Consider the following 71,547-nt stretch of genomic DNA (forward strand, 5'->3'; position numbering starts at 1 on the left):
AGCTGCGCTTCCCGTGGACTGGACATGAGAGTGTCTGTGTCTCAGGTCATTGTTCTTCACTAAAAAACAAAGAATGTCCTCCTTTGTGCTTCCTCAGTTATTTTTGTCAAGAGGTTATTGCCACAATCTACAGTTCACAGTTTACATTACATGTCAGACAATACAAAAGCATTGCCCTTGACGGATGACTGCACTTAAGAGTTTGTCTTCTTTCCAGCTGCTGCTGACTCAAGTTACATTGCTTCAGTGTTTGCAAAGATTTTTCCACAACAGAAGTAGTTTTTGCCTCATATAAAAGATTTAGATCCGCAATTTTGATCTCGTCGGGTTCTTGATCTGACAAGAACAGGAAGCGTCTTCGAATAAACTGAGTCGATCAGGATAACTGCTTGAATTATGCATCAGTTTATTCATTGGTTCATTTCACTGGAACAGAGCATAATAAACACTGCTGTAGAGGTAGCAGTTACCCAACAAGCTAGTTTGTTTTCATCTGTGTCATCTGATTAAAGTAAATTTATTCTACTTTTTTTTATCTTCCTTGAACACACTTGTTTGATCCCGACTTACTTAATGGTTCAGTGATTGGAAAAAGGTTGAGAGGACTGATTTAAATGGAAAACATCCTCAATTCAGTCTGTGTTTGTTGTACATGGATCACAGTGTAGAACAACATATTTCAACAGGGAGCATCGTACTCAGATTTTAGCCATCTGATTTTTTTCAGTGTTTAAATTTGCTGTTCTACATTTCCCAATACAGTATCTAGGAAGATTATATATCTAAGAAGTTATTATTAACTTATTATTATTAAGTTATAATAGTTAATATATGCTTTTTAGTCATTTTTGTAAATCCCTCAGAGAAAAACTAGTTTGTCACTGTTTCCAACATTGTAGTGAATGAACTGTTTAGTCAGCTCTGTCACTGGCAGTTTTCATTTCCCTATTTTACTTTGTTGATCTCTGCATATTGACAGTGACCTTAATTTCCTTCTCTAAGGACACTGTGAAAAAAAAACAAAAAATTGTCACAACCACCATCTCTACCATACGTGAATCATATAATTTTCCAACGGCAGCAAAATCATATTGAAAATAAATTTGAAGAACTGTGTGGTTAGCATCAGCATGACAGGCACTCGTCATTGTGGCTCAACAAACCTTACAGTGCTGATTTGAGAAAAAGATCTACTGCTGAGGTCGGGTAATTCAGTGCATTAACACCTCAGACACTAAGGCGAAATACAACTTAAATAAACAAAACCCCATTGGCGGAGCATTTTGACTCAGATTCCAATCATCACAGTTGTTCCACACCTCCAAAGAAAGGCCAAGATCCAATCACCTGGTTTTGAATGTTTATTAACATCTTCCGCGTCCATTCAGTTTCTATATTTACATCGTCTGTGCTTCTCTCAAAAAGGGAACATCTGGAAAGACAGTATGAAACCGGTTCTTGTTCTTGTTCCATGTCGGACTTTATGCATTTTAGTAGCGCCGCGGTTTATATCATATTTTAAAACATGAACCCACTATCCAAACAGCAAATAACTAGTTTCCACTAAAAATGAGCAGAATAATCAAGATCATTCAATTCTCAGTCCTGTGTAAAAATATGCACAGAATAACAAACTCAATCGTATGATTCATGGTCGATTTATAATAAACAAATCTAAATGTTCGGCCATCTCTCCTCGCCTTACTGCTCTGTGTTTGTGTTTCGTGGCTGTTTGCCCCGACCTCTCTTCCCACAGTCTGGCTGTCAATCATATTCCATGTTCAGTATTTTATAAAGTCACACATGCACCGGTCTTAAGGGACCATGTGTGAGTGAGTCACACTTGTTGGCTTGATTGCTGTCTGCTATCGATTGTGCTGCTGTCCTGTTCCCCCTCATGGCACGCAAGTTCAGCACATCGCTTTCTTTTTTTTTTTTTCTTTTTTTAACGGCGTCACTAAATGTTCAGAGGTTTCACTGTACAAAGACTGCTTTGACTTTCTCAATCTCAATAAAAAATACTGTAGCTACACTTCTCTGATGATCACAGGCGGGTTAGAAGAAATCGTCTTTAGGTTTAGAAGCCAGAGCACTGAGGAGGCTGGATGAAGAAAGAGAACACTGAGGATGACTGGTATTAAGTATATATATATAAAAATGTTCCTCCTGAGCAGGGTTGGCAGGCCGTATGACACAATATAATCCTGGGCTGAAAATGTTTGCAGCTGCAGACACTGACCATGACTGCAAACACAGATACAGTTATGTGTGGGGAGATGTTGGCTCACCACTGTCTCTTCGTAGGTGTCCCACACTGTCACTTTGCACTGGGTGAATGTGGCGTCCTGCTGTTCTCTCTGCACTGGGGTACATTTCCAAAAATATATCTTGTGCAGTGACAGATAACTCTAGTGACATTCACCTCATAAGATTTTTTTTCCAGTTGGGGGTGGGGTGGGGGTTTCTGTTTGGTTTTATCCTGTCGTAAAACAGTATATATGTAACATACTTGCAAACACAAACATTACACATTAAAAATATATTGCATATACATTATATGAATCTGTTTAACCTTAGGGAAGAACATTGGGCAGTGTGCTTTGAATTCTATTCTATTCAATTCTATTTTATTCTATTCTATTCTATTCTATTCTATTCTATCTTCTTCCTTGTGGACAGAACTGAGTCTACCCGAACATCTGGAGCTCTTGCTTTCTGTTTCATCACATTCAAGTTGTGCTTTCCCCATTGCTTTATGTAAAATAAAACAAGTCAATTCTAAATTCTAATAATAAGATATTAGAAATAAAGTAGGCCGACTCGAGATCAACTGCTAGCTAATGGTAAAATTAACTAAAAGTATTTTGGTTTCAAACTATTGAAGCTGATAAAAACTTGGGTAAAGCTCACACGGTCAAAGCTTTGACAGCATCTCCACAGCTTTGTCTCTTTTTTAAGCATCATGCCACCTCAGCATATTCACAGCATCATTAGCACGAACGCTGCTCACAGAGGCTTCAACACAGAGCTGTAAGCTGTAAGCACCAGCAGTCACTCCCCCATCATGTTCTTGAACAGAACAGGCTGATGTCAGCTTGAATAAATAAGCCTTTTTTTGGGGCTGGTGGTGGTGGGGGGTGGGGGGGTATTACACAGTAAAGTAACTTTGTGAAATATATTTATAAAACATACAGGTCACATTTGTACTGATCTGTATGAATACACCAAATGTACAACACACCTTTGTATAAAAAAATATGTAAGACTCATGTTTTACTGTCACATGTCTGTCAATCTTTACATCAAGAGCTCAATCAGCATCCACAACAATGAGAGTAAATCAACATATACATACAGGAAGTCAGTGGGTGGGCAGCGATATTTCATGTTCCAGTTGTGGGTGAATGTATATCAAGAGCTTTGAAAGGTGCTCATTATTTCAGGACAACAACAAAGCAAACAGCAGACCAAAGACATTCCGATCTGTAAATCCTGGCTGACAGGTATTCAGTGACAGATATGTCCGAGAAGACAGAGGCTTTCAATATAATGTGCTGAGGATTGTGTCATGTTGAATGAATAATTCATGGCAGATTTACAAGCGCCTACAGTGAATCTCTCGGGGAGGATGTGCCCATAACTATCAGCTGATGAATTCTTTAAGCACACCTACTGCTGCTCTTCCCTGATGTATTATACATAAGTCACGACTCACTCTGGGTTCAAGCCACTCCACTTCGCTTTAAGTGTCGCCAGCAGCTTTGGATTGTTCCAGCAGTGACGTCTAATTGATTTTTATAGCTCCAGATTCAGATGGCAGAGACTGAAAAACTGAGAATTACTGCATCACTTGTTGCTGTCACTTGTTGCAGATGAATGAGAAAACTGAACTTTTTATGTTCCTTATGGGTGATATTATCATTAGTGGACATGTTCTTGAATAGACAGTAAATAAATAATGCAAATGCAAAAAATGCAAATGTTTCAAGAACAACAAAGGAACCACTAAAAACTCAATTAAATATGCACTACACCATAAAATATAATATATTTGCAATAAGCCATTTATGCTTTTACAATATTTTTACAATAGTTCCCAATTATTCCAGCAAATGTTTCCTTTCTTATCTCTTCAACCCCCACAGATTCACCATTGTTTAGATTCATGCTTCACAGGTCTACATTTGATGCAGAAGTGCAACCATAAAAACTGCATATGTTAGTGTTGTCACTGGATGTTAGCATGATATATTATTTTCACTGAAGTGTTGGAACAAACCGAAGAGGAATAATACAGTACATGTGATGCTGTCATACACTCTGGGGGGAAAGAATAATCCTTTTTTTGTACCTTTGAAGCTTCTTGTAGGAAACTGAAAGAGATGCATTCAGAGTTGAAGGTGTTGCTACTTTAAATACAGCAGCTTTTAAGTCTGTACGTTTTTTTTTCATATACACTCTATGACAAAGTCACAAATATAGCAAATGTATATATATATATATATATATATATACATAATAAAATACATTTTGTTATATAATGCAATAAGATACATATTATATACTGAGATATTGTTGTGAGGTGAGTATCATGCCTCAGTTTGCCATGGTTGTAATGCCAAGCCACACAAACAGGTGGACAGTGTGAGCATCAGGAGCATCATGTGCAACGTGTCTTGAAAAGAGGAAACAGGCAGGAACATGAGGCCAGTAAGTGCCACATGTGTAGGTCCACATTTAAGGTCATATTGTAATGTCCAGCTGGGCTGGGGACAGCTGTAGGGAGACACTCTGCTGAGAGACGCACAGTTCACTGAGCAGGACACACACACACACACACACACACACACACTATATCTCACTGTACCCACAGCCAGACACGGAAAAACACACTCAGACGTGCACGGACACCCTCGTAGCTTAAAATGACAACACAAAATCAGTTTTAGTTTCAAACCCACACATATGTACACAGAAACACACACACACACACACACACACACACACACACACACACACACACACATACGTACACAGAAACACACACACATGCATTTGAGACAAAGTTAAACAAGCAGTCAGAACAGTTCACCCTGGGCTGTTTATGAGTGCAAGGCGGAGGTCAAAGGTCAGGGGTTCCAGCCACATGCGATCTTCATTATCGCACTGTGGGAGAGAGCACTGAATGTGAAGGAAACCTGGACCTCACAGAGCTGAAATATGGCTGTGTTAAAGCTGTCAGGGACGAGAGGCAGCAATATGTTGTATTAATAACACTTCTTTAAGTAACATGAAAACATCTCCACTGCAGGGAGGATGTTTCACCGTCACCGTAAAAGTGTTGCAACATCCCCATCTTGTGACTGGTTTAGTAACAGTCCGTGTGAATTGATTTGTAATGAAATGAGCTGCACGTAATGCATTCTGATTCAGTTCATTTTGCATATTATGCATATATGTGCGGATTTGAGAATCATGAATGCAAACATCTGTTGTCAGTGGTTAAATTTAACAAAGTCCATGTACTCAAGCTCTGTACCTCCAATAAATTTATTTAACAGTTATAGTTACAGTTATATGCATACTGTACAACATGAGTTTATAAAACATGATGCATTGTTATGGATTTAACTTCCCAACAATGTGTGGTTTATACAAATTTCAACCACAACTGTAAAATGTTACTTACAAATTATTGCATTAATACATTGAATAATTCTACTTTGCTGCTGATTGGATGGTGAATAACAGGACGACCGGTGAGTCAGTCACTGGCAAACAAACAAGCAGCATGATTAACTGAAACTATCAGAAACACAACCGTCAATATTGCACCAATTTTTGGATAAATGGGCAACACTTCATAAAAGCCTGACACGGACATGTAACTGGAGGTTATAAAATAAAAACGCACGTATTTAACACACGTAAACTACATAAATTCTGCACAAAAGTTTTTTAAAAATTCTTCAATACTGCAGTCTGACCACAAGATGGCGGCAGCGCGCAGTCACCTTACACTAAAAAGATTTCAGTTCCTCAACAGCTGGTTTGATTGTTAGTTTGTCCTTGTCTTAAAGATGAGAGTTGAGCCGAGACACACTTTTGAGACACGTTTAAAGACAAATATCCAGGGTGAGTTTTTGTGTTTTTAATTTAAAATCACACTCTCGTTTCTAAAGTGGCTGCAAACGTCAGATTTACTGATTAACAGAATTTCCTGGAAAATGACTCTTGAGCCAAAGTATTGAGGTCCGCCGCCTCCTTCTCTCTCTCTCTCTCTCTCTCTCTCTCTCTCTCTCTCTCTCTCTCTCTCTCTCTCTCTCTCTCTCTCTGATCAACCTCATGCTGCTGCTCTACAAACTTGTGGACGTCGAGAGAAACGAGGCGGTGCTAGTCTTCAGCAGAGGGTCATATCCCAGCTCACAGCATTTATTCCTCACCGGTGGAGCTCCGTCTTTCACTCAGTCCCTGCCGGTGAAAACACTGGCTGGAGTAATTTTGCGTCCAGCAGCATGGAAGTAAGCAAAGGAGAGGAGCGGTCTAATGAACAGGCAGCGACTTTATTTGGGACACCAGAGCTGGAGGGTCAAAGGAGAAACACTGGACGGGCGAAGAAGAGGAGCAACCGGTGTAAAATCATTGCTGTGGTATGAAAGCAGTAACACTTACCTTTTCCCTGTATCTGACCACCTAACTCCTCTGTGACTCACCAGTACAAGGACACATGGTGTTATTTACCTCCACACTTTTACAATACAGCTGATTTATGTGTCAACGTGCCTTTATCCCATTTTAAGTGAAACTGAAGGGGTCTTGCTGTTCTGTTGACCACACAATCCAAACTAAAATATCCTTGTATAATTCTTCACAGTAGTTGACCTGTGGTACTCAGTGGACTTCATTAATCACCTAATTATCATTTCTATCTTATGCATCTTTATAAGGCTCTATAATGTTCCTGATGGACCTTATGAACTTGAAATGTGTTCACACTGTGTTAGTTGAACAACAGAAAGATAAACTGCAACTATTCTGATGTGAGTTTATAGATTCAGTTATTTTTCAAACAAAAACAGTGAAAAAAGTCCAAACATTCTCTGGTTCCAGCTTCTTCGATGAGATCACTTTCTTTCGGACTGGAAAGTACATTTCTTTCATTTCTGGACTTTTGGCCAAACAAAACAAGACATTTAAAAATGTTTCACAGCCTAAACAATTCATTAGGTAGCTAATCTTGAGGATAATCAGCAGATTAATCAAAAAGGGCCATAATCGTGACTTGCAGCCCATGTGATAGTATCTGACTTTATCATAATCTCCAAAATTAAAAACCACCGTCTGCTTTTCTACACTGTTTACTCTCAGTGCCATGAGTCCACAGCTGACACACAGCCGAGACCAACGGTGTGAGAGTGGAAACTACATGTTTTCACTCCACTGCAAAGTCACAGAGGCCAGAAGTGTCACCTACAGGTGGAGATGATCTACAGTTGTTGATATAAAGCACAGACTTGACCTGTAAGACTACAATGAAATATGGTGATTGCATTAACCCATCTTCAAATAGCTTGTTTTGTGTGACCAAAACCTCAAAATATTCAATTTGCTCTAATGAACAAGCACGAGAAGCAATGAATTGTGACATTTGAGAACCTAGAACCATGAAATGTTTGTCACTTTTTGCTTGAATAATAGTTTCAGAAAAATTTTCTGTCATTCAACTGTTTTGTTTTGACATCTTTAGCCACAGCACATTCCTGTGGTCAGAGAATCAGTTCGCATGATACATAAGAAGAGCAGTGTGAGGTTATTTGTGGAGTTGAGGGCATATCATATAGCAGGCTTATCCTCTTTTCTGAGACTTCTCTTGTTTATCTTGTAGTTAGAGGGGTTTTTGAGGTAAATACAGCTGCTTATGGACTGAAATTTGCTGAACGTCAGTATTTTGTGCCACTTTAAGGCCAAAAAACAAGCCCAGTTATCTTTTGATTTACTACTTCTAGCTATTTTTTGACCGGGATGAGATTGTATTTGGACATTTGAATTATTAGCCCCTTTGTATCCTGAAAAATTGTATTGTTGTCACGGAGAGCAAGTCTCAGAAAAGAACAGCAGCTTTTTATTGTTCACAGTTCTTAGTGTTTGAGAACAACCACACATGGACGGATGGCAGCTAAATCTGGGATACATTTGGGGATTTACAAAAAGCTGACAAAAACCATAATTGAAAGAATTGCAAGGAAAAATTTGATTATATGTTTGAAATAATGCTTTTATGTAGCTTTGGCCAGGGATTTGTCAGAAAAAAAAAGTTTGTTACCGTAAAACTAATTGCATTTAAGTCAAATGGCAAATTATGAGTTAAGAGTTTGTGGAATCTGCCTCATCACTGAAATGTAAATTGTTCAGATGGCAAAATCATCTCGCAGTATACACACCTTTTTAAACTATTTACTTGCAAACGCCAGTTAAAACCGCAGGACTTCGCATTTTCAGCTGCTGTCTGCTTGGCACTGATTAGATGCACATGTGGCAAAGTCTAGACGACGATCTGCTCTGTCCTGTCATGTAGCAGCCACCATACATTTCCTAGTAGTTGTAATATTGGTATTTGTAATACCGCTGTGTTCTCTAAAGACGAAAAGCAGGGTTTATTTTTAACTCACATTTTTCATATTATTAGTCACTGTAAGAAAACATTTTTATGCTCGTGTCCTCAGCTTGTGCTGCCCGGTCTGACTCCCAGCGGTCTAATCAGATCTTTACTATGTAGACAATAGTAATAGAGTGTGTTTTCGGAGTCAGACGAGTAGGTTTCCACCAGACAGACTGTTTACTTTCACAGCCCACAAAGACCACGTCTAAAGGCTTTTCCCAAGAAGCCAGGTCTCTCTCCCTCCCTCTCTCTCTCTCTCTCTCTCTCTCTCTCTTCACCTATAGCTGGAGAAAATAAGTGCACATACGCAGAGGCCGTGCACACACAGCAGCATATTTTCATACCCGTCTAGGAATTCCAAGTGTTGCGTATGTGAATCACACTAAATGGATGACTTATGGCGGATGATGCCCACATTTCCCAGTGCTTTTGAAACTTAACTGCACAGTGCTACAGCTTTCTAGTAGGGAATAATTAGAGGGCATGATTGACTACAGCATGGAAATTATCTAAACTACTGCTGAGTCAGAGCATCTTATTTGTCTCAAAACACCCACGTCTTCATTTTCCCCCTGTGTATATCAACATGTTTAACCTCCTAGGACCTGGCGTCCACATCTGTGGACCTCACATTTTGGGTTCTCTAGACCACAATACTAACTTTTTCTCAACAAGGGCCTGGTGACCACATATGAGGATATTATACTGCCACCCAGTAATCGAAATTTAAAACTAATGTCCTCATATGTGGACATCATTTTTCTCAGGTCCCAATCAGAATAAAGATCAAAGAGAAATTAAAAATGAACGCCATGCAAGAGTTCGGGTCTTAGGATGTTAAAAAGCTTCCTCTAAATAAGTTTTTGTTAGATTTATGTTTATTATTCAGATTTATTATAAATCTGTCAAATAGAATTCATTCAAATCATTAAAAAAAAAAAGTATTTTCCCACTTTTTTGAAAACTGCTGTATTTCATTACTGGCAGGAAGATAAGATAACGACAGAAAAGATAAATAAGATGAAACTTTAGTGGTTCCTGTGACTTGCTAACAGTTGGATAAGATTAATATCTTATGACCTGTGTGAGGAAACGGGGTTCTCCCAAAAGCAGGAGGCTAAAAACAAAGAAGAAAACAATGCAGAGCAAGTTAATGCTTTTATTTTTTTATTTTTTTAGGCTCGCTCTTAAATGATTGCTTTCAGTGGTGAATGTCAGTGTCATGTGGTGAGTCTGGTGACAAGTGGTCACCAGATGAGGCGTCACAATATGGTTTAAAGGATAAATAGAATCTATCTTATATAAACTGTGACAAAGGTGAGGTGTCACAAGCCAAAACCTTTGTAAACCACTGAATTTTTGAGGACTACCGAATGTTTAAAACAGGGAGCACACTTTAAATCAAGGTTTCAAACCAGCTCTCAAACGCCATTATAATTAAACAGCCATGATAACCACTGCAGGCCTGGTGCGGGTGTAGTGGGGGCTTCAAAATAAGCAGCCATGATTAGACTACTCATCTCTGAATACACTGATTTAGATTTAAGGCTGGATGATAAAAAACGATAACGAGAATTATCCCGATATAATTTCCCTCGGTAAGTGGTCAATAAATGTTCGATGTGATTCATTTCCATGCTTGGATAGCATGCACAGAAATGAAATCACAAACAGCCAATCACGTCGTAGGAATGGAGATATGCATTGCTCAAGTTAGATTTTAGATTACTTAGATTAGATTTCATCATTATAATTTTTGTGAATGTCCTACCTCAGATTTGCAACATGTTCTGGCCAGAGTTTGTCATGTTCTTAACAAAAAAAGTTTATAACCACAGTCAGTTTTTTCAACAAAATCTGCCTTTAAACTTGAAAGAAGCAATGATTTGACATTTATCCTGATAATTATGGATATCGACTTATATAAACATTTTTATTGTGATGACATTTTTGGCCACATCGTCCAGCCCTATTCAGATTTCCTTGAAAACGCCCGTCTAATTACAAACCCTTCACCCTCATCATTCGATATGATATCATAGATAGGAGCAGCAGATAAATGAGAAACTAGGCCTCCCTCCTCGCTTTACTTTTCAATTTCAGAGGGCCAAGATCAACATTTGGACAGTTGGTGATGGTATATGAGGGAAGGTGGAAATGATTAGAGTCAGGTTTAAAGTATGAATAACAGGCCCCCGTTGCTCAGCACTGCAAGACCTTGATCCTATCTTCAATAAAGATTAAAGTCTCACCAAAAAAAATAAGAATGAATGAGTAGATCAAAGGCTGGATGAATAAACAAAATGACAAGACTGAGAGTGTTCAGCCAGGGTAGTAGCTCTGTGAGGCTTTAACTTAGGCACAGCAGTGCTTTGAGCTGAATGCTGATGGGGCTGTCATTAGTTTTTCAGGTATTTTGGTCATAAACCAAAGTATTAAAGAAAAATTATGAGTTACTGCAATTCATCCTGAGGGGAACATGAATGTCTTTCATGGCAAAGTGCCAACCTCGTGGTGGCAGTCAGGGATCACCGAAATCATTACAGTTCATTCTCTCAGGATCATGAATGTCTGTTCAGCATTTTGATTCAATCCATCCAGTAACTGTTGAAATACGTTAGTAGATTAGTGAAAACATTGACCTGCTGCTGTTGGCACCAGTGATATCTTTACCAAATTTCACGGCAGTCCATCCAATAGTTGTCAAGACACTTCGCTAAAAAACCAATCTTATCAACCTCATGGTGTTGCCAGGGGAAAAGACAGGGGATCATCAAAGTTATTCGGATTTAACCTCTGGGGAGCACGGATGTTCAGTCTGGACCTACCAACCAACATTACCACCCATAGAGCCAAAGCTGCTAGCATGGAAGAAAAAGAGTCTTTCTCTGTGTAGTTGCAGCACGCATTCTGTTTGTATGATTAAAGAAACTTATAGTTCTGCCGAATGTCCTGATTTACGTCTTCTCTCAAGGAGCCAGAAGTCTGTAGCAGTAAGTTTATATTATGGTCACAAAGGCGTGTAGCTGACACTGAAATATGTCTGGAGAGCCAGTAAATTAAGCTTCAAATTAAAAGACATTTTCCCCACTATATCAACATGTTGAGATTTCATTCTTTTCTGTTCACTTTCGGTCGTCATTTGGAGCATTAGTCTCAACATCTTAAGTCATGTTTGTTGTGTTTGATTTATGTTCAGTAACTTTTTAAGAAAAAACAAACATATCCTGACATTTGGTCTCTGGACTTTAGGTTCTGCCGCTGTGCCTGCTGGGGGTCATCCTGGCTGTGGTGTTATCTGTGAGAAACCGCAGTGATGGGACAGGTGGGCATCTGTTATTGAACCTACATAGATACAGTTCATTATTTCTTTCTGTCTTAATTTAACTACACAGTGTGTTTCTGCATGTTTTGACACCTTGACAACAGTATTAAAGCGTCCCGCTGTTCTGGGGATGTAGACGCTGACCATGTAATCCAGACAGGCCCGGCTGGAGGCCTTTCTCCACCCTCTTGTTTCATGTCACCTCTCTACTATTAACTAACTAATTAAAGGTACAAACAGAGTCATGTTTACATCGCTGTTTGTCTGTCAGCTGCTCTGTGGGACAGTGTGAAACTATCAGCAGGACTGTGCATCATCTGTCACCGGCTTGCATATGCGTCCTTGTTGACATGCTCAAGATACTTGGTGACCCACTCTTAAAAACACTGCTCCATTATTGCGCTACTAGTGTCCACAGGGTACCTTTTAAAGCATAAAATACCCCCCAATACATGTCAACTTGAGTATTATGTCCATATTCTAAAATCTGTAAAGTAGTATTTTAAATTTTCCCTCAGCTCTATATTCAATATATTATATTCAGTTCCAGGAAGAAAAAGTTTTTAGGTTTAAGTTGAAAAATCTGTGTAGTGCCTGTATATGATATGTGAAGGAAAGAGAAATTGTGATGCAACAGTCCGTACACAGATGTCAAAATAGCCAGCTGCACATCGTTTCGCTCAACGTACTGTATAAATGTAAGAGACACCACTTACTGTTTCTCTGATTTTAGTTTTCGTGAGGCATTGATTTCACTCCTGAACATACTGTTGACAGAGAATCAAGATACCTTGGCTGCAGCAGCGAGGGACGGACAGAAATAACCATCTCAGATTACATTTTAAAGCACTTATTCAGTAAAGGCTGGTGAAAATACACACTGCACATTTCCAGTGGGCCGAGGAACAAACACGCCTGCAAACTGCTACTGTGTGGCTACAAAACCTGCTGTTTGGACTCCCAGGAAGTCTACGAGTAGCTAATGTAGAGCCTGCTAACGTCCCATTGCAGCCTCTTCAGAAACTCTAAAGTGGGAGCGTTCAGAGTAGCGGTGAAGGAGACTCAAGTTACCGAGCAGCTTCTAGAGAAAGAAGTGAGAGTGAAAGTGAGACAGAGAGGTGTATGTTAATTTCTGAGACTGCATACGATTTGTTCAGAGGATATGTTTCTCTCAGGGTGGTGCGATACGTCCTTTTCTTTGCCCACGCTTGCAGAACATGTCATAAACACACATTCGAGCGAGACAGGAATGTTCACCCGGGGTTGGCATATTTCATGCAGCTATAGATTCCCTCTGGTTAGACGTGGGCAGTGGCGTCAGTGTGCGCTTTGTTGCAAACCGCCATGCCAAAACACCCCTCTTCCATTTCGGTGGCAGCCGTGGTGAGTGTGGGCAGCTGTCCTCAGCCTGGGTGGGGTGCTCTCTCTCTCTCGCTCTCTCTCTCTCTCTGCTGTGGCATTTCCCCTTTAACTTATATTCCCTCCCCAGCTAACATGAAAGCCATATGGGAAGAATAAATTTTGAGTTTTTCACTCACCCAGTCTTGGCATTATTCACATCTATGCAGCTCTGGCAGAACTTCTACATCTTTCATAATGCTGCTTTGTTGGTGAGGTCTTTGGAAACAGATAAAAAGAAATAAAAATAACCCAAGGGCTCGACTTCTTCCTAGAGGCTGACAGCGTGTAGAGTAAAATGCTGAGAGCGGGTTTTCCCGTGGATTACAGACCACAGCAACTTGTCTCCTGAGACGGAGCATCCCCGTGTTCGGTCCAAACCGCAGCTGCCTGGCCTCGAGAGGCAGTGAGGAGGGGCTTTCTCACCAACATGCTAAGACTCCCTCTGTCATGTGTCCAGCCGGCAGCAGACTTGACAGATGTGTTGGGACGGCAGTAGCTTGAAAGGCGAAAGAGGTGGCCCAAAACTTCGTGTTCGGAGTTACCTTGTCCGTGGGAAAGTCCTTGCGCAAGACGAAGTTTGCTCAAAATCCTCCAAGAGCAGCAATAGACAATATGGAGTGTGGTCAGTGGTAGTGATGAACCTACAGAGAGTTATCACCCGACTGTGCAATCTTCAGCTCTACAAGGTGTTATAGTGTCTTTTAACTAATTTTGTTCTTTCAGCCCTGCAGCTTTACTGTTTCATTTTACTCTCTCCGCTCTCATCACCGTCATTTCCAGCAGCAGCAGGCGGCGGCGGGTTTCAGTGGAAAAGCTCATATGAACCTACTGTACACTATTTACCCAGCACCAACCCAGATAGCAAAATTATTCTGGCCACATATCTGTGTTTCTTTTGGCCCAACATACACCTATATGTCAGGCAGTCTGACCCACGCACACACCACGATTGTCGAACGCTGCTTCCACATATGGGCTGATTCTGGCTGTTATTCGTCAGTGTTGGCTGACGGCCAGCAAGATTATGCGTCAGTGCGCCAAAATTGGTGAAGCTTGTGAACAAAGTGGAGCATTTAGCTGCTAAATATTATTATAAATAGATATTTTTCCTCAGGAGGTGGTGGACTGAGATCTGCCAGTTAGAAAAGCAATCCTCTGTGTCTGCAGTATGTGTGAATAGTGCAACTGTTTTGCTGTTCACTGTAACAAATGTTAGTTTATTGCATTGACCCCATTTGACCAAAACCTCAATTAAGGTTTTAAAAATCTGCACATGTTGTGTGGGATACTGTTGTCCTCTTTATTTCACTTTCATTGTCTCAGATTTAGCAAATGAAATGAGTCTGGGGGAGTGATGTTCCTTGTTTAGAGTCCATGTATGGCCTTAACATGTAAATATGAGGTGGTCACAAGTTAAATGATAGAACCTCTTTAAGAAAAACCCTTTGTTTTTTTCTCTTCTTTGTTTCCATGAGAACAAACTCCAGATGTTTTCTATTGTGTGTGGACACATGCTGTCCAGCACAAAATCTGGTGTAAGAATTTGATGGTTGAGTGTTTTTTTATTTGTTCATGGAATCTTTCTGTGCTGTTATCCATTTGTGCCTTTATGCAAAATACACATGACATGAGGTTCACAGAGTTGTGCTCACTGGCCAGGAAACACCGGAAACTTTCAGCCTCCTTCTGTCTTTTGTCATCCTGTGAATATGTGGATGACGCCTTGCTGCACATTTCTGCACTTTCACATCCTGTTTTATGGCAGTCAGGTCACTTAACAATCCCATTTATTTTGACAGTAAATGCCCTGACAACCTTTTTACCTTGGGGTCCCAACATGTGATTTTCTGCCACAGGTAGACCAGTGTTAGGTGGTCCTTGATTTTTCTCTGTTTGATAAAAGGCGATGTCATATATATTTTGTTTTTTTGCACGCACTCTCAATGAAAGCAGAGCAATATTTAAATCAAAACGTGTGTCACAGCTGTGGAGTTGCCTGGTTATGTTGCCAGAATTGAAACCTTATCCAACCACACACACACAGTCCTGATGAAGCAGCGTCTGTCTGCTGTTTGGTGCTGAGTAGGTCGTGTACACTGTGTGTGACTTTTGGGCTTTTTCCCGTGAAACAGCTGCCGTCTTGCGGGCAAATACAAAACCACGAGAGCAGGTGTGTTCTGGGATGACAGCTAAACAATGAGCTGAAACTGACTGCAAAGCTCCAACAAAGCCGAGGGGAGCTGCAGATTCCCGTGATAGATTTTAACTGGTTCATCACTACACGCCACCGCTTTCACCTGAAGTGTTTCTAAGCGCATTTCTAACACTTTATGCTCCAAAATAATGCTGGTTCCTTTGATTTTTGGTGTTTGCTGACGTCATTATTGTGTCTAAAAGTCATATCATCTCTGAGAATCGTATTATTAATGTACCTTTTTTCACTGACAACACTCCTGTTTTCCTGCAGAGGGGAAGAACTGGCTGGAGGAACTGGCTGAGGAAACACAACAGCCACAGTGTCCGCATGGGTAATGCAATACTCTTGTTTCACTGTTGTAATGTGAACTTCAATGTGGTTTTAAAAGAAAATAATAGCTCAAATCTCAATCGGCTTAGTTTGGATTACATCAGCTCCCGTCCTCCTCTTTGTGTGATAACATTCAGCATGTTTCAGCCCTCAGAATGAAGCTATTCAACTGTGTCGTCCCACAGTTATCCTGAGTTGGGACATTGTTGCCAGTAGGTAGTTCTTAGTAGAAATAAAACTGTGACTACAGAGAAAAATACAGACTTTTTTTTTTTGTCACAGTCTGGCAGTTGAGTTTCTTCATCTTAGGTTTTTTTTAGAAATGTAAAAACAACCCAAACAGATGAGTCTTGTGTTTTTACAACGTTGTTGGTTTGTGGAACATAAGTAACTGTCTCTATGGAAAATGGGCTAATAACTCTGAGTAATCAGGCACGTGTGGGTGAGTGTTGTGTGTGTGTGTGTGTGTGTGTGTGTGTGTGTGTGTGTGTGGTCACATGTGCGTGTGTGTGTTTCTGCTTTGGTAGGGGAGTAACCCCAGACACACTTATTAGTCTATGGAAAAGAAAACCTGTGGCTCCAAATGAAGCTATTTTTGTTTTGAAAATTTATTTAGAGAAATGAATGTTGTCTGTATTTTGGTATATAAAAAGTCATTCATTCTTTTGGGTATTGTTTCTGTTGGAAAACCACACTTTAATTTAAAATTGTGGTTTGGTCTCTACGTGCAAAGAAGCCGCTTTTCTGGAAAAATGGTGATTGCAAAAGTTTTTTTAAATGTTAAATTCTTAAATATACAGATTATCTTGCAAAGACCAAAGTGTCACATTAATTGTAAATGAAAACACAAAAAGGAAAGCTAGTAAAAGTAAAAACAAATGGAAAATGGGATTGCCCTTTCAATTTCCTGATGAAAGCCTTTACTGTTAATTCAGTTGAATTCAGTTATTCGACTTCATTAAAGCTGCACATGGCAGCATAGCAACCAGCTGCTGAACATGGTGGAGCATTTAGCTGCTCAGAAGTTGGTTAAACCCCAATACAGAGTTTGAAGAGAGTGAATGTCGGCCTGAAGCAAGAATGCTAATGTTAGTTTGTGTCTGCTGAAAGTGTGAATAGGCAACTGTTTGCTAACGCATCAGCCATAACAACTAAGGTTTTAACATATGAGTGTTTGTGTTTTACAGCTTGTTCTGCTGCCCTCAAATGACCAAAAACAATCTACTTTACCTGTTGGTTCTTTAGAGCCGGGTGTTGTTTGACAGTTTTACGTAGCGGCACTGATACCATGGCAAAACTTTCTTATCTCTACTTTCTTAGTTTGGGGAAAGCTTTCATTCAGGACAATATGCCTGACTGCTCAGTGTACTTCTGTATTAAAAAAGCAATATATATATATAGTCTAAAGTTAAAGACGAGTTACGCTATGTGGTTTAGTTTAGGAAATATCTGAACTAACAGTATATGTGATCTGATCAAAGTGTTAGAATATGACCGAGCGCTCAGTGTCAGCTTTGGATACAATTTGATCAGTACTCAGAAAATACTGAGGTCTGATCCCTACGATATGTTGCTATGATACCGTATAAATAACTGTATAAACTAATGGTAGTGTTGCAAGCCTGTAGCTCTTGCATGAAGAGGGTGGTGGAACAAATATGATTAGTTTAATACTTCCACTGAAAGGACTGGGCTTGTGTTTCACTTCAGGTAACAAGGAAATCTGCTGATGCTGCCAGAACTGTCTGAGTCTTTGATTCGTCATCAGCAGAGTCACATTTCTCTTCCTCTTCTCCTCCTCTGTGCGTCTGTGTGGTCTCTGTTTTTGATTTCATTTCTCCTCTTTCAGGCTCAGACAAAGAGCTGCTTTGTATTCTCTTACGCACAGACCTGCTGTACAAAATGACCTCCATGCTGCTGGTGCCAGAGATAGCGGTGTCTCCTGCTGAGTAATCCTCCGCTCACAGACACACCTCGCTGTCCTGCTCAAAGCATCACACTTCCTCTCTGTCTTCCTGCCCAGTTTCTCCAGGTCCCCTCTCATCCTGGTGTCCTTGGACGGCTTCAGAGCGGAGTATCTGAGAGATCACGGCAGCCACATTCCTATCATCAACAAGCTACGTAAGTCGCCGGCGCCGTTGACTCCGCAGCTCTTAACGGTTTTACAAAGCATCCTGGTGTGACTGAAGGTTACTGTGTTGCAGGAGATGCTGGAACAACAACACCATACATGAGGCCTGTTTATCCCACAAAGACCTTCCCAAACCACTACAGCATTGTGACTGTAAGTTTCTTCTGGTCTGTTGACAGAGCCAGAAGTTGATTTATAGGATACGAATGGCCAGACTGTCTGACTTGTTTTGCTAGTGGTGGAAGAGCAACTCATTGTAATAGTACCAATACCACAATGTAAAAATACACAAGTCAAAGCACTCATTCTGTAGAAAAGTGGCCCCCACGTCTGATATACATTATATATTACATTTATATATAGAATGACATGTACTGTTGGAGTTGGTTGAGTTGGAGCTAATTTGAACTTCTTTAGATACAGTTGAGTAGATTTGTCCATTGATTCCCATGTTGGGGCTCGGGCCCCCTCAGAGGGTCACGAGATAAATGTGAGACGATAAAACAAAGTTCTGTTTGACAAGTTTGTATTCATTTTCTGACTCAAATCTAATCTCTTTTTTATGAAATATTGGATGATTTTTTTTTCTCTGTAGAAGCCATCTGAAAAGTTAAGAAGGAAAATCTTTCATGGAGCTGCTGCTAAACACTCTGAAATTAGTCCTGCTTTGTTTTTAATCTTGAGCTTTGGCTCCCTCCAAAGAACCACAAAATAAATCTGAGTGAGATGACACTCTCAAAAACAAAACAGTAACAAAATACGGAGTAAGTGACGTCATGACATACAGTGGCAGTTGTTGTCTTCACCTCTGTTGCCATCATTGCAGTCAGCCACTCCCAGCGAGGATTCCTTCAGTGTTGTTCAGGAGGTTTTTACCAGGAGCTGTATCATCAGAGGTCTCTTCCTCTCCAGAACAAACAAATCAGGTCCTGTAGGGCCTGGGAGCCAAGTTCCTGTTAAAGTTTGCTCAGCTTGTTTCTCTGACTTGTGATCCAGACGACCCATGACTAAAATCCTTCATCCAGTTAAAATATATCGTCAGAAATTACTAAGATCTAAAAAGTGATGACATTGACATTTTAATGTGCAAAAGTGACATTTTAGAGCTTTAACAAGGTGAGAGAGAAGAAAAACAAAGTTCTGTGAAGCAAATGTATATTTTTCTAATGATATGTTTGTTTTTTTTCAAACTACCCTAAAAAGTTAACTATTAACCGAAGCTGTGAAATACATACGGTGAAGTTACAAATACAATATTCAAGTAAAAATACGTCAAAAAAGCATTTTACTGTGTAAATGTAATCACTTCTCTCCACCACTGCCGTTATCAGACGACGGTTCACTGGTGAACTTTTACATGTGGAGGCTTTTCCAAGTGATTGTGAAGCCAGTGTCTTTTCATTGAGGCCTAATCACTTACATGTGCTTGTGAATTGAACCACATCAGAACGGGGGGAGGGGGGAGGGTGGGGGCTTACAAAGTGGATTTCCCTTCTGTCGGTTGAAAACAGACCCTGCAATTAAAATAGACTGCTATGGTTACCAGTAATATTTAGGCTAGGAAGATCGAAGAGAGGAGGTAATCACAGTAAATCCCCGCAGCCTCGTATCAAAGCATCTCACCTCGACTGTGTGTTTGTTTTACCTCTTGATTCCTACAGGGTCTTTATCCCGAGTCTCACGGCATTGTGGACAACAAGATGTACGATGTGACCAGAAACGCTTTCTTCAGCTTGAAAACTGATGAGAAATTCAACGAAAAATGGTACCAAGGAGAGCCAGTAAGTGAATCTGTGCCACGACAACATTGTCATTGCTGTTGAGCAAGAATTAATCTTGTAAAGGCCCAAAATCAAGACCTAATAAAAACGCTTTGGATCGTGTCGGGAGAATGTAGTCGTCGTTGAGAAGGGCCACAGCGGGACAGTTCAGAGCAATCATTTCATAACATTTTCTCCACACATCTGAGAGTTGGAGCCACTTTCAGCTTGTAAAAGTTAACACACCCTGATCATGTGTAAGAAATATCTCCCCGTAATGAGCTTCTTGATATAATTATGGATTCTGCTTGTGTTGCAATTGACAGCTTGTGAGGGCTGCGAGGTCGTGCTTGTTTAGACGCTTTGTGGTTTCCGTCTAAATGGGAGGCCTCTCAAATGTCATTCTACAACTTGGTGACAGACTGCTCCTCTTGAAAATACACCATGCAGCGGTCTATGAGGGAAGGAGAAATAGATGATGCCGGCTGAGTGATTTATTCTGCAGAAATGACATTCCTTCGTAATGACATATCATCCAATACAACTAAGTGCATCTACCAAAATATGCTTGTATGCCTGCTGCATAAATAAAACACATCTGATCGGTTTGATAGGTATCGACTTCACATAAAAATAAGCAGTTAGATTTCCATCAGACTTGACTGGGCTGTGATGGATCACACTTTTCTCCTAATGGACTAGACTTTGTGGCAAATGAGTGAGCTATTACTCTGCTACAGTTTAGTCTGCCTGAATTAATCATGAGCTGAAAGATGACACCTCCTTCCCTTTTCTACCATTTCATTTTCCTAATCTTGCTTTCCCTTCCCTTCCTTCCCTCTCCTCTCCTCTCCTCTCCTCAGGTCTGGATCACTGCCATGCGTCACAAACTGAAAACAGGAACCTTTTTCTGGCCGGGCTCAGACGTAAAAATCAATGGCACCTACCCTAATTTCTACATGATGTATGACAAGTAAGAACGATGCCATTACGTTACATACTTTTAAATTCATGACGAGAATTTTTATGGCATAATACGGTGGTGTAACTCACATGGTGCTTGTTTTTGTTTCACAGGAGCATTTCATTTGAGAACAGAGTGTCGAAGGTGTTTGAATGGCTCGGTTTACCTCAGGGAGAAAGGTATTACAGTTTGTTTTTTTTAATTATAATGTATTATCATTCAAAAGAACATGTTGTGAGTCACAATCAAAAAGTACTGAACATCACACTCAACTGTTCCCTCTGTGATTTTAGACCTGACTTCTACACTTTGTACCTGGATGAACCTGACTCAGCAGGACATCGTTACGGACCAGGAAGCAAGCAGGTTAGTCACTGGCTGAACAGTAAACCTGAAACTGTAAGCTAGTAGCATACATAAGCTAAATTAATAGTGTCAAATTGTTCATTACCTAAAAGAGCAACAGACCAGACAGAACAAGTGAGGGTCTAGTCAAGACTCTTGAGTTAGGATTGTTATGTCAAAGTGAAATTCTTCTTATGGACTATGACTATTCTTTTGATTACTTTCAGTAGGTTGGACTGTTTTAATTTGCGAGGTAACATCTTCAGATTGCTTTTTTTTTAGTTTGTCCACCAGTAACGAAACACAAAGGTATTCAGTTTACTATCAAACAAGACAAAGAAAAGAAAGTTGGAAATCTTCAAATTTGAGAAAGTTGATCTTAAAAATATGACACAAATGGTTAATCTCTGTAATGTAATGATTACAGTTGATATTGAGTGGCAGTTTGATTATTTTTGTTATAAATAGCAGTTTTTTTTTCATTTTAAAGCAAAGGCTGTTTAACAACGTCAGTGCTGACAAAGCCATTCTACTTCACAGTATTTTACTAATTCTTTCTTTGCTGAAGCAAGGTGTTCTGACATGATAGATGTACAGTATTCATGAACATTGTTTTCCTGCCGCAGTGACACATTAACTTTAACTGCTGTTGTGTTGTGTCAGGTTGTTTTGGCCTTGGAGAATGTGGACAGGATTCTGGGCAAGCTGATGGACGGCCTGACCGAGAGAAACCTGCACCACTGTGTCAACCTGATGATCGTATCTGACCACGGTGAGACAACCACACACACGGACTGATACAGTCTACAGTGTGATTTTACAATAGAAATGAGCCAAATAATCAATGATAACAGTTTACACAACTTTAAACAGTAGAATTAAAAAGAAATTTTGACTTTTAAGCAATACAAAGAGTATTATTTTTCTCCTTTCTTTGGATTCCATTAAAAGCTGTTTACTGGCTTACGAACAAACTTGGTGTCTCCTTCCTAAATCTCTGTGGTATCAAAGAAGCAAGCATCGTTTTGGAGCCGCTGAGGGGACTTTGGAGGCTTAGTGTCAGCTTCAAATGTTTAACTTGGTTGAGTCACTGCACCTGTTGCAGGGGAAACTGCTGGACCATGCCAGAGCGCAATCTGATGAAAAAACGACTCTGTTATCTGGAAGTAAATTGGTGGGGAAAAAAAACTCAGTTGTGTGTTAAGAGGACATTTTGTGCAGAGGCTTCTGTAGACCCGATGGACATCTGGAGACCCGATGTTTAGGCTTGTAATTTGCTATATTTAAGATCAAGGCAGGGGAGAAAATGGGAGTGGCCCAGTTCTCCTCATCAAAGACATCATCATCATCATTTCCAGGAGGAGATTTTGACGTTCCGTGCCAGATATTTGTCTGCAGCTGAAAGAAGGATTCATCAGAGTTCATGTCACACACAAGGCAATGAAGAAAAATGTTACACTAAATATAATTGTACAACTCTAGCTTTACATGTGTTGTAAATTTCAAGGGTTGGGAAAGTGGATATGACAGCATAAGTGCTCACATCTTCAGGCGCATTTCTAAGAAGATTAACCTTAATAACGCTTCAGGGAAAGAAGTTAAGCAACATCACCATGGGACAAAGACATGAAAAATCATTCACAAAGAGTCATGGGTTAAAAAAAGAAAATCACATTTTCAAATTCAAATACAAATTCTCTCCTTTTATGAAAATAAACAATGGACAAATGAATATTTTCTTGTTTAACAGGCATGGAGGAGGCTTCCTGTGAAAAGGCAGCGTATGTGGACACCTACCAGGAAAAGACTGACGCCTTCACTGTCATCCAAGGCCCAGCGGCTCGCATCAGACCCGCTCGCCTCCCAGAGGATTACTTCTCCTGTGAGTTCCTGTTGTTAACACCCAGCCCTCCCACAAGATGCAGCATCACTCAGCGTCAGTTTGTTTGTAACCAGTGTAGCTAATCTCGTCCTGTGTTTCTTTCCTCAGTCGACTACGATGGCCTGGTGAAGAACCTGTCGGTATGCGAAGTATTCGAAATGCGACTCTTGTATTGATAAGAAGAATGAGAAATTATCTGCCTACTTAGCTTCACGTCAAACAACCCCATTCTTCGCTCTGCGGCGTGTTGATTCTCCTCTTCTGTGTCTGTTCTGAAGTGCAGGGCCCCTAACCAGCCAATGAGGCCGTACCTCAAAGAAAACCTCCCCAAAAGGATGCACTTTGCCAGCAACAAACGCATAGAGAGAGGACATCTCTACATGAAGCTGGGCTGGCAGGCAGCACTGTAAGTGAAGGTTTACCAGTTTACTTCTTTTTTAAACCATAATTCTGGTTCATTGCAGCTGCAGGTTTAAACAGTGTGTTTCTGTAGTTTTGCCATCATTCCTATTGGTATTGAGAAATCAAATTTACCAAAAAAAGTGCTGAGATCCAACAGTGTAGTAACATCGCTTCTTTTTAACAAACCCTGCCTCAGCCAAACTCATTTGGAAAAGAAAACAAAGGTAAATCGATACCTGATAGAAATCAAATCCATAACTTCAAAAATAAGGACAAAGCTGTGATGAACTGGGATTTTCCTTTATGTCACCTCTGTGTTAACACAGCAGTGGCAAGAATGGAAGAGAGGGCAACTTATTAAATGCACTAGGGTCAGGGATTTGTATTGTTTTAAGCCTCTTAAAGGTCCCATATTATATAAAGTGAAATTTCCATGGCTTTTTCTGATAAAGCAGTTCTAGGTTCAAAATGCTCAGTCCATGGAAAAACACACAGCCGGTATTCAGAGACTGAGCTATAAAATTAGTCATCAGGACTTCTGTAACTTTGTGATGTCACAACTATACAGTCACTGCCCTCAGCTACTCCCCGACACGGCCCAATTTGACCCACCATTCAACTTTGCAGGATTTGGGGTTTTTTTTTTGAGCGTTTACCTGAAATCTGCTGTTTTTTTATTTGATCACCCAGAAAACAGTCAGCCAAAAGACAACACTGTGGATCAGTAAGCCGATAGGCCAACGTAATAAGCTATGTTATTGTATTACTCACTTATTTCCAAAAACAAAAACTATACTTGATAATCGAATGGAGGATGTTTGGGCAGGGACCAGCAAGTAAAACAAGCTCTGTAATTGCACGGCAAGTTGACAATAACCTCAGCAGCTCTCCATGTTTTGGCTACTGTATTAATCATATCCTCTATTTCCCAGTAATGCTTTGTAATAACCGTATGTCAATATAGCTGGTTTGTTTTGTATTCTTTAATTGAATTGATTTGAATTTAAAGAATAGTTTGACATTTTTTGGTTGAGAGCATTGAGAAGATCGATACCATTGTGTGCTCAATATGAAGCTACAGTTAGCATGTAATTAGCATATCTTACAATCTTTGTGCTAAGCTAAGCTGATCTTGCCTTCTGGCTATAGCTTCTTATTTAGCGTACAGATGTGATGGCGTTGTTGATCTTGCAAAGAAAGCAACTAAACGTGTTTCTCAAACTGCAGGAAAATTGCTTCAAACTGAACGATTTAGCCCATCAAGTAACAGATGCAATCAACAACAGAATGTAGCTGTACAGTCTTACGACTCGTGTTTACTGCGGGTTACTGGTCCTGACCCTGAAATTGACAATACAATTTGGGATGAACGTTAAGAATTCAAAATAAGATAGAAAAACATGTCAATAACTATCACAGTGGTGTTTCCTTTACCTTTCATCATTCATCTTTTTGTCTCTATGTTTATTTTGATTCCTCAGCTAAAATATTTTTATTTCCTCAGTAACCGAAGGGAGATCAAGTACTGCACGGGTGGATTTCACGGCTCAGATAATGTCTTCACCAACATGCAGGTCAGAGGAAGGAAGGATGTGTGTGTGTGTGTGTTTGTTAGCAATGATAAGCGTTTTCACTATATCCTGTTTCAATAAAAAATTAATTTAAAAAAACGGCAAAAAAGCATCATAAGCCATCCTCCATCGAGATAAAATGTTTAGGGGAATTCCACGGCTCAACATCTTCACCAACATGCAGGTCAGAGAAAGGAAGGATGTGTGTGTTTGTAGGCCAGAGTAAATGTTTTTTACCATATCCTGTTCAGGAAAAAAAAAACTGTCAGAAAAAACATTTTATAGTCTGACAAAGCTCAATAGGCATTTACGTGGGACTTATTTCACTTCAAATAGGCTACACAGTGATTAACCCTTCAGGCAGCTGATTGGACGGATGCTCACTCTGTCGTTGGCGGCCTTCGCTTCTAAATTTTCAAACTGATAAAACATTGTGAATGATTTTGCAAACTCTGATTGGCCGTGCAGTGGGCACCCGGTGGATTAGGCGTCAACGTTTGAACAAGTCGTTAAGTCTGCAGTCATAAATGTTAGTGAGTCGTTAATAAAGGGTCATGGGTTTCTCCATCTCTATTAGAAGTCTGCAGCTATAAACGTTAATGAGCTGTTAATGAGCTTCCGGACAGTAAATGCGGAGCAGTCCACTGGAGGCTCTTCCAGATAAATCAGCTACCTAAAAAGTCTTGTGATCTTTATTGACTGATTAATAACTGATAAAAGCAATAAGAAAGTGTTACCTTCCAGCCTCAAGTTGAGTCGTAGTTCTCACTCTAAACTACCTCCTGTCATTTTCTGATCAGCCGATCAGAAAAGCAGCTGTCCAGAGTCCTGTGATTGATTTGGGCAAGCAAAATGTACTTGCCACACTCAGCCCCGCCCCCATCACAGGTTTGTTTGTGATTTTCCTTTTCTGAGTTGTTCAGTTTGAATTCGGGCTGAAGAGGCAGAACTGTCCAGGATTTCACAAGAACAAAGCAAATATTGGAGAAAACTCTGAACCAGTTGTGTAAGCCAGTCCCCAAGGCGTGATTACGTTGTAGCAGCTGCACATACAGTAGGTTTTCTATCAAAAAAAGGAAAAAAAAAAAAAAGGGGAATCGTTCTCCCAATCCCAGTTAGAAAAATTCAGTTAAAGTTCAATTCTTGTAAAGTTAAAATCACTGATATGCTTCCATGTAGAGAAGGTCTGTGAGTACATTTAGTGGCTTCTCTTTTACATCCCCACCACTGCAGTCATTCATATATCTTAGCTCACAGGTTCAGCAACAGTTCTCCACTGCCGACCGCTACGTTCAGAGGCTCCGCGTGGGGTTTAGGGATTTGCTCACGGTCAGCTTCATGCTAGCTGAGGAACAAAGAAGAGCACTTATTATTCACTTAGTTTCATTTGAATTGTACCACACAGTTCCAGGATTCAAATCAGTTTTACTCTTTAATGTTTAGGATGTTGATGCAGCTGAAACTTCAGAGTGACCCTAAAGCAAATCATCTTCTTAAATAACACACTATCAGACAGAGAAAAAAAGAAAATATTTTACTCAAGAACAAAGATTTTTGATTCAGTTATACTTTGGTCAGATCAGGCAAAACTACATGCCAAACACTGAGACAAAGTTTTTTTTATGCAAGATCTTATTCATTACAAGATTTTGTTTATTTTATAAAGATTTTATTTTCTTCACATTTTTCTATACAAATCCTCAGTTTATAGATTTCATTAAGATTATATCTTATCTTTGTTTCTTTACAAGATTGTGGAAGCAGCAGTAAAATGTTATGAAAGCTTCAAAATCTATGTCAAAATAAGCTGATTGGTCGTGTCTCTAGATTTAGGAATGAATGTCTGAGTCTGAGGGAAATGTATCTGTGTTTGCTGATGAAACCATAGCAGCAAAACATCTAAATTACTCAAATAAGCTAAATACTGTGTTAGTTCTAAAGCATTGCCCAAGTACAGTAATTACACTTGTGCTAAGTTGGTCTACATCTACAAAATCTCAGCCTTGGACTGAGTTTGCTTGTGTGTTTCCGTCTGCCACCTTCATGTTAGTCATTACAATATGTCTGTGTATGTTTATGGATGTGGTTCACACTGGACTTTGACTTGGTATAATTAACTGACAAGGTTGCCGGCGTAAAAAAAATAATGTCTGTGAGTCAAGAAAAGTAAACTGCTATCAGCCTGCTTTACACACAGCAGAGGAGAAAGGCAAAGTGTGCTTGAAATAGACAGTTTACACACCTGCAAATACCTCCAGGTCCCACCTAACCAGTGACTTTTCCCAGAATATCAATCCTTAACTTCAAGGTTACGTGGGGTCATTTTACTGCTTTAGTTCACTTCAAATATTTACACATGGCCTAATCGTGGTATTGAGTGTTTGACGTCTTGTTATTTACAGTTTAAATGAAGGTTTCAAGTTGCGCAATGTTGTTTGAATACTCCAGAAACACGAATGAGTGTCAGTATATTAATGTGTATTTGATTTTCCCAGGCAATCTTCATCGGCTATGGTCCAGGATTTAAAAACAAAACTGTTGTGCCGCCTTTTGAAAACATTGAACTTTATAACGTCATGTGTGGTAAGTTGCTTTGAGTATTAGTTGACTCTGACTCTAGTTGAAACTGAAATGTTTAATTAAACTGTTTGTTTTTTTCCAGCAACACAGAAAACGGTGTATAGCAACAGATCTACTGCTGTTCACAATTCTAGTTTTAGTCATCGTCTTCCTCTCAGTCATGAAAGCTGAACAGAACTGCACTAAATTTCCCTTTGGTGCCTGCAGCAAAAAATGGTCGCCATATCAACCAGATTTAAGAAAAGTAAACTGCATTGAAACTCGCAAAATAAGCATCAGCATGTTACGACTTACACCTGCACACAACTACAGTGCGTACAGCAGGTCACAGAAAACTGTACACAACACACTTGCATAGATCATTGGTCATATTTTTACTTCCACATAATTTGTTCAGGTGTTATGGCTCAATAGTATAAATTCAAATGTACGGGGAGATCACACACAATCGAGTCTACAGTCCACACTTGGACATGTGCACACACACACACTCACACACACTCACACACGCTGCGCAAGGTGGGTGCCGAAACATCTGTGTGTGTGTGTTGTGTGTGTGCAGTGAACTGTCACTAATGATTTACTAAAAAAGAAAAACGTAAGAAGGAAATGAGTGAGTGCTCGCCTCAAAGATTCTTAAAGGATTTCAAGACACTTGATATAAAGCCCACCAGAAGAGCCTGTTCCTTCCCTTTTTCCCAACTGCACCTCTGTATCTGTGTGATGAGGCCAGTGAATAAAACAGTGATGTAACTGCCAGAAATCTACAATGAAAGGTTGTAAAACGTTGTAAGACAGGTTGTTCTACCGTCCCTCGTAGTTTCTGAAATTTATGCCCTCTTTTTTTTTAATCTCTCTTCTTCCTCCAGATCTCCTCGGTATCCGTCCCGCTCCAAACAACGGGACTCACGGCAGTCTGAACCACCTCCTGCAGCATCCAGTCCACCCTCCAGTTCACCCCGCGCAGCTCTCCCATGAAACCCCCTGTGAGGCCAGTGACCCCGTCCCCACTGACGACCTGCAGTGCACCTGTACGTCCCAAAGCAAGGCAGCGGTATGTGCTAACAAGCTATTGAGGTCATGTGTTTGTTTAGGGACCTAGGGATGTCAGTGTCAGTTGATCAGTCCACCACCTTTTGTGGTGTAGACATTCTCGCTGCCCACTGGATGAGCTCTAATAACTTTGGTAATTCCCCTGAGACTTCAAGAGATTAACACTTGTGGTTTGCGGAGTTTAAATGTCTCACACAATTTTTGAATGGATTGCCATGAAGAGTCATCAGAAGGAAACTGTACCTGCAACCTCATCACCCAAAGTCAACATCTGAAGTCTGCAGAGCAACATCTGGATAAGCCAGAGTCATTTGCCAACTGTTAAAGTTTGAGTGTGGGAATATTCAGCTTTGGGGTGGTGTGGCAGCTGGGAAACATTGCACAGAGGGATATCAGCAGATTCTGGATGCAAATGTCCTGCAGTCTGTGAAGAAAGTGAAACTGAAAAGGGTCTGGCTTCTGCAACAGCAAACCACCATGAAAAACTCAACACAAGCTGAAGCTTTTGGAGCAGCGCTCGGAGAGAAGAACATCATTGAAAATGTGTGGGTAAATCTAAAACATGCCGCGTGTGCAGGACAGCCTAAAAATATATGGGAACCTGAAGTGATCTGCAGGAAGAGAGAAAAGAAGAGAAAGTCTGTTTTTTTTTTTAAGCTTCGATATCTGCCAAAGGTGTGGAGGTGGGGGTTCGTGAATAAGAAGTAACATTGTATTAGCCTTTGAAGAAAGACATCAGGGGCTGTGTGTACTGTGTGTAACTGCCTAAAACTTTATTAACAAGAAGTGTGTGTTTCTTTTCAGGAGGCAGATATGTACAGACGTCTCATAACGACCAGCTCCGGTCAGTATCTTTTTTTTTTTTTGTTTGTTTTGCATTTATAATATTTTTTTTTTTTTCCCTTATGTGTGACGTTCTTTTGTGTGATACATTTCCCCTTTAGGTGCTAAAGTCAGCTTACGTCGCCTCCACCATCCTTTCGGCACCCCTCTGGTCGTCCAAGCAGGCGCCAACTTTTGTCTCCTGCACCACTCTGACTACCTCAACGGATACAGCAAAGACCGCCTCATGCCCCTCTGGGTGTCGTACACCATCCAGCCTCTGGTGAGTGAGTCCGCTGCTCGGAGCTGTCTTCTATCTCTAAACATAGCCTGTTTTCCAGGCTATATTTCTTCAGTGGTTGGGGTTTGGCAGTCGATTGTAAGAGGCTGTTTAGGATCTGAAACCTTTCTCTAAGCAGCTGTTACTCATCCTTTCGGCTCATGTCTTTCTCATTACGTGGTTGAACTTTAGTGTAAATCATGACCTCAGGCAGAGTGATGCATTCCCAGGAGAGCTTACACTGTTATGCTTTACTGTCAGAATGATAGAGCAAGTGAGGATGTAGATTTATTTTCATTCAAGCTCTATTCAAATACAGTACAAGCTAAATATGGTTTGTACTGTATTCACTTTGGCTTGAAAGAACTATGGTTTACATTGTGTTTTGTTTTATAACATACAGTGTTCTGCTCATCTCACTTGCACACCAACAGATAACTTCCATGTCACAGCTTGTCAAAGTTAACATCTCTACATCTCTGCCTGCTACAAAATCAGTTCATCAATGAAAGGCGTGACGCCGTGCTGCTCATCTGCCTTCAGAACAAGCTTGTGTTTTCTAGTCTTGTTCAGGATGTTGGAAATATGCATAGCTTTAAATGCTGCATTTTATCTGCCTGTAATCAGGGACAGAACATTTTTTTAACTTTTTATTGTACCAATCTGTAATTTTCAAATAATTTTACAATATTTTTCAGTAAGATTCCTGGAAAGAGAATTTGTATATAAATTAGTAATAATTACTGTCCCTGAAAGAAAATCTTCGTTTAAGCCCAAGAAATAATTTCTTCAGAGAAACCTCTACATCATTCAGTCCTGTCTGTCCTGCTGTGTCTGTGAATGTTAGGGCTCAAGTACAATGTTGTTCCTTAAAGGAGCTACTTCTAAATTTCCAGCAATAGCATTAACAGCTGTTAACTTACCAGTCGTAAACTTAGTCACAATGTTGCTCACTAATCAAACTTCATTCTTTTACTCACCAAGAGCTGCCAATGGAAAGCAACGCCAATGTTACATCTTGTCTGTGTCACGTCTTTTCTTCTACTGAAGTTAACACGCTAACCAACTAGCCGCGGTTCGTGTCGTCACTTGACGATAGCGACTCACTGTAGCCTCCAATCTGCCCCGAAGAGGTAGTGCTGCTCAGAGGGCGTGTTAAAACCTCTTGTCTTGTAAACATAACAATGGCCAAAGCTCTTGTCAAGTCACCACCACCTGCTCCTGGAGAGAACACACATTCAGCGGCAGGGAAAACTTTAGCTTTGTTAAACATATCATTGGGATTTTGAATTAGGTTTTTCCAGAAGTTTCACCTTTTCTCTCTATTGGACACTGTCTTCTCTGAAACATTACATTACATTTTTCCCTGTAATTGGAACCAAATTACATCCTTAGTGTTACTGAATTCAAAAGTATCACATTTATTCCCCAAAATGTTACATTTTCTTTTATGAGGGGAGTGAGATGAGACTATTGTTGTTAGAGAGATCTTCAGACAGAGAATACGATGCCCTTGCTGACCCACAAACACAGGCTAAGCCAAATCAAGCCAAGCGATCTTACACAACTCCCAGAGAGTTGGCCTGAAGTCCCACTCCACACTGTCCACCACTGACTGATCCTCTCTCTCAGACCGGAGCCCGACCTCTGAGCCCAGAGTTGGAGGCGTGTGTTCGTGCTGACGTCCGCATCCCACCGGCCGCCAGCCAGCTGTGTCTTCGCTATAGAAACAACTCTGATCTGTCCTATGGCCTGCTGCATCCCCCCAGTGAGTGTGTGTGTGTGTGTGTGTGTGTATATGTGTGTGTCCCCGTGTGTACATGTGTGGTAGTGGGGGTCACAGCTCTTCGTCCCCAGCTGGGTGTTGAATTCAAGTTGACGTGTTTTCAGAGCCACATTCTCATGTAAAAAATGCCCCCGTGCTGTAGGGCTGCAACAGAGAAAATGTCCCACCCCCCCTTAATTGAGACACTATTTATTCACTGTATTTCTAAATAAATTGTGGTCACAGGTGGCTCCGCATGAGGAAGTGACAGAGTAAAAGTGAGAAGTAAAAGCTCCCCTACAACTGTGTTAAAGTCACACTCACCAAAATTAGACATTTTTTCTTGATCGTCACTTCAAGTGTGAATTGTGCAGTTCAATGACCTTAGAGCACCAATTATTATATATATATATATATATATATATATATATATAAAACTGGTTAGTCAATCACCATGAAACTAATTCTATTTAAAGTATAAAATGTGACAGACATTTTTCAATATTTCTGAAATTTTTTTAGACAAAATAGTTAATTGATTAGTCCAAAAAATAATAAGCAGATTTTGAATCGACCATGTTAAGCTTTAGCCAGTAACACGTTATTCCTTATTTTCACCGTAAACATCAGATTTTTGCAACATGCCATAAGTGTTTTAAGTAGCTGACACGTTCTCATCTCTCATTTTTTTACAGATCTGACTGTCGACGGACCTGAGACTGACTCTTTAATCACGAGCAATATGGCACCAATGTTCCCCGCATTTAAAGGTGGGTCAGTCTTTCAAATATTTATTGGCTGCTGGTTTTTCTGGCTGCATCCAAAGCTGGAAATGTGAGTCCTGGTGATGAATGAGTTAAAATAAAATCCCAGATCTGTCAGAAGGGGTTCATCTGCCAGCTGGATGAAAGAGCTTTTGAGCTGAACAATTGAATTAACTAGTGACCTGAAAAGGTTACTCTGGGTCCCAACTAGACATGACGCCACGCTGTTTTGTGAAATTGTTAAACACTCAAGTTTTCCGAGAGCAGGTATTGTGGTTCGCCTGCTCTCGTGAGCCAATTTTTATTGCTCAATATTATACTTTTCAAAGCTGATTTCCTAAAAACAGGCTATATTTTTAACCCAATTGGTTCTTAAATATACATAACAGGAGTCCAAAGATCTAACCGCTGTGATTATATGGGACTACTGTACTTTAATTTAGTTGAGCGCTTTCTGTAAAGTACAATTAAAGGTTTAGTCAGGGGATGTTTTCCAGAGTTAATCCCGCTGCCATCCTGCTGCAGACGCCGCAGTTTCCTTCACAATAAGATTCAGCTTAAAGGTGGTTTAGTTTTCAAAGTGACGGAGCCGTCTCACCAAACTGTGCTCGAAACAACACAGTCGATTAGATACCACATGAAATCTCTGTGTTTTAAATGGTCACGGTTGCATACGAATTGAACTGTTGGTTCCCTCCCTTGATTTTTGTGCTTTTGCTCATACAAATGTTGCTTAATTCTGCCTTAAATCCTTTGAGGATTATGTCTGTACCTGCACATACTACGCACCATTACAAAATCACCTGTGTCATTTGTGAAAGTATGTGTGACTCAACATGACGTGAAAATGCCGTGGCCTACACAGCTGCATGACTGAGCCATGCATTTGTTGAAACTTGTTGATTGTGTTGGGGGGGGTTGATTCATTAAGGAGTTTAGCCAACACAGCTTTGGCTGTGTTTCCACTGGGGCCACACATGCTGTAGATGGAAACTCTTTCTCACTTGTATGAGCTACCACTGGAAGAAACACCTCCTCTAAATACTGTAGAGTGTATCTGTTGGAAACCTAAATATAAATCAGCTAACAGATGCTGCCCCCTGGTGGCACATCACTTCTTATACACTGTGGATGACCCTTTCTGCAGGGATCATGTCCACATTAAAATATATTTTCCTTTTATTTCTACATGTAATCAGATGCATATTATTATCAGTTGTGTATATTGGTGAAGTAGTAACATGTTTTTTTGTGTGTATTCTTTCTAACCGCAGATGTTTGGACCCATGTCCATGATGTCCTGCTTCCAACGTACTCACAACAGCTGAACGGAGTCAACGTCATGAGCGGGCCGATATTTGATGAAGACTTTGACGGAAACGTTGATGCATTCAAACCAATCTCAGGGTAAATGAGTCAATCAATCAGTCAATTAGAGGTGCAGCCAACAATTAGCTATATTTATCAATGAACTGGATATATATTGATTTAGTAATGATAATTCTTATGACAAATGAGCGTCGTATCAGATGGTTCTATTAAACAAACTATCCGAAAGTCGAAGATGTTCAGTTTAGTATCACGTGTAAAGAAAATTCGCTCATTCTCACTTTTCAGAAGCGAAGGACAGTGAATATTTGCTATTTATTATAATCAATCAGTAATATAAGTTAACATTTATTTTGGAAATGCAGCTCAGAATCTGTTGTCTTGGTTGAAAAACACTTTGACATGATGTAAGGGTTAGAGAAGAAAGAGGAATCTTAAGTCATCTGTCTTGAGTAAATTGTGGTTGATAATGAAACAGGTTTCAGTTTCCCACGAATTCCTGCAGATGTAAATATTTAAATCTCAGAGCTTGTGATGACATCAAGTAGACCAGACACATACACATGTACACATTTGGAAATGGAGGATTTTTTTTTACAAATTACTCTATTTAGCTTTGTGTCATGAGCTCAGTAAACTTTCCAGAAATATTCGCTCTTATGATGAATTATCCTGGAACATTACATTAGTATTTATGCTGCGTTTACCCTCTCAACACTGCTACCTTAACGGCCCTGAATGTGTTTCCTCAATCAGCTTCTTACTTTAAACAGCCAGTTCCTACACGAACAAACTGTTTTCTGCCAAAGTTGGAGCAGTTTTAGTTGTTTCACTTGAAACGTCTCTGTAATTTTTGTTTCGTCTGAATTCCACTCTGTTGTTTGAGTGGGTGGGACTGAAAGATCTCATTGTGGCTAAGGGTTTGTTTTTGTTTTTTACTTAAGCTTTGATTGTAACAAAAAATACTTAAAAATATCATTTGAAACCACATTTTCAGCAGTTTTAAAATAACCAGCAAACCTGCAGTTTTGACCAATCATCCATCAGCTTAGGTTTTATAAATGAAAGTATTTGGGTTGTTTTTTTTTCTGCACGCATCACAAGTTAAAATGAGAGCTGTGATCTCCGGTCTCCCCAGGAATGAGGCTCCCGTCCCGACACATTTCTTCGTGATCTTAACCAGCTGTGGCAACTCGACCTTCAGCCCCGTCAACTGCCAGGGACCGCTGCAGGCGAAGTCCTTCATCCTGCCCCACAGACCTGACCACACAGAGAGCTGTGCTGTGAGTAACACCACAACCACGTCACTCTACTTCTGTGGAAACCCACTGACAAATCCCACAGTGGAAATAATGATTAGATCTGATAAGATTTGAAAAAGATCACCCGTTAATAGATTTCCTTTTCTCTTCATTCCTCCTCCTCTTCCCCTCTTTTTATCTCTCTTCAGACTGGGTCGGACTTGACGTGGGTGGAGGAGTGGCTACATTTTCACTCCGCCCGTGTCCGAGACATCGAGCTCCTGACCGGACTGAGCTTCTACCACGACAGGTTATCGGTGGAAGAGACGCTACAGCTCAAGACGTTTCTACACACCGCGTAAAATCAGAGACATTATCAAAGTAAAGTTTAAATTTCCAAAGGAAGCCCTATTGGTCTGCACAGCAGGTCTCTGTCTATGTGGACACACAGTTTACCTGCTCTCAGCGGGTTTAACAGGTGCCTCACCTATAAACATTTCCTGTTTTCAGACCATATTAATCCCAACGTCCATCCATTTTTTAGAAAGAAAAAAAAAGTGTAATTTATCTGATTCCAATTTTACAATTATTCATTGTGTGAAAGCCATGCATTTGTTTTTGATCGTGTTTTTAAAGACGACTGTACAGAGAAAAGTCAGAGGGTGTTTTTATAAATGAGGCTTTGAACCAAAGACAACGTCACATCCGCTGAATGACTTTCCTCAAATGGGACTAAAACAAAAAAGGGAAAAGGAAGCATTTATCGAAGGAAGAAGTATTTATACCACAGATTCTTTTATTTCAGGAAACACTGTGACGATCTGGAAACATCTACGTCTGCTGTTTTTTTCGTTGGGGGGGGGGGGGTATTTTTTATTGAGGGAATCCTGCCACACATCTGGACAACTGACTGCAGCTGCAGGACACACACCCAATGACAATTTAAGAAAGAAAATAATAAGTTTTGCTTCTCAATAAGAAATTATTTTGAAGTTTTCACCTGCCAAATGTTGATTGTTGTTATTGTATTTCCTTTACACAGCACCAATGTTGTTCTTAGTATTGTGTAAATTTTTGGTTAATGACATTTAATAAGAGATAATTATTCAGTTGTGTGTGTGTGTGAGTGTGTGTGTGTGCACGTATGTATGGACCGATTATGTGATTATTAGTTTGCCCTTGGGCACAGACATGTAAAACCCCCACCGCCACCTCTCCTACACAGGAGCTAAACACCCAGACTGAAAGAGACACAAAATGACTGTCATTTCACATCTTTTTGTGTGTGTGTGTGTGTGTGTGTGTGTCTTTGTGGTGGTTTTACAACTTTTTGTGGATACTTTGAAGTCGTTTTTTTCTATCTCTCCATGGCTGTTTGTGTCTTTTTTTTTTTTTTTACTGCTTTTGTGCCTCTTTGTTGTCATTTTGCCTCTGTGGTGGTTTGTGTCTCTTTGTGGTCGTTTTGTAGTCGCTCTCTTCTTTGTTCTGCAGGTGAAGCAGAACTCTCAGGTTCTGAACGTTAGTGTGTAGTTGTAGAGATGAGAGCTGAGAGATGGAGAGAGGTTGTCTGCGCCCAGCGAGGCCTGTTCAGTAATCTGTCCGTGACTGTGTGTGTGAATGTGTGTTTGTGGTTATTATTTGTGGGATCAACACACTCTTTGTTCAGTCTTTGATTTGCCACTTCACAGCAGCTGTTTGCAAATAATTTGTGCAAAATGAAAAACTCAGATTTAGGTATTTCCATTATGTTATATATTTTTTTCCAGTACTGTCAGAAGTGGTAGCTATGGACAAATACACAATTTCATATAAAATCTCTTCTATACTGACTGCGTGGCTTCAGTTCTTTGCAATTCTTTGTTTGCAAACACACACTCTCTTCACACTTACAGCGGAGCAAAACATGAGTTATAACCAATCAGCAGTCGCACTCTTAGCCGTCTCCAGTATGCAACTGTATGTGTGAACGCACGAGGAAGGAAACTGAGCTCTTAATGTTCTCTTCAGTAAATGCAGCAGCGACTTCCTCTGGCTGACCAAACCGGCGGTGCAGTGAGCCTGAAGGTAAGCCCTTGCAGTTTGTTCGCTCTGCACCTCTTTATGTTTGCAGTGACCTATTTCTCATGTCTCAAACCAGAGCTTGTTCTCTGTTTCGGCGCTGATGTAAGATGGGCTCGATTGTCACATTATTATTCAGACATTGCGGTTGAGATGTAGCAACGAATGAGGGGAGTTGAGCAAATGTTCTTTGTAATTACAGCTCTGTTTTTGTGTGAGAAGTGAGAAATCCTGTGATTTCTTTTAAAGTGAATGCACTGTATGAGTGGACATTTCCTTTTCTCCTTACTTGCCTGCAAACATTGTGCTGGCTGTATCAGGTGTATTGAAATTCTGCATTGTTGTGTAACATGACAAGAGCATTTATATTAATAAATCTGTACATGTGGAAGAAAATATGATTATATTCATAACTTCAGGTTTGATTCATGTGTCTCAAGTGCAACTTATTTTCTTTTGCATTTGTATGAATGTTTGGAAGCCGGTGTCTCTATAGTGAAAGTGAAACGCATATACTGTTCGTCACAAGTGAGTTTCCTTATATTTCCTAACTTTACTGAGCTTCTTTTTGACTGACATGAAATTGCAGAGTTACTGTAAAGATTTTCACGCTGCTTAAAACTACATGGAAACCAACGCAGTGCAGATAAATTCCTGCAAAGAATTCTGGGAGACTTTCAGCTCATAGCAGGGTTTGCATAACCTTGTCAGGTTCAGCTTCCATGTCAGAGTCTGTGGTGTGTGCGTGAGAGAGCGCATGTGACCATGACTTGGGTTTTTAGTTTAAATCTGCCTGTGGTGATCGGTCTCAGCTGACCCGCGGTGCGCAGTCATTCACACAGGTCTTCCAGGAAGCTCTGCTCTGGGTGGGAAACATTGAGTGATGGTTTTGGTCTTTCACACGCCATTCAGATGCCATATTTGGGTCCTAGTTTAATCAGTCAGGTGTCCTTTTCTGTCACTGCTGTAGTGGGCTGATATGGTTTCCCACATTCTCTTCTCGGATGTGAACTCACCCTCGCCACTAAACCACGGACAGCCTGAATCATTATGGTCCTTTGCATAGTAGAGGTAAGTATGAAATGACTGGGCTTGCATTGCTGAAATGATGATCAGCCTCCTATCAAACTGTCAACCTGACTTGAGGGATGTGAGTCATTAAAATGATGCATCAAATCCCAGACAAGCACGAAGAAATGCCCCTTACATCACAACCTTTCTCTGGCACCATCTCGCCTCATTGACATTCACAAGAATCCCCTCAGGCATGGTGCACGTCAGCAGAGGACAGATAACAGCTGTGTCCCTCTGTGAGCCATGAGGCCTAATTGCAGCTGATTGTGTTCTCCGGCCTCCTTGCAGCTGTGGATAGTGACAAGAACAGGCTCTTATCTCCCACCACAGGCTGGCATTCAGCTATTCAACAGGCCAGTTCCTCTCTACTCCCAGTGCTTCATTTGTCTAATACTGAGGAGGGAAATGATTGATGCAGATTAACATGTGCACTATTTATAAATGGGATCTACTTATAAGTTGAATAAGAACTGAAAAGAAAAGTTTAACGGTTAGCGGAAATACGTTGATTTGTTTCCTGAAGAGTAAGATGAGAAGATCGACATCACTCTCATGTGCGTGTGTAAGATTGTGCTTAGCATCAAGGCTGCTATCAGGAGGGAAATAAAGCAAGCTAATGTCTAATGGTAACAAAGTCTATCAGCAACTCATGAAACTGCTTCATGAATGCACAAGAGACCAGAGGATGGAGAACAGAGACTGATGGACAATGACAGACGTAACTGGAGTTCCCAACCTTTTCCAACTCATGATCAACTTGAAAATCTCAAAAATGTAGGCGGCCCACATCCGACATCGTAATAATGCGAAGACCAAATAATGCGTTCGCAGAGCACTTTTTTATTTCATTGATAACAGTCAAACATTCAGGATGAAAGTGAAAGCAGAAGAAGCTCACTTTTTTCTTTTTCTTTTTGATGGGGGAGATAACTTGTGTATTCACCGTCTTTATCTTTACTCTTTCCTTTGAATTCTTCCTGTTGTAACCAGCTTTCCATTTTGATGCTCCATTTTTTTGCCATGGATGTAATAATCTAGTGCGCAAATATACAATGTGGTCAGCATCATTGGCATCCCACCATTGGCTTATCACAGAGTTTTTCAACATAATTTTTTAATGTTTTTAAAGATCATTTCATTTTAAAATGTGAAAACCTTTTATGGATTTTAATTTTTTTTCATGATTTCATCTTGTCACCAACATTGTCCAAACTTCGCGGACCACCAGCGCGCCCCGGCCCCTGGGTTGGGAACCACTGGATTGAGCTAATTTCCCAAATTGTTGAACTATTCCTGATAATAAAATAAAAAGCATTTCAGTCTGTATGGTATTTGCATTTTATAAAACAGACTTCTACTCCTCTTTTTGACAGAATGATGAGCTTCCTCTGCTAACGATGCATTTCTATTCAGTTGAATAAGATTTATTAATAAATGAATAGACTTAGTTAGAAATATGTCTACTGACCTTCAAAAAAAAAAAAGGGGGGAAAAAAGAAACTAGAACACAGACACACGTTAGCCATCAATAATGCAAGGGTTGGCATTTGGTTTGTTTTGCAGCGCTGCCATCAGTGAAGCATCACTGCTCTTACTGCAGCTGAGGAAGTGGTGGTGTTTGATTCAGGAGAAGGGGCTGGTTACTGAGGAAAAAACCCAGAGACAGACAGGAGAGGAAGATGACGACATATTGGTAGTGTGAGAAAAGCTGTGGCGACAGAGCTTAAAATATTGCTCAAACGAAACTGTGTCTTTGTTTCAGGTGTCACCAGATCCTGTGCTGCTCTGTCTGACTAACCTCCTGCGTCATCAGGTAGCAGATTTGTAACTCCTCACTTGCCTTTAGAGAGAAATATATTAGAAGAGGACATTTACGGGGCTACTGGGGTAGAGTGAGGTTTCATCATCCAAGTGGAAACACTACCACTAGATGTATATCTGCTCAGGAGGTCTACATCCTGCTCTGACGCAGCTGGAGACTCAGAGGACATCACAATCAGAAGAGGGGATCTTGCTGTAGCAGCACGTAGAGTAATGTTTTCTATCTTTCACTCTTTCAGCGCCAGAAGACCAGAAGAGGAGGTCTGAAGCTGGGTCCAGTAAGGGGGAGGGTTCAGGGAGGAGAGAAGGAGGAGACAGGAACAAAAAGGAGACAGTGAAGCAGAGAGAACAGACAGAGAGAAGAAAGGCAGTGAAAGCAACACACGATCAGAGACAAAAGATGGATTTAAATTTACTTCAAGCTCTGGAGAGAGAAAGAGTGCTGGAGGTTCTTCGGAGAGACAAGCAGCTGCGTATCATCGAGGAGGACAGGATCAGGTGAGTCATTTTACATCACTTTCATATGTGCTGTGACAAATTTACTTCTGGGAATCCCTCTCAATGATGCTGAGAGGAGGCTGAACTACCTGCCCTCAGTGATCCTAACAAAGCAGCAGACAATGTAAACTAGAGGTGGTCATATTGCCAGAAAAATATGCTTTTTCCTGTAACCGAAACCTATGTTAGTTTGGTGTCTAATATTTTTAGCTGTGTGAAGAACATTTAAATAAGTCTGCTGACTTGCAAAAGTTAAAAAACTAAACTAGTTTAGTTGCTTCTGTGGGCTGCAGTATATTCTATTTGTGGTACAGCCTAAGTATAGTTTGAGCTTCACACGCCAGTAGTGACGGAGGAGAAGTTTTTCTTTGTAAGACTAAAGGTGCCCCTTGTCTCTTCTCAGGAGGATGAAGTTCGAGCTCCAGGAGCTTCGAAGGAGAGGTGCCAAGAGTTACTCCCGGCAGTACGGCGAGCGGACCTGCGCCCGCTGCCAGAGGCCTCTGGGAAAGTTCTGGAACTCGGGCGCAGTCTGCCGCGGCTGCAGCCACCGGATCTGCAGCAGGTGCCGAGTAGGTGTGGGAACAGCTGACTGGAAGTGCACGGTCTGCCACGCCTACAGGTACAGGAAAGATGCTAAACCACCTGCTTAATGCAAAGATAGCTGAAGGGTTTGAGTCAGTGGTGCTCCGGTCAAAGCACAAAATGACTGTAGAGTGTATGTGTCTGAGGAGCGAGAGATGTGGGCGACAGTTACTACCAACAACTTCCTGTACTGTAACTGTTGCTTCTCACTCTTGAAGATCGGTTTCTGGATTTCTTTCTCTTTGAAAATTTGAATGAGATCATTTCTGTCAACTCTTGATTTGCCCCTTTAAATTTTACATTTTTACTTAAAAAAAAACTTTTTTAAAGCTGCTTTGCATGAATTTTTTTTTCTATCATAACAAAATATTAAATGACAAATTTAAAACAATGTGAAAGGGCAGGAATCTGCAGCGCCACTGTTTTGGTTCAGGTTCACCCAGAGCTGCAACAATTGATCAAGCTGATCTGGAAAAAAAAATCTTTGGCTCCAGCTTTAAAATTTGAGGACTTGACTTTGGCTTTGGGAAACTGTGATCTGCACATATTATGTTGTATGTATGCGTATGTTTCTAGTGAAAAAGCTCTCAAAACCCCCTGTGTCTGCTCAGCGCCAAGCAGCAAACAGACACAGTTAGTGACGAGTGGAGCGTCTGGCATTTCTTTCAGGAGTTGGTGGAGACCAAAAACAGAGTTAAACTTACATTCATCATCAAAAGTCCAGAAACATGACTCCAAATGAAAACTAATGTCTTTCTGTAACTGCTGGATATGGAAATATACAGCTGTTTCCTTACAAATTCATCATGTCAACACAAAAAAGGTGATGACATGTCAATGTTGTGTTTACAACATGCACACGATTTGCCAAAAATCAGTTAGTGCAGGTTTCATATACATAATACACGAGTTACCCCTCTCAAATAAGACTTAAGATATCTTTAATAGGAAATAAAACTTAAGTCAAAATGGGTTCTCAAGAAGAGATTATGTGGACGAAGATGTGGTCAGGTCATGATCAGTGCTCGCTATCTATTTTAGTGCTACAGTTTGTGGTCTGTGGCAATCGACAAGGTTAACAGTTACTACCAGCGACACTTTAAGCCTCTGGATTTACTCTGACTTAACTACTCTCTGAAGTGTGAGAAAGATCATTTCTGTCAACTGTCAACTGAAGAAGGATATGCATTGTGACGATGTGATTATCTAGTCATTCCTGTCTGCTCAGCACAGTGTCTCTCCTCTTCACAGGGAGGTGAAGATCAGGTCTGGGGAGTGGTTCTTAGAGGAGAAGGCAAGGAAATTTCCGGTCACCACAGGTGTGTTTATAACACGTGCACTGCATGTATTCACAATTGACTTGTTTTGTTTATATTGACTGTTATTTATTATTAATATTCCCTTGATATTATCCAGTTATAAAAAAAACATTGAATAATAAAATATGGATGATCCAAGTTATGTTTGTTTAAGTTACTGAATTATTCACTGTGACCATTTTACTCTGTGGTAAAGTATCAGACACACAGTGGCAATATTTAATCATATGTGTGGAGGTCTGTGACCAATAAGGATATTTAAATGTTTTTACATTTAAATATTTGGCCACATAATATTTATATACACCCACACACACACACACACACACACAAAGATATCTGCTCTTGTCGTCAACTTACCCATGGTGATATCAATCATCCTGACACACTGGACTCCACCCTGCTCATGTGGCTTTCACACATGTACTTCCATGTGTCATTCATTTGATTTCTCTTCTTTACAGACAAATATGAAACAGTTGGGGAGAAGCTATTAAAGACCTGCAATGTGCTGAGGTATGATGCATCTTTACGTGTTGATATCAAGTGTGTGGAGCTGATCTGATTCATTAAATTCAATACTTGAAGATGAACCATAAAGTAAAATGCTTTTGTCCTTATATTTTCACAGTCACATATCAGTTGTGCCACCGACTCCTCCGCCCCATTTGGATCATCAGTTTCTGAGCAGATCTGGGGTAAAGTGCCGACATAATTCCAGCATTATTTTATGGTAAAAGTGTAAAAATGTATAGAAGTGAGTTTAAATGATTTTGTGTTTTGTTCTGCAGGATTTGAAAAACACGAAACCTTTTACCAAATCAATGGAGGATCTAATGGTTTCATTCACGAGTCACATCAAAAGTAAGTTGTCAGGAAACAGTCAGTAGTGGTCAACATTTAAGAGGAATTATTTTCTAAGTAGTGCAACATTTAACACGACAAGCAGTGTGAACATGTGTGAGTAATATCACTTCCTCTGGATTATATCATTATCACAATCTGATCTCTCTCAATGAGCTGAATACATGCAAAGTAGTGACCACAAAGGAAACTTGCCTGAAAATAACATGAGGCAATAAATAAATAAATAAAAACCCTCTTATCTCATAAAAAACCCTAAAAAACCCCTTTAACGTCTTACCTCATAAAAGTGCTAGCATCAGCAGAAGTTGTTTTTGATAATGCAATGACATGCATGACTTGGGGTTTTTTTTTTTCTCTTCTGAGATTTCTGTGACTCTTTTTTCCACACAGAGATTTCAACTTCTCAAAACGATGTGCGAGGAGACCTGCTGAAAGTTGACAACGGCCGCAAAAGGTCACACTTCATCTACAGCACCCAAAAGAGCCTGTCTGACACCGACATCAGCAAAGCATCCCATGTAAGTCAGCTACGGTGCCGTAAGAGCACAGGGTCTCCCCCCCTCACCATCTCAAGTGAAGGAAGATTAATTTCAGCCTCATGTACAAAACAGGAAATAAAACTTATATAAGTCCAGCCATTAGCAACAGACACACAGAGGCTGCTTCTTTGTCCCTGCACACTTGTTTAAACCGGGTTTATGTGGACTTTTCTACACGAGGGCCATTAAAGTAATCTAAGACTTTTTAGTGATCCCTGCTGGTGGTTAGAAGGAATGACAACTTAAAGTCTCAAAGTCTGTGATTTTTTTTTTTTTTTTGCACCACAAATTACAGCTCCTGGCAAAGTGATAACATAGTTCGTATTGTTTATCAGCCTGAATCCCCTGTGATAGCTTCCATGGTTGTGGTGTGTTAAAGTACAGTAAAGAAAACGATGCCTCTTCTTTTTGCAGCTCTTCAAAGTCCCAAGTCTTCCAAACCTGTTCAAGAAAAACAAAGACAGCGACCAGGAAGGCTCCTCCACCGGGGCAGAAGAAGAAACTTCCTTCAGTTCTGAGTATTCTGGAGGAAAGAGAGTGAGTACAAGCTGACGATGAGAGAGAGAGAAAAAAATCCCCAAGCAACATCCTGTGGTTGAAATGTCAGATTGTGATCATTTCAGCGTCCTAGCTCGTATATAAACTCCCTTTCTTCTGTACGTTCTTTACTACTTTAAGTGAATTGAAGTCTGTCATTTTTGTGTCTTTCTTTCTGTTTAAACATAAAATATTAAGCTGCAGCCTGTATTTTGCTCCCTCAGGGCAGTAACAGCAGCATCAGCACAGAGTACGGCTTCTTTGACATCGTCAACATAGCCGGAGAGCTGGAGCTGGCTCTGGCCTACAACACCAGAACCTCCTGTCTGGAGATCACGGTCGGCGGCTGCAGAAATCTCGCTTATGGAGACGCCAAGAAGAGGAAGTGTCACCCGTAAGGATAATAAATACAGCAAGGGGGAATCACATACAGTATGACGTCATTTTAATGTGTGATACTTTATCTAAACCTCCGCATCCTGTATGTGTTATCTCTCTGTGTGTAGATATGTCAAACTCTATGTGCTGCCGGAAAAGAGCGGCAAAATGAAGACGGCCGTGAAGAGAAACACGACTGATCCGGTTTATAATGAGCTTTTGAAGGTAAAAAGACACAGATGCATTTACTCAGCTATTCTGATAGTTTGGTGTTGTATCATATTTGACTTGGCCAAATTATATATATTTCTCTGTCAATTTTTTTTTTTTTTACAGTATCAAATAGAGCGGCACCTGCTGTTTGGAAAGAGACTGCAGGCCTCTGTGTGGCATTCAGGGACCCTGAGAAGGAAGGTGTTTCTCGGTGAGATCCTAATTCCACTGGATGGCTGGAGATTTGAGAGTGAAGCCTCCCAGTGCTTCAACTGGTACCCACTGTGTCCAAAGGTAAAACCAGAGTATTACACTGTCTTATTATACAGATGAAGAGAAAAGTTAAAAGTTCTTACATTATACCATGTAATAAATATTGATACGAATGGGCCTAACCGTAGGATCAGATTATATTTTAGCCATGCTAGCAGCGTGGCTCTACAGATGGCAGTGTTCATCTGTTGGTCCAGTCCACATTAAGATATCTCTACAGCTTCTGGATGGATTGCCATGAACATCTGTACAGGAGTTTGTTCCCCAGATGAGGTGTCATTATGACCTCTGACCTTTCCTCCAGCGCTATCATCAAGTCAAGATTAAGAAAATAATAACGCTGGATGTTTTTCTTTGAATTTTCTTTCAATCCCTAATAATTTTAGCAGTTTTAGAAATATATTAGATTATTTCATGATTATATATTTTGTCTATAATGAATTATTCACATTCATTATTCAAAGGGTTTCATGGTGTAATGTATTAATCATTAAATGTGAACATTAAAAACATTAATATGGAAGTTGTCTTATCATTTTTCCTCTTTCTTCAATTTGTGTGTCACGCAGGCTGAGAGTCCAGACGGAGGCGCTATGGAGCAGGACAGAGGAGAACTGCCGGTCAAGCGCAGCTCCATCAGCCAGGGTGAGCGCCTGCGGCTCAGCTCCCTTAAATGTCTACAAGAAAAAGAGATGCATCTGACTGTTTGCCAGATTAGATAAACCTATTGTACTGTTATTTAATTCAATTAAGAACTTAAGAACTTCTCTCCATTTCAACACGGTGAAAACGTTGCTGATCATCTCCAGGTTTTCACCAAATCTTGCAAATGGAGAACTGTGCAGTTGTTGATAAGCACAAAAACATCACATAATGTCAGCTTTTAGAGAGAAACCGCGACAGCCTTGTGTTTAGCTTACTTTTTTTTGTTGTTGTTGTTGTTGTTGTTATTTATTTATCTATTTATTTATTTTGACCCTTACTTTCTCAAATCATGCGAAGCATTAAATCTTTAATCTGAAATAAAACATAAATATCACAAAAAACTACTTTTTAATGTGTTTTTCAGAGAGGGTTTGGATCCCCTGATGCCGTGTCTTGTGGCCCATTATATCTGATATTAGGCTTTACAAATGAACTTGATTAAACTTCAGTTGCAAAGTTTCCACCCCCCACCAATGTCATATTACATATGAAAAACAATAAGAATTCACTCAAGAAGAATTCCACAGCTGATATTTTTTGTCTTATAAACAAGAAGTATAGTGTAGTTTCTAGTGTTCAATAGTTGCATTAAGAGAGACTCCTAAACACACCAATATAGGAGATTATAACGTATATTCTGGTGTGGCTATCATGTGGTTCAATGTGCTACAGATGTTCTGCATGTGATAACCAACAATTCGAGAGTTGCTGTTCAACTCCTCAACGCTTTTCAAAAAACATAAAATGAGCTTTACAGATAAAAAGTCAATAAATAAACATCCATAGTATAAACGATGCTTTTACACGACATGACTTGAAAACAGTGTTTAAAAGGAATAAAACTCGCGCCGTGTTTCTGCAGCATCAACTCTTGGTTCTTTAACTACAGCACTAGAGGTCAGGAGAACGTCTCTTTTGGACACTTGCATGACAGCCAGAGGTGAACACTGGGCTACATGGCAATGATCGACTAACTGTCCTTATCAAAGGTGCCAAACACCTTCCCATTAATGCAAACACTAGTCAGAGCACCTGCGTCAGAGTGTAAATACACCTCATTGTGGCCTTGTGTGTCTCTTTGTCTGTGCATTTCAGTGTCGGCAGAGGTGTGTTATGTGTGTTCTGGTGTGTGCTTGAGAATGCATTAAAGAGTGGAAGTGTTTAGAAGGCTTGAGGGTGTGTTTATATAGCTATTTGTGTGTGTGTGTGTGTTGTTTAGGTGTCTGACTCTGGGAGTAGGCAGAGAGCCTGTCCAGACGACGCCCATTTCTGAGGGTGAGACCAGGCGTCTCGCCAGCTGCTGTTTGACAGAGTCTCTAGGATGTCTCTCTGAACCTGGAGCCTTGGGGACAAAGCCCCTCCTGCCTCTGTGAGGGACACCTGGGAGGGGCTCTAATAGACCCCGGTAACATCCAAGATTTCCTTCCTCTCTAATTCTCTGGTAACTCAGCTCTTTCACATTCATAAGCAGTAAATAAACAATTAATTAATGTTTTATATCACACTATAACTTATGTGTAAACAGGTATAATTTTAGGTGATTAGCAATGTATTAGTCAACAATTACAGCTGCAACTGTGAAGCACTTGTAGTAGTTTATGAATGATTTGTATTTTTTAGGAACATGAATTGTTATGTATCTATTTATTTTATTTGTAAATTTTACTCATATTTATCAATAAAGTATTTATTTATAAAAAATTCTATCCAATAATAAGTGGACCTGGAGTTTTTGTTTAACTTATATAAATTGATTTTTTTTTTTTTTTTTTTGCCACTTGCAGGAATAGCTGTAACACTGACATGTCATCACATTATAAAATCAACACAACAAATGTGATAGCAAACAGTTTTTTTATTTACAACCAGCAGTAATGGAGCAGCATTCATTCATATAGAGTTGTGTACTTCAAGCAACACCTTTCACAATACATGTACATCCTTGGTCATGAACCTTCAAGCTCCACAGATTTAACCCTACCTGTGAATGATTATTTTAGGTGTATAAGCTGTTATAGATCAAATGTTTTATAAAACAGTGTAAGATTGTGTATAACCATATATTATTAAAGGAATAGTTTGACATTGTGGGTAGTACACCTATTCATTTGATCTCTTCTTCATGCTAAGCTTAGCTAACCAGCTGCAGGCTGTACAGCAGAGGTCAGCAAGTTGTTGTCATTGGGGAGCCAAAGTTTTATGGGCCCAATATAAACACAGGCCTATATGTATATATTATTTTTCTTTTTGTTAATTTATTTCTTTTATTTCATGTTAGAATAAATCAGAGGTCATCTAATTCTCTACAAGAAAGGGAATAAGCTTATTTCCCAGAATATTGAACTGTTCCTTTAAATATAATTACAGATATGTGAATCATTTATTAACTTTTCATACACCAGTTATGAGTGCTTCATAGCAGAAATTATAATTGCTAAGAAATATTTTAATAAACACTTAACTCCCGTTATCTTCTTTCAACTACATTTTTGTGTTGTGTTCGGTTTTAAACTCAGAATACAGACTATTTTGCTGCCTTCCAGGCATCTTTCAACTCCATTTCCTCTTTAATGTGATGTTCTATCAGAGGAGTCAAGGAGCTAAACATCCATGCAAATAAAATTATCGAGAAAGACACTTAGGTCATGTTTCTAATAAATGAAATTTGGAGCCACGCCCGCCTGTCACAGGAAGTGGTTGGAGTTATATCAGTGAATGAGCCATCCAGCGTTTCCTCCTGTACAATGAAGCCTTTCTTGTCTCCGTCCGAGCAGCGTGTGAAAGACATGCTCAGTCTCTGGTTTCACAGCTCCATGAAGAAGAAGAAAAAAATGTTCCTGTGGAAGGAACAGTGATGTCACTGACCTGGAATTCTGTGTTAACCCGCTCTTCTCCACGGTCTCCATGGTAACCGGTGTTGCAAACGACTGGCCCGACTGACAAGCGTCCGTCCGCGTGCCCGTTCTGACGAAAGTCATCGTCAGGAGAACGTGACGACACTGTACGTCTCTGCCCGTTGACAGACTCCGCAAGTCAACTTTAATCGTCTATTTTATTTTTTATTTATTGCAATAACTGTCAGTTGGTCATGATTAATTCAGTGTATGTTACACATGGCACGTGAGAGTATTTTTTATAAACTGAGTCATGCAGTAACACAGGCTACGTTCATTTGTAAAGAAATGTGTTTTTAATTCATTTCTTTGTCAAACTGAATCACTTTAACATTCAGATTCCTCAGGTCCGGAACGTCCATCTTCTCAAATTCACCACATGGTCATAAGTATGTGGATACCCAGACTTGATATATGATTGGTGGGTACCACCTTCATCATAAGGCATTATTTACAGAGGCTTTAATAGCTGTTAATAATGGCTTTATTAAAGTCATCTTTGTCATAATTGAGCAACTTTTTGGTTGCCAGGTTGGGGAAAATCCACCTACAGCATAGCACTTTGCTAGCGCTCAAATTCATTAGGGAGACTCCAAGACATCAGGTTTGCATTTATAAATCTTAGTAAGTCATCAACAAAGGGGACAGTGTTTCTCACTTTCTGTCATCTTGTATGCACTTGTACATTTTATTAAACCATTATTAAAGAATAATGGGTTTATCGATTTGTAATAATCCATTAGGAACAGTCAGTCAGTTACATGTAAATGGTAAATCAATAAAAGGTTCTACAACAACCATCATTTATCGATAGTTATAAATATCAATAAGCTATTTTATAAATTGATTTTCAGTATTAAAGCATTAATTAGAGCTTACAAGTCCTTAATAAATGCTGCCTTATCAGAAAGTTGTACTGAATGTTGAATAGCTCACTCAACAAGTCTGCAGCAGCCTTATGAGGCCTTTTTTTTTTTGGCGTGTTTGCCCTTATGTGATGGACATCAGTGAAGAAGAAGACAGGAAACACTGGGTGGGAGAAGGAGTATGACATGCAAGAAAGGTCCACGGCCAGAATCGAATCATTGACATTGCGGTTTTATGGCTGTAACCATTTGGACACCAGAGCGCTCCACAATGTTAACATCTTTATGTAGCTATTGTTATCGCCTTTATTTAGCATGTTAGCATTCGCTAATTATTACTAAATACAATATACAGCAAGTCATAAATACGACACAAATGCTTTTCATATTGGAGAAGTTGAAATTTTCAGTTCATCCTGAGGGGAACGAGAACGTGTGACACTGAAGTTCATGTCCATCCATCCAATAGTTGTTGAGATATTAGGTTCAAGGCTGACATCACCATCCTTAGAGCCACGTCACCAGCATGGCGATGACATTGAATAAGAGCAAACATAGTTATTGCACACTAAGGCGCCTAACCCAAACCATAAAAACTAAATCAAAATCAAAGTGGACAGAGATGTCTACATAACTGGTTGTTGTGAACACATAAAATACACAATGATGTGTAATCATAGATTTTTTTTTATTGCCAATATGATGAACACCTCATTATAAAATCCTGTTCATATACAAAGGCCAGCAGAGCTGTGTGTTTCCATTACAGTGTAAGTAGATGCTACTCTAGTCCATGTCCAGAGAGAGGAGATTGAGATGTTGGTGTTTAACTGTCTGGGTCAGTCCTTTGTGACCAAGCTGCGAAATGAAAATGCTTTGTAACGTTCACCTCAACCCTCATATAACCTCAGTGGAGGTCTAACACTGAAAAAAAGAAAAGAAAAAAAAAAAAAGGTTTTTCAAAGTTACATCCATATTTTTTGTGACTATGCACCTTGGCTAAGAAGTAAAGACCAACTGTCTGGGACTGCACCCTGCAGAGGCTCAGCCAGAGAGAAAGGCCACTTGGGAGGATAAAAACGCACATAATGTGCTCATCTCTAACTCAACAGCAACATGACAACAGACAGAAATAAAATATATTAAACCTAAGTGTCCCAGTCAGTGCTCTGAAGATAAAGACATTCCTCAGCATGCTGTGAACTGCACGGCAAAAAAAAAAACAAAACAAAAACTAAAAAAACTAATCAAAAGTACCTAGATAGATAGCAATCTCCTTAACTGATTGAATGGCATGCAGCTGGATATTTCCTACAGTAAAAAATAATAATAATTTACAATTAAATCTCTTTAATTTAGTGATCTAAAGGAAAACATATGGAACATAAGACTGCTATTATTTTGGTCAATATATAAAACCTTTGAAACATATTAAATGTTTTCATTATCATTAGTAGATAGCAAAATAGCAAAAATATACAAACCAAGATGAAATACCCTTTTTTTTTTTTTTTTTAAATGTCCCATATACAGTATAAATATCTAACTAGGCATGATTTAAACTACTGTATAGCAGTATTAAACATAAATGGAAGTGTTCAAATATAATGGAAAACAAAAACAAACATACATTTTTCTGCCTATACTGTTTTCCCCTTTCTGAGTGGTTGCCATGAACGACAAACTGTCCTTTTCTTCCTACACAACAAATGACAGACATCAAAAAGAAGCCAGGCTTTGATTACATATATTCTATGTGCACATCATGAAATAATAATAAAATTTGGCTAGCCCCACTACTTCATCAGACCTCTGGTTAAAAACAATAATGATTTGGTCTGAATTGATCAGATTACACAATCAAATACACAAATAAGATCTGAAACACTAAGAAGAGAGGGGGAGGGGGGTTTGGCACTAAGTTTTCTTCGAAGGATTCGCAAAGCCCTGCATCCTGCCAGACAAACCCATAACAGGGGTAAGTGATGCTTCTGCCGTGCTTATACTGCTCCAGTTAAGTCTGCAACTTGTGAGTGTGTGTGAGTCGTTTGAGTGTGTCAGGTGTGTGTCAATGTGTGTCAGCCAAGGAGCGAGATGTAGTGACCATTCAGAAAGGGTACATGGCCGAGGGCCGGGGGCTTCTTATAAGGCCTCGAACTCGTCGATCCTCTGCTTGGTGTTGCCCTGCCTGATCTGTCGCAGGGTTTTGTATTTGTCTCGGCCGGCCCGGACGTTCTCACAGTGAAGAAGGTCGTTCTGGGTATTCTTGGATTCATCACGCGCCTGAGCCAGCTCTGAGGTCAAGGCCTGAGGGCAGAGGAGGAGGAGGAGGAGGAGGAGGAGAAGCATGAGATGAGAGAACAAACAACACCAACAACAACACTGCTGCTTCTACAATTCCAGCATAAAAGCAGCCTTCAGCAGCGCCGCCATGGCACTGTGACGTCCCTCCGCTGTGTCTCATGGGCTTAAATCACTTCTCCCTACGCTACCTACCCTAGTTTACTTTAAAGTGAGGAGTGAATTGAGATTTTGGACACTTGTAAATCATTATCATTGTGCGTGATCATTAACTGCTGTCATTTTTACATCTTTAAAATGTGAGATTGTTTGCAGAAAGTAGAGTACATGCCGTGGTCACTGCTTTTTTCACTCCATCGTAGGAATTTTTGAGGGTGGATAAATTTCACAGTCAGAATTTAGACACTTAAATAAAATGGTGGAAAGTAAATACGGTGCTTTATATAGTAAATAGGGAACGATTTCAGCCACAGCCCTGCTCAAGCTTTTGCTGCTGCTTTAGTTGTGACGCTCACCACTGTTTGACTTAGAAGCAGTAACTTAAGTGTATGTGCTCAATGAGATTTTGAATTAAAATCTGTTGAAAGCTTTTTTTTTTTTTTTTCCTCTCAGCCAACTGGCCTTTTTATTGTCGGAGAGTACGACCTCAAAGAGCTCAACAAATTCTGCACCATTTGTGGGAAGAAAGTAAAGTAAATATAGTACAACTTTTCATAGGGGCAGAGATTATTTACACCACTTATGAAAAGAATACAGGTATAAATTGCATAAATCCTAAGATTATGTCAAGGTAAGAATTAGCGGTCCACGGCAGGAAGTTCAGAAAACATCAAAGTTGAGGCAAGACAACCTGCCCTGTGATAATTAATGGTGAGAATGGATCAGAGCAGTTTTAAACTGTTCACAAACCACAGTCGTGTAGTGTGTTTGCTTATTCAGTTTGGTTTGTTTGAGCTGGTGTGAAAGCCGTCGATCAACCCCTGATGTGGACTAAAGAACTGGACCCAGACCGCCTCAGGTAGTTTCCAGTCTTAAATATCTCACAATGGTTCACAAGGTTCTCTGAAGGTCGTCGGACTGCACTGCGCTCACCTTCAGCTGTTTCTGGACGCGCTCGTTCTTCTCAGCCTCAGTCAGGCGGTCCTCCTCATTGCGGTGGTCATTGATGCCTTCGGTCTGCAGGTCGGCGCTGTGCGTGCTGGCGTTCTCCTCGCTGTCGCTGTTGTCGTCCAGGTGGTCGTACATGGGAGGAGGGGGAGGCGGTGGGGGCGCCGTCATCACCATGTGCAGCTCCTCTTTAGTCTTGACCAGATCGTCCTGGGCCTCCCGGGCCTGGTGAGAACAGCGGGATGAGTAACAGAGAGCCAGTCAGTTTAATCTTGTTTGTCTCTGAACTCTGGTACAAAATCTGAGTTGTGTTTGTTTTAAAGCCACAATCACAAGCGCTCACAACTCTTCAACAAAAACAAATGGACTCACAACTGCCTTATTTTTTTGGACAGTTTGAGAGCGGAGAAAGAATCTAAACTAACCTCATTCCTGTCCTGGTTATAATGTTCTGTGCTTATCTACTGTAAATTACATTTGTGATTTCCCCACCGGACAGAAAAGACTCTCAGTATACTGCACACTGCAGGTTACCCTCAGTTAAAGCTCTCACCCTGAGCTGCCATGTGTCGGCCTCCTCCTCCTTGCGTCTCTTGGCCTCCTCCAGCAGGGTGATCTTGGCTGTGTGCTCTGCCAGCTCTGCGGCCTGATACAAAACAACAGAAGACAATTATTAAAGAGCTCAGATTTAATACACACGAATCGATAGAGATGCAAAGAACGTTTGATTTTTTTCTTTCTTTGCAGACCGATCCCTTTTGGTCTGTGTTGCTAATGTCACATTTATGGTGGATTTGCAGTGTCAAATGCTTCGTTCAGCAGGTGAGTGACATCTGAATTGTGCAACAAACACTGAAGATATCATATTCTGCACTATTGTTTTCATCGACTTATATGTAAACACTGACAACTACTAGAAACTTGATCCTGATCTGATATGAGCTTTTATGACAGAGAATGACAAGCACCTGGAAAACTTGGCCAAGTAGAGTCAAAGTTAGTTAAATTGTTTATATTGCATTTTAGTTATTTTAATTTGAATTAATATTTGAATAGTGTCCAATGTGCAAGAGGGTAGGACTAAATGTCAAACAGCTTTTCCATTTTCATTTTGATATGGTCACAGAACGCCTGTACGAGTAAGTGAAAATGAAAATTGGATTATTGCATTTTCATTTTTACTCAAATGAGACATGCATATGTGGAACTATTCATTTTCAAGTTTACGTTATCATTTGATTATGGTCCCTCACAGGCTTCCGTACAACGTATCTGTTTCCACAAATGAATATGAGGAGCTGCAGTTTGGGCTCCTAGTGTTGCCATGATGGACACACAGATATTTCAATTATTGTAACCACTTGTTGACATACATATATATAAAAACTCAAAATAAGCACAATTTAAATCAAATGTTAAAATGCATGACACATTTGTGTTATTTTAATTTTTATATACATTTCTGTCATTCAAGATTGTGACTTAAAGTGATTTTTAAAATCTAAAAAGCTGAACTGAGCTAAACAATCACTGTAGTTTCCAATGGTGATTGAACCTATTCAAATTGTGGCACTTTAATCTGGTGGTTTAAATGATTTAAAATTTGATAGTACAGTGATTTTAGCTTTAAAAAGCTTTCTGGGTTTTATTCCCATCAGAAGAAAAGCACAATAATGTGAATATGAGACGAGAGGCTTCCAATGAAACGTAACCCGACTGTGAGCAGCCGCTGTGGGTGTTGTGGTTCAGCCCTCCTGACCACCACAACAATGTGAACAGCCTTTCTTTCACCAGACTGAACTAACCAGAGGCTCAGTATTAAACAGTGCACCTGCTGTAGTTGTTCAGTGTGTGTGTGTGAGAGAGAGAGAGAGTTGTAAAGACACTGAATGTGAAAGGTCTTCAGCTGGTCACTCAGTGAAAACACAAGGACATTGTTAATGAGTTACCGTTTGTGCTTTCAAACATGTTGGTGACACAACTCCCTCACGTCTTTTCCCATCACAGTCAGTGGAAGTTAATCCATTGCACAAGCTTCTTAGTAAGGTTTAAGAATAAAGGTTGTAGCAGCAAGTGTTCTGTCCGATAAGAATGGTGCGACAGTCAGTGTCTGAGTGTGTCATGGGAACCACAGCCTTTCAGTCAGGACTGTTAAAGTGAAAACACACACTCCTGTGGGTGGTCCACAGCCGAGCAGCTCGGGGTGAGGGGGCGGTTAGTCTGAAGTAACGGGGTGTGGTCCAGCTGGACGCTACAAAGTGGTTTTGTCTGGAGCTGCAGTAGCCAGGCACTGCTGAATACACCACCCTGCAATGTGCCTGGTACAGACCTGACAAATTAAGAGCTACATGTGACGGGAGAAACCTGGAGAGAAACACGGTTTTCATTTATCTTATCTTATCTTGACATTTAGTTGATGAATCTGCAAGATTTCTCTTCTCATGTCCACCTTTCTATTTCAGTTGTGCGACTGCTGGAGATTCTTTAGTGTTGTTTAAGTTTAAATTATTGAGGAAAGTCACGGCAAAAAAATTTGGAAGCCTGGTTTTAAGTCATTAAAATACTGACCAGCTGCTCCTGACTCTTCTTCTGGTCCTCAGCATGGCGGGCGAGCTCCTCTTTAGCCAGCAGGGCAGCCTGACGCTCTGCCTCCAGACGAGCCGCCTCGTCCTCGGCTCTCCTCCGCTCCTGGTCCAGCATCATGGCTCTCTGCAGCTGGTCCTGCAGATCTAAAATACACAAGACACATGAGACGGCTGCTGAGCTGCTGCGCACAGAAAAACCTGAAACTACTTCATTTGTTTGATTAGAAGGGATGCAACTTATGTTCATTTATGATTGATGTAATAATTATCTTGATTAATCAATTAATTATTTAGTCTATGAAATGTCAGAAAATAGTGAAAAATATACTGATTAATAAATGGCCACAGCAGCATTTATACCAATGAGTGTTGTGCTTCCAGTGAAAACAGAGATACTGTAGTGAATCAGCAGATGATAGTTTGATTAGATAAAGTTTCAGGAAAGTACAACACACCCTGGCCATGAAACTCTTTTCCCTGACTGTCATCTGTTATTTCTATCATTCAGGCTGTCAAACCATAATCAGCTGGTATTTAAAGCATTTTAAAGACAAACACTATAAATCATTTTTGCACTCTTTTATGAGCATAGTAGTAAAGCAAAAGCTATTAAAAGGCTTTAATAGCCTGAAAACTTCTCTGTGTAATTTTGTCAACAGTAAGTGACCTACTTCCTGAAGATGATCAGTTAAAAAAACACATCAGTGCATCTTTCTGCTTAAACGCCTGTATACAAGATTTCACCAGCAGGAACTGGTATAACTAGAAGTGAAGCGGGAAAGGCCTCAAACCCTTTTTCCTGTTTTAGACAAAAGAGAAACAGAATATGAAGAAAAATACTGATGACGAGGTTTCATTGCATTACAGCCAAAGTGAACCGACAGCTGTGATCATCCAGACTGTTTACAAAACAAGTAGCCTGCATCATTGCATATGTTCTAACTGTGCACACACACGAGCACACACGCACACACACACACACTTTTCCATTCTCAGGATGAAGTGATGGATGAGCCGCTGACAGTCCCTGAGGCCCCTGGGTGCAGCCCCCCCCTCCCCCACCTCACCTTTCTCTGCCTTCTTGGTCTTCTCCTCAAACTGGTAGAGCCTCATCATCAGATCCTGCTTCTCTCGCTCCATCTGCTCCTTCTCTTTCTCGATGGCCTCTCTCTTCTTCTTCTCATTCTCCAGCTGGGCCCTGCAGATAACACACAGCTGCCGGTGAGCCAACAAAGGGAGCTGACACAATTGATACATAGTGACCTGACAGACAACAGTCTGTGAGCCTGCTGCTCACATGTGCATGCACACACACGCACGCACACACACGCACGCACACACACGCACGCACACACACAGACACACACACACCTTGTACCACTGACTTTGCATCTATCACAGTCACATACAGTTTTACTAAACTTTTGGGAAAATGTCAATTATCTCACATGATTTGCAGGTGAGGCCGAGTGATTTCAAACTGCTTCACAAGCGTTTGGCAACACAGTTACCTGTGATTACCCTCCGTTTACAAGATCACGAGACCCCATAAAAGGTGGCATGACAACAGCTGATACAGCTGCAGCTGCAAGATATAAGTCCGGTCACCGGCAACAGGGAAACATTCTTACTCGAAAATGACTGCAACTATCGGTTCATCATTGATTAATCCGCCAATCATTTAAATGATTACTCAACTATTATTAAAAATGTTGTTGAATAATTTGGTGGATGTGGATTAATCCATCAATCGACTAACCATTTAGACCAAGGATGTGAGCTTGTTCAAAATGAAAATGCTACACGAAGAATACAATACATGATTCATTTAAATCCTTGCCTCTGATTTACTACAGATACAAATACACGGAGAGGCTTTCAATTTGTTGCTTATTTTTCATCTCTTTGCTTTGATATACTGTATGCACACTCTGCAATGGTGTGCGTCAAAGAATTGATATGAAAATACTTGCAAAGCATTAATGAAAAGTTTACAGCCAAACCTTTTTTCTTTTACATGCAGGCACTTTCAGTTGTTACCTTCTTGTCTTGTATTAAGTGCATTTTTTTTTACACATTATCACTATATTTATTACTTATTTTAGACTCAAAGTCTGTATTCCAGCTTTCTACATTGTCTGTCATTACTTTTGCTGCAGCAACAAGCTGATATCTCCCTGAGAGTTTCTTTTAAACCCTTTTGTCACTGTGTTTGGACACAGCCTGTTCCGCAGACACTGACCACTGAGAGCTACTGTGTGTGAACCCTAACTCTGTGTGCTGGGGCCTGGTGATCTAATGGCTCTCCCACTGGTATTTACTGTGTTGTCTGCTCGCCGTTACATCACCATGTTTGAACAGCTGTACGGGACAGACAGTAGGCGGACAGCTGTAGCTGAGACCAGGGTCAACAGCCATTCACTTTCAGTTCAGGCAGTTCAGGAAGTGCATTTCCCACACTTCAAAAAGGAATGCTGCATTATTACCCAATTAATGGTAGTTTCACTTGTTCACTTCACTAGTTTTCTGGCATTTTATTGACCAAATTATAATAATAATAAAAAGCTAAATTATATAAAATCACATTGCCGAGTCGTAGCCAAAAACCTCCACATGTTTAGGCTGAGAAAACAGCAAGTGGCTCAGATCATAATTTCAACGGTTTATATCCCTTGCATTCATAATTTTGTGATTGTAACTTTTTTTCTGAGCGAACTCTGCGTACCTCTCCATCTGTTTCTGCTGCTTCTCCTCTCGGGCCTGAGCCTTCATCTGCTGCACCTCGATCGTGTCGGGCTTGCGGCGGCGCATGTACAGCTCGTGGTTGCCCATGCACAGCTGCAGGATGCGCTTGTTTATACGCAGTCTCGGAGCATAAAACACAAAGTCCTGACATTTGGAGAAGAAACAAACAGAAGGAGTGAGAAAGAGGGCGAGGAGTGAACTAAATAAACCTCCTGCTCCATGTCCATTGTGCTTTGCTGATAAAGGACAAAGACTCCAGGAGTGACTCTGAGCAGGTGCAGGGAAACTTTTAATACAGTACAGATAACTGCTAGAAACACTTCTACTCAGACTGATCCACTTAAAGCAGCCTGAGGGGCCCAGATATACCGCTCACCTCTATGTGTGTGTTTGGAGTCCATCACTAATAGCACTACCTGGAAACTAGCCCTGGCTAATGTGTATGCTAGATCAGACTGAGGATATGTCTAATGGTTCTTCTCTCCACCACAGGGAAACATGATACTGCCGGTAGAAGGGAAGCAGAAAGCTTAAACATAGACTCACACACTGCAACTTAATAGGCTCTAAAGAGCAGAATTCAACCTAAAGAGGAACAGTGACTCCTCAACCGGAAAGACTGTCATTGAAAAGGAAACGCTTAAAAGAAAAGGGGTGACGTTTTCAGATTTCGAAATGTCAGAGAAAGACAAATCTGACGCTTCAGAGTTGTTACTCACCGGAGATTTTTTGTCAATGGGCTTGATGATGAACTTCTTATCGTTGAAGGAAATGTTTCTGATCTCACTCCAGGGGAAGCCAATCTTCGGGGTCAATCTGAGGAAGTGACCACATGAACACGAGCATTATCCTGTGATACTGAACTGTGTAATGAGGAAAAACAGATTCATTCTGAGGAATGCACACGTGTCAGTAAAAGCACATTTTTCCCCACTTGAGAATTATTGTAAGAGTTGGACAATATCTTGCTCTTTCCAAAAAGAAAAAACAATCAGTCAACAGACTTCAGCTTAAAACAAATTGCAGGTGCCAACATTTAAAAGAGTTCACACCCATTTCAGCATGTTTGCATTGGCTTCCTGTCTCGTTTGATATCGATTTTAAAATTTTATTACTAGTTTATAAAGCTTTAAATGGTTTAGCTCCACTCAGCCGACTGTCTCTCCCTCCACTGCCTCTAGATCATCAAATGACCAGGAGTTAAACTATTTCTAAGGATGTGTTTCTTCTTTGTCTTAAGAATCAACTTTTAATCGTGCTTTTAAATAATATCTGTTCTTGCTTTATATCTCTAGTTTTTATTTTTATTTAAAATGTTATCCTTATCATCCTACCCTGTTTTATTCTATTTAAATGTTATTCGCAGGCTTTTATTTTGAAGTTTTAAATGTTTTTAATACACTCGAAAAGCACTTCAAGCTACACTGTATACATGAAAGGTGCAATACAAATAAAGTTTATTATTATTATTACTTATTTTTAGAGCTGCAATGACAAGAAAAGTAAAAAAAAAATATCAGCAATTATTTTGATAATCGATTTATTGTTTCAGCAAAAATGCCAAATAGTCTCTGGTTTCAGCTTCTCAAACGAGAGGATTTTCTACTTTTCTTCGTCATATGTGGCGATAAATTGAATCTATTTTCAGAGAATTAACCTCTCAGTCGGACTGTGAACATGGATTTCTGTACGTCCACTGTTCAAGTATGAGGGATAAATCTGGGGTGTGGCTCACCGTTCTATTGTGCCAGGCGAACTGAACGGATGCCAGTCTCATTCAACACAATACAAAGTAGTACTGTAAACACTGACAAGCCGATAGTGTTGTAATCTAGAAAAGCAGCCATCCACCTCGAGGCGAAACTCTGCCGAGAAACTGTTGCTGCTTGACTGGAATTTCATTGAGTTCCTGACCCTGACACATTCTTGTGAAATTGAGAAAACAATGTGGAAGTTATCATAACTTGTGGTTTATTGAGCTGCCGTTAATCAGTGGATTCGTGTTAGCTCTTAACTTCCAGCCCAGGCTACAAAGTAGAGACCATGGCTGGTGTAAAGCGTAGCGGGATTTCATTCCTATGCGTCAGTCTTTCTGCGTTTAAGATCACTAATGTATGACAATAATGTATCGTGGGGAATATTAGCAACTGATAGCAATGCCTAGTAGAAACAATATGTGAAAATGCAGTAGTAAAACAGGTATTTTTCAAGTTCAGTTACTGTTGCATTCTGGCTAAATACCAGTCATAAACAGTGAATTGTGATTGAGTTACTTGGTAATATGTTTTGTTGAATTATGATTGAATTGAATTACTACTCAGCTAATTGTTTCTGCTGTAAAACACTGTGTCAAAAAACACGTGTGTTTGACAACGGTTGCTAAGAACAAAAATCTGGGCTCAAGAAAACCTCCAGAAACTTTGTCCTAGAAAATGAGCAGCGCTGTGGTTAGAGGAGCAGCAGAGCACAAGGAGTTAAACCAGCACCAGACTGCGCCTTGGCGAAGCCCTCGACTGCACTACTGCATTGTGGGCCGGCTGCCCTCATTGGAGAGACAGTGTTGTAGGTTAGCCTCACATTCTTAGGTGCCGCACAGCTTGAAAAACCAGTCGGCGTAGTCATGGTTACAGCAGAGGGCACAGTGGAGGAGAGGCATTTCTTTGCTGATCCCAGGGAGCACATAAAGAGACAGACTCACACAAAAACACAGCAACCCTGTATGTTCCTTTACAGTGTGTTTCCCACTCCTGTCGGAGGTTTCATACCAAAGTAAAGTTACAATCTGGACAAATGAGTCACCAGATGAACTTTCACACAAAAGCAGTTAAGAGTAATTAAATCATTTAGACTTGAAAAGAACCTCCTGTGCTCATATAAGACAAAGAATCTTACATTTAAGCTTCAATTAGAGGCCTCACGGGGCAGCTGATTTGCTAAACCTTGTCATTACCCTGCCACCAACTAGCTGTACTCACTTCTTCCACTAAGGCAGACAAAGTAGACCAAACTGCTTTCAACAGAAGCTGGCATGAAAGCTGACACAGTGGAGCCACTTTAATACGGGAGGAGCGACAACCTGGCAGCGTACAACACAACTCAGCCAGAGGACAGCTGGAGGGATTTCCAGCACAGGGTCAGTGACTGAAAGGCAAGTCACCTGGGATGAAGTGTTCCTTTAACACAGTGTACTTCACTCCAGTAACCCCACAGCCCGGGCCACCAGCCACAGGAGAGCTCAAAACTCATTTCACAAAATAGAGGGTGATTACCTCCCAAACTGTCTTGTCCTATAAACAAAGTGGCAATCATAAGCCAGACTGGGCTGGACGCTGGTAACACCCTGCCAGGTCTCAAAAAGTAGGTTTCCCTTTGACCATAATACTAAAAAAAAAAAAAACCTAATCACCTAAACAAAGAAATACAAAACAATATTTATTTTTTGCCATACTGTGATTAACTTTCTTTTTGAGGTTGGAATCAGCAATAAGTCAAAAATTAAAAAAGAGAAAATTAAGGTCTGCAAAAGTACATTACAGATTTTATGTAAACCGTCTGTAATACAAATATTATGCGCTTCAGGTGGTGTTCTTTAATCATTAAGCAGTGAGTAGTAACTGCGCCAACTGAAGTAGTGGTTTGAACAAAATAAACCCTTTATATCCTACAAGAGGCCGTGACACACTCACTTCAAGCAGGGGCAAAAAATCATAAACCATATTATGTGACAAATTTGTGTCCAAAATCCTAAAAACCGCAAGATAAAAACAGACGATTTCAGTGTAAGACATAAGTGATTAAAGCAAACTGCTGAGTTTGAATGTTACCACTCCTCTGTATCCATCTGGCCTTCATTCTTATTCCTGTCATACCGTCTGCTGAGAAACAGGAACAGTGATTAAGTGCAGACATGGACCTGGCCCAGCTGGTTTAGCTCTGTGTCACAGGGCTGCAGCTAGCAACAAGCACAAAACAAGAGCCAGAACAGACACCAACAACAGGGCTGTCTGCTTCAAGGGTCTGTCTCAATACAATGCTTACTTGTCGTCCTTCTCATAAATGTTGAGTCCCAGGGCATCCACTCCCAGCCACAGCTCTGTTCCCTTCTTATTCTTGATGTCAAAGTAGTTGACGCCGTACATTTCCAGGTCCTGGGCGATCTTCAGGTACTCCAGCATGGCGTCCTCCCTGCAGGGATGAACAGAGATCAGGAAATGGGACGATCAATAGATTATCTTGAAAGCAATACAAAGTTGTGGTTTACATATGTTTTTTTTGTAGTGCATTAATACAACCAGTGACATTATATAAAAACAAACACTCACTTCAACATGCCACGGTGCTCCTCGTGCCACACCTGAATCCTCTCCTCCCACTGCTCTCTGGATAACTTGTGCTGCTCCAGGACTCTACAGACAAAGAGGCAAAGATCAGCAAGACCACCTTACAAACCACTAACAGACAAGACAATCGGGATACCTTTGATGTGTTAAGTAACAGTATTGACTATTTTCATAGAAGCTCATTATGCAAAGCATCTTTATGTTGGCAAAGTGATCGTTTCCCTGAGGTGTAGTGTTTTCCTTGTCTGCACTGGTTTGGAATTTTGGTTTCTTCTCATGCACCACAGTCGGAGGAAAAGCACAATAGGGGGGCGTGCTACTGGCAAATCAGCAGTGCACTGGAATTCAATGTCAAAATTTATCTAGCCTGGTTTAGATACATCTACATGCACATGACAATAATCCCATGAAGGCAGAGAAAGGTTTCTATTCTAAGATTATTAGCATCTGGCATCCAACAGCTAGCATAAAGGATGTCCTCACTGATGCAGCCATTTGAAGGGGACAGGCAGTCTAAAAAAAAATAAAACCTCACACAAACATCTGTCCTCTTCAGTACATTATATGAATTGTTTAGGCTTCTTTGTTCAAGTTTGCACAGATCAGAACAGCAGCGCTGCAGACGGTGACAACCCCTAGACAGACACAGTTCACATGGGAAAGTGCCATGACCTCCAGATTTTTGACACATTCAGAAATGTGAACTCCCTGCTTGTTCCTGACAAGGCAGAATAGTTTCCAGTCAGGACTAGCTGATCCAGACTCTCCTCTCCAAACTCACTGAATGACAGCTGAATGGAGCCAATACCAGTCCCTGACACACCCAGCTATGATGAAGAAATGCTTCCAAATCGTACCTTATTTATTAAACCGGATTTCAACCATGACAATACCAAAACAACGCCTACAAATACTTGATTTAACTACTTGATGAAAACTTGATTCAACTTTGTATTCGTTGCTCTGATCAATGATGTAATAAAGCTGTGGAGCAACCAGCGAGCTACTCCGTTATCTTTGTTCTCTCTCTCCCGTTCTCTTTTAAAATTGAACATGTGTACGTATCAGTGCCTTGAAAAGAAATTATCTGAAAAGATTGCACATAAAACAAATGATTATTTTCTGGATATCATAATCGGTACATAAACGTAAATAAACCTCATAATTTGTTTCTGGAGGGTGAAGATGGTGATTTTCTATGCGACAAATTTACATTCATTCAAAAAACACCTTATGTCACAAAATGATTTGTGCCAGTGCCAAACCCAGTGGTTTCAGTCTAATACATATATTACTAAATAACACTTTGTTTTTTGATCTAGATGTTAACACAACAGCATGTGATTCATTTTCCTGCACCTGTGTGGCAGCAAACGTTCAGACAGCAGGTATCCGGGCCGGTGGACCTCTTTGTTGTAGTCCCCGAACTTGGCCTGGACAGAGTAGGAGGCGAGCAGCACGGCGGTCTCTGGTGGACAGTAGACCTCATCGCTCAGGATGCCCTCCTTCACCTGCAGGAAGAAGAGCTTCTGGGTGATGTCCTGGATCAGCTCCTCTGCCACATCCTCTGGGAAGAACTTGGCCCGAAACTTAAACTGGAGTGGGTTCTCTTTCTTCACGTCCTGGGACGACACCTGGGGATGGATTAAAAACATAATTAAGTCACATACGATATTACAAAGTTATGTCAGCATTAAAGGAATACATAGACATCAAATATAGACTGATTTCTTGCAGAGAGTTAGATGAGAAGATCGACACCTCTCTGATGCTTATATGGTGAGAATATAGCTGCAGTTAGCTTAGCTTAACATAAAGTCAGGGGAAAACAGCTAGCCTAGCATTATACATGTTACATCTCGTTTTTTTTTAATCAGCAAAAAAGTCGCAGTATCAGGTGGTTATGTGGCGGACTATTTCTTGGCCAGGAGCAATGATCTTAAACCCTCAGATGTTTGGCAACTGTTACCACTGGACAGAGCCAAGCTAGCTGTTTCCTCCTGTTTCCAGTCTTTATGCTAAGCTAAGATAGCCAGCTACTACTGTCAAACTATTCTATTAATGTCAAACTCAAGGTCTGGATCACACAGAGAGTCATCATGCTGTAAAATATAATTACTGGAGTAGATCAGTATAAATAATGTCCTCTATATAAACCTGTATACTGTATTATTGGCTACTAAAGAATCACCATCCGCAGCATAAATACTGTCTGTCAACACTTTACGAGTAGGAAACAATAAGTTCTGTAGTTTCACGGGCGCCCTTCCCTTTCCAAAAGGGGATCTACAATTCTCGCTCAATGGAAATACACTTTAATAACTCCCAGCTACAGTATGTGTTTACACAATGTGCCTCTTCCTCTAATTTCAAAGCAGGAACCAAGCGGTCTTGATAGAGAGAATGGGGCTGTGCACGACCGGGAATATTCCAGTTTGAGCTTTGCATTGTGCTGATGAGCTGCAGCGCAGTGTCAGCACACAGTGTACAGTTTACTGCTGCTGACTGAGGCAAGCGTAACCTTTTCTCTCGCACTGTGACCCTCGTTTATTATTAGAAAATGCAAAGGGGCAAATTTGGAAGTTTCTCTAGATAGACTGACGTGGTTTCCTACATTTGTTTCACTCAGGAAGGCATTCTGCAGAAAATGTCTCTTCAGCCCCATTAGATGGAAACAGTCTCAATCTATTCACTAGATTATTTACAGTCTGTGGTTAATGCTGCAGTATTACACATTAGAGACAGTAGAGTCAGGTGTATACTTTGAAAAGTGCTGCAGTGATTCTGCCTTGCAGTCCTGTAACATTGTCTTTTCATTGTCTGTTTCTTTTCTTTTTTTTGTCAAAACCTTCACCTACATTACCCACAATGCAACTCTACCACTAACAGTTTGGCTGGAGATTCAGGTGTTATGCTGAGCCGCAGAGGTCTGGTAACTTTACTTTTTTCTATTTTTCTTTTTCCTTTTTTTCTTTTTCATACTTGTAGTCTTCAGCCCAAACTGACACAGACTCCCGTGACATCGCATGAACACAACAGGCTTTACTTCTACAAAACCTGTTCCCCTTTAAGAAATCATTAGTACAGAGCCAACTGGTCTAAAAAGCTGAGCATATAGAAACTGTGCTACCAAAACAACCTTAAACATCTGGAATTCTTCCTATTTCCTATTTGACTTTATTCTTCTTTGCTTTTCATGTCACAGTTTGAACTAGTTAGATTATGACTAACTCCGGACTAACAGTTAGTGAAGTCCAGCTAACCTGTGTTTACTCAGGGAAAACACAGAAGAGCAGAAGCAGTTATAGTTCACAAAGAGGTCACGCTCTTGTCAAATGATCCACCTCCAGCTGATTACATAAAGAGCTCTAACCCCTCAACAGCACAGACAGAAACCAGAGCAGGGATTCAAAATCAGCTGCCATGTCCGAAGTGGAACCTCAATACAGCATGTGAATATGTACATACTGTAATATGGTGGCTACTGATTGACTTAAAGGCAAACACTGGAGGTCTGATTGTATCGTCCCTTTAGAAGAATGCATTCTTTCTCCATTACTCCATAGTACTCCATAGAGAGCTAGTAGGTATGCAGGCGGAGGGTATAAAGATATGTAACGAGAGTGGAATTTCACTTTATAAAAAAGGGAAAAATGACATCAATAACTTTGAAAACAAATGATGTTAAGTAACTAGCCTCAAAGTATAAATAACATCATGAGGTATCATTTTTTTAACAGTAGGTTCATGACTGATTCATGACGGGGTATTACAACATACTGGAAAAAGCCTAATGGCCCACCCGCCTTAACAATTTGAGCATTGAAAAGACTGGAGGATTAATATGAGACAAAGTCAAACAACATACTTATTGTTTCAGCTTGATCTTACCTTTTTGTCCAGTTTCAGCCAAGTGTAATAACCTTTGCCGTCCATATACTGCAGTCCGAAGTACCAGACCTCACGTAAGCCAATGGTTTTCACCACCTGAAGAAAAAACAAAAGAGTTCATCATCATCAATTAATCTGCAGTTTAGTTTTTGGATTGAATCCATTCACAGTTTGGTCTACGAAATAGTGAAAATGTTAATCACAACTTCCCGGAGCGCAAGGTGATGTCTTCATATGTCTTGTTCTCTCTGTGATTCAGGTTTGAGAAGCTGGAAATTGAAGCATTTTTTCTACAATTTTTGTTTGATATATGACTGAAACAATGAAATTATTATCAAAGTAGTTGCTAAAGGGGCGTCCTGGTGGCTCACCTGGTAGAGTGTGTACGAACCCGACTCAGGCTCTTTGCTGCATGTCGTCCCCTCCCTCTCTCTCTCTCTCTCTCTCACTGTGACTATCACAATAAAGGCAAAAAATCCCCCGCAAAAAAGTTGCTAAAACACTTTAGTCATTTAGTCTCAGTCTTCCACATCACCTGGACACAAATGTGAGGAATAAATGTCTTTCAACATAAAAATGATTTCCCATTAGTTTCTTTTTACATTGGGGGCAAGAACCTTGTACTGGGAAAAGAGTTTGAATTTGAAAGCGGATCTGGTTGAAGTGGAAGTGATATAGCAAATCAATTTAAGAGAGATGCAGGATTTTCACTACTTTTGACCAGATTTGACCAGAAATCTGTTCATTATTTCTTAAATTAATTGGTTAATTGTTTCCCAGTAACACAATGCTAAATTTACTTTTACATTCAAAGTAAAACACGTCATTTCTCTGTCTGTTGCAAACAGGTCTTGAACAAAGTGGTCCTATTGTTTGTCCAGTGAGGGGGAGTGATACTGGATGCTGAATGACCAGCATCCTGTCCCTGACTCCAGGAACACACTGAGACTGGAGGCGAGGGCGAGGGGTGGGTGTCTGCTCCAGCTTACAAGGCCAGCTACTTTCTGGCAAAACTCCTCATTATTATTAACGTCTAAAAGGCAGATTATGAGCGCAGTTTTAATTTCAACCGCACTGGAAACATCTAACCTTAGAAGAATGTCTTCACATCAGCAACCCTAAGACTTTTTCGACCAATATTTTTGAGTGTGTAGCTGAGGCAGAGAGTGAAAACCCAGTTATAGATCTGGAATAATCACTTGTGCTGCAGGAGGAGCTGCCATTTTCCACTGGCTTCTGAGAGAAACCTCAACGACCAGAGGCTCTTTATGGCCTTCAGAGACGCAGAGCAATTTTCCAACAGCATCGTGCAGGAATTCATCTTTTTTTTGTGTGTGCATGTGTGTGTGTGTGTGTGTGTGCCATTAAGTTAGACAATCTCTGTACCGGGCCCTTTCTGAATGCATCCCTGCCACATTCCCCACCCAGTCACCAGGTGAGGTGCTAAGTTTCCTCGATAAACTGTGAGTCAACACTCTGGCACTCCGACCAAGCCCCATTCCCAATGATAAGCTCCAGCCAAGGTTGAAATTAAAATCAAACTCGCCCCCCTCTTCCCCTCTCTCTCTCTCTCTCTCTCTGTCTTAGTGGCCGACACAAAATACAGGGCAGGCTGACCTGTGGGAGTAAAGATGAATGGCTTTTCTGATGGATTGCATTTAGAGCAACAACAACAAGCACTAGAATGGGGCTTGAAATGAGAGAGCACTCGAGGCTGCATCTCACCTGTAATGAAACTCATAAGGCCTCTGAAAACAATCAGCCTTTTCATGGGCGCTTTTTGCTTTAGGGGTCCGCAGAGTGGGAGGCAGATACACAGTGTGGGTTACCACACAGACACCTAAACGAAGTACGAATAAGCTGCTGCTGCAGAGAGGCTTGCTACCACACTGGCATGGTGAGAGAGGTAACCAATTTCCTGCGCGAGCATTCCAGCCTTCAATAACATTACACTTCACTTGACAAATAAATAAACTACCTTCAATAATGGGCTGTACACGTTATGAAGCCCCGCTGACGAAGGATACTGAAAATAATACAGTTCATTAGAGGAGGATTAAATCTGAATCTGGGGACACAGGTTCAGTAAACTGACATCGCAGCAGGCTGGTTTGGCAGGCTGCCTCGACTTTAATGGGTTGCTAGTTTGCTCCAATGTACGTCAAGAGCTATTAACACCTCAGATATTCCTTCTAGGTAAGATTACTGAGAGCAGAACACTCCCTTGCAAAACTCAGGGTTTCTGCAGGGGTCACCAAGTTGAATTTAAGACCAATTCAAACCTTTTTAAGACTTTTCAAACCATGCAGAACTGTGGGCTGTTGTTTGCAAAATCTCTTAGTGACTGTGTCCGACCTTGGAAGAAAATAATCCCATATATGTCAAATCTGGAGGCCAAACTCCTTGAGAGCAGCTTTTTATGAGCTGTTATAAGCAGAAGCACAAGTCTAACTATATCCTGGCAATGATTAAAAAAACTGTAAACTAAGTGAAACATTTGCAGTCGGGTTGAAGAGGCTAAATCTTTACAGATTCCGTGTCACTGGTTGAAGGGGCAAAAGTCAGTTCGCGTGACTTCAGTCTGCACAATCGTGCCTCACACTCATCTGTCAAGAGAGTGAAAGTTTCCTGTCTCGGTTTAGGGGAGCTCGGGCCCTGTGGTGAGCGAGAGGAATGCCACTGGGCTGAAACAGCATTACTCACTGCATCCTCTGGGCTGAGTAACGTGGAGTCCTCCAGCGGCTGAGGAGGGGAAGGGAGGGGTTCACCCAGTCGGGCCCCAAATAGGGATCTACCGGTACAAAGATGAAGGAGTGTGTCAGAGGGGGGGGGGGGGGTATTGGTTTATTGCTGGTCCCAAAGGAAACTGGTCTATAGCTGTCAGACCACACATTCATTGTGACTGCAGTGAACACTAAAAGGAGTTTTACAAAAACAGTACAGCTAACAAGAACAGCCATCGTGCAGCTTGTTCCCTCGCTTGACTTTGCAGCTCATTTTTTTTTGTGTGGTTTTGACATGTGGGTTGGGTATCTAAGTGAACTAGTTTCATATTTTGCTCCTGGCACCTGTCGGCCACATAACTTGGACTTGGATTCAGTTCAAGACTTTTTTAAACTGTTGCCATGGTTTCTTTTTAATCCTTCTCCAGCTTTTAACCAATCCAAACCATTTTAAAAGCTTTAAAGCCACATTAACACAGAAGATTGGCTAACAGAGTCCGGACGAGGCAAACGCACCGATGACAGATATAAGTAGCCAGTACGTCTAATGCAAACCCCGGTGGCTGTGATTTTTCGAATTGCAGCTCAAGGCAAAAAGAAACGAGCAGACGAAGCTTCATATGGAAGTGAAACTGTACGAGGGTGTGTTGGGGAGTGGCAGGCGTTTCTCTTTGAGAGCGGCATGACAGGAACTAAAGCTATGATCAGCGCTGGCTGACCACAGGGGCCACACCAGGCCTCACACTCGCCGTGAGAGTGAGCTCAGTGCAGTTATTCAGCATTTCCATAGAACCTGTCGAACACACTGTGACTGTGTGTCTTTGACAGACACGGTCGTGGACTCTCGAGCCAAATTTCAGCCAAATGAGTCCGTGGCCCTCTGCTCGGATTTCAGACGAGGTGTGAAGCTGAATTGCATCTTTGCACTAAAATAGAGCTCAGAGCTTTCTGACACCATCACAGTGAATGAGTGATTATCTGTGGCACACCTCACTGAGAGCCATTCTACAACGTAAACTGGAGAATTCATCAGCACCCATAAATAGAGACTGATGTCAAAGGTGAGCAGCTCTTCCTTCCTTTAACAAAACCACATATTAAAACACTGTAAAAACAGTAGCCATGCTGCCACTCTGCAGAACTGCTGACCTGTCAAAATTGCCCAAAAGACATCCAGCAGTGACAAAATATACCAATAAATGAATATGACTCTTGGGTTTTAATATTCTACTTTTTAATTATACTTGACATGATTCCTTTCAAATCTGCTTTGACTAAAATATTCTCTACATAGCCACACACATGAAGGGTGAATCCCCTGATGTGCAGCCACACAGTCGGCTAAACTTGCTACTGAAAAACGAGTTATACAGGAAGTGGCTAAAACAATGCCTTTCCTCCCCCAGTTCTGTCATTCAGCCTCATAAGAGCTCACGCTAATGACATGTCATTGACATTTTGATTTTAGGTACTGAGTTTCACTGCAGCTCTGTACAACAAGAGGAACAGTGCAAATCAAAAGAAAATTCCTCATCTGGCAATATTGCAAGTGACCCGCGGTGGGGAAAGCAGGGGTTAATAATAAATGTATGTTTAATAATAAACATACTCCTAGTTATTACATCAACGCATCTGCTGTAATAGGCAAACATTAATATCTAACTTTACAGCCGCACACATCTAAGGTCAAATCATAGCAATGTTAATTTACAAAAAACGTGTTCTAAAATTATTTTACTATAAATTATTAGATATTATAAGAAAATGTGAGTGAGATTTTCTACCATGGTGTCAGGCAACATAAGAACAAAGGGATCGATATCTCCTGATCGTAAATTAGCCGAAGTCCATGGTAAAAAGGTTCCTATACTGGAGAGCAACAACCACAAAAGGAACATTTTCAGGTTTCCTTTATTGTCGCCACGCCTTCCGCTTTCTCACAGACTTCGTTCAGGACTTTAAAAATCACTAATGCTATTAGTAATTAGTTTAATAAATGTCCCAAGTAGGTCTGGACCGTACTCTTTGTTAAAAAACAGAAACCATTAACCTCTCTGACTCTCACCGGGAAGACAGAGACTGATAAGGACTCTTGAGGCCAAGAGCTCCTGTAATCTCGTCCGCAGGAGATAACTTTTCAGACCTGGATGTAATGAATGGAAAGAGCTTTGGAGGGGACAATAATGAGGGCAGTCACTTTCTCCTAACACAGATCTTTCTCAGTGACGTCAGTCCAGTTAACTGCCTCGATGACGACGGCTGCAGCAGTCTGTGAGTGTTTTGTAGCGATGACAGCGGAAATATAAAGCAACGGTGAAGTATAGCTGGATTTAAACACAGATTTGACACTTAATTTCTTGCACAGAAGAAAGTCTGAAATTAAATTGAAAGAAAAAAAAAAGCATTTGAAGGAATAGCTCGACATTTCTG

The 71,547-nt window shown here is 40.5% G+C and overlaps 3 protein-coding genes across 5 annotated transcripts in view; 2 read left to right on the plus strand and 1 right to left on the minus strand.

Annotated features, from left to right (window-relative positions):
• Positions 1–6,357: 6,357 nt before the first annotated feature.
• enpp1 (ectonucleotide pyrophosphatase/phosphodiesterase 1) lies at positions 6,358–36,626 on the plus strand. Its single transcript, XM_023415104.2, has 23 exons — positions 6,358–6,650; positions 11,912–11,984; positions 15,853–15,913; positions 17,936–18,033; positions 18,117–18,196; positions 19,705–19,824; positions 20,667–20,776; positions 20,881–20,946; positions 21,061–21,133; positions 21,776–21,884; positions 22,863–22,994; positions 23,103–23,134; positions 23,273–23,400; positions 24,901–24,970; positions 27,463–27,550; positions 28,417–28,601; positions 29,405–29,444; positions 29,545–29,705; positions 31,335–31,470; positions 32,163–32,237; positions 33,506–33,638; positions 34,699–34,843; positions 35,011–36,626. Exons 1-23 carry the CDS (start codon positions 6,516–6,518, stop codon positions 35,161–35,163), a joined length of 2,403 nt encoding a protein of 800 aa, XP_023270872.1. The 5' UTR covers positions 6,358–6,515; the 3' UTR covers positions 35,164–36,626.
• Positions 36,627–39,109: 2,483 nt separating this feature from the next.
• On the plus strand, positions 39,110–47,376 carry sytl3 (synaptotagmin-like 3). Of its 2 annotated transcripts, XM_023415105.2 has the most exons (13): positions 39,110–40,252; positions 40,656–40,871; positions 42,086–42,153; positions 42,618–42,669; positions 42,785–42,851; positions 42,945–43,017; positions 43,411–43,538; positions 43,974–44,096; positions 44,321–44,490; positions 44,603–44,699; positions 44,811–44,981; positions 45,530–45,605; positions 46,885–47,376. In XM_023415105.2, the coding sequence occupies exons 1-13, from the start codon at positions 40,155–40,157 to the stop codon at positions 46,890–46,892; spliced, it is 1,347 nt and encodes a 448-aa protein (XP_023270873.1). In that variant the 5' UTR covers positions 39,110–40,154; the 3' UTR covers positions 46,893–47,376. The 2 variants fall into 2 exon arrangements, with proteins under 2 accessions (XP_023270873.1, XP_023270874.1); XM_023415106.2 differs by lacking the exon at positions 46,885–47,376 and having other exon boundaries at positions 45,530–46,126.
• Positions 47,377–50,094: 2,718 nt separating this feature from the next.
• The window catches only part of ezrb (ezrin b), a 30,449-nt gene continuing 8,996 nt past the window's right edge, over positions 50,095–71,547 (minus strand). For both annotated transcript variants that reach the window (XM_023415088.2, XM_023415087.2), the window contains 11 exons: positions 66,395–66,490; positions 63,863–64,137; positions 62,486–62,569; positions 62,202–62,348; positions 58,883–58,979; positions 58,144–58,307; positions 56,486–56,616; positions 55,402–55,562; positions 53,387–53,479; positions 52,819–53,058; positions 50,095–51,732 (listed from right to left, as the gene is read on the minus strand). In XM_023415088.2, coding sequence (XP_023270856.1) covers positions 51,568–51,732; positions 52,819–53,058; positions 53,387–53,479; positions 55,402–55,562; positions 56,486–56,616; positions 58,144–58,307; positions 58,883–58,979; positions 62,202–62,348; positions 62,486–62,569; positions 63,863–64,137; positions 66,395–66,490 — 1,653 coding nt within the window. In that variant the 3' untranslated portion in view covers positions 50,095–51,567. The remainder of the gene's footprint in view (positions 51,733–52,818; positions 53,059–53,386; positions 53,480–55,401; positions 55,563–56,485; positions 56,617–58,143; positions 58,308–58,882; positions 58,980–62,201; positions 62,349–62,485; positions 62,570–63,862; positions 64,138–66,394; positions 66,491–71,547) is intronic.

Source organism: Seriola lalandi, unplaced genomic scaffold, assembly GCF_002814215.2.
Source record: "Seriola lalandi dorsalis isolate HSWRI2012SDOR001 ecotype SW California unplaced genomic scaffold, Sedor1 jcf7180002054544, whole genome shotgun sequence".
NCBI classification, from domain to species: domain Eukaryota; kingdom Metazoa; phylum Chordata; class Actinopteri; order Carangiformes; family Carangidae; genus Seriola; species Seriola lalandi.

Excerpts from the sequence above, each read along its gene's own strand:
- enpp1 (XM_023415104.2), top strand. The coding sequence starts at position 6,516 with ATGGAAGTAAGCAAAGGAGAGGAGCGGTCTAATGAACAGGCAGCGACT. Across the intron at positions 21,134-21,775 it reads ACGGACCAGGAAGCAAGCAG|GTTGTTTTGGCCTTGGAGAA; the intron begins GTTAGTCACTGG and ends GTGTTGTGTCAG. Across the intron at positions 34,844-35,010 it reads ACCACACAGAGAGCTGTGCT|ACTGGGTCGGACTTGACGTG; the intron begins GTGAGTAACACC and ends ATCTCTCTTCAG.
- sytl3 (XM_023415106.2), top strand. The coding sequence starts at position 40,155 with ATGGATTTAAATTTACTTCAAGCTCTGGAGAGAGAAAGAGTGCTGGAG. Across the intron at positions 43,018-43,410 it reads ATTCACGAGTCACATCAAAA|AGATTTCAACTTCTCAAAAC; the intron begins GTAAGTTGTCAG and ends TTTTCCACACAG. Across the intron at positions 44,097-44,320 it reads AGTATTCTGGAGGAAAGAGA|GGCAGTAACAGCAGCATCAG; the intron begins GTGAGTACAAGC and ends TTGCTCCCTCAG.